At 34.1% G+C, this 61,244-nt stretch overlaps 4 protein-coding genes across 8 annotated transcripts; 3 read left to right on the top strand and 1 right to left on the bottom strand.

The window, feature by feature from the left end:
* The first annotated feature begins 1,243 nt into the window (after positions 1-1,243).
* Positions 1,244-18,339, top strand: LOC112524193 (DExH-box ATP-dependent RNA helicase DExH5, mitochondrial). 4 transcript variants are annotated; one of them, XM_025133915.1, is made up of 19 exons: positions 1,244-1,773; positions 3,311-3,462; positions 3,545-3,632; positions 4,052-4,297; positions 4,510-4,605; positions 5,138-5,326; positions 5,408-5,567; positions 5,645-5,775; positions 6,656-6,823; positions 6,902-7,174; positions 10,396-10,590; positions 11,287-11,490; positions 11,596-11,665; positions 11,748-11,896; positions 14,267-14,572; positions 15,723-15,782; positions 15,897-16,049; positions 16,129-16,239; positions 17,408-18,338. In XM_025133915.1, the coding sequence occupies exons 1-19, from the start codon at positions 1,399-1,401 to the stop codon at positions 17,876-17,878; spliced, it is 3,597 nt and encodes a 1,198-aa protein (XP_024989683.1). In that variant the 5' UTR covers positions 1,244-1,398; the 3' UTR covers positions 17,879-18,338. The 4 variants fall into 4 exon arrangements, with proteins under 4 accessions (XP_024989683.1, XP_024989682.1, XP_024989684.1 ...); XM_025133914.1 differs by having other exon boundaries at positions 4,049-4,297; XM_025133916.1 differs by having other exon boundaries at positions 4,049-4,297; positions 17,392-17,515.
* Positions 18,340-33,747: 15,408 nt separating this feature from the next.
* Positions 33,748-40,091, top strand: LOC112525661 (CDP-diacylglycerol--serine O-phosphatidyltransferase 1-like). Its single transcript, XM_025135879.1, has 13 exons — positions 33,748-34,069; positions 35,001-35,192; positions 35,994-36,059; positions 36,148-36,207; positions 36,455-36,545; positions 36,649-36,703; positions 36,805-36,884; positions 37,069-37,185; positions 37,606-37,690; positions 37,857-37,948; positions 38,050-38,303; positions 39,297-39,385; positions 39,695-40,091. The coding sequence occupies exons 2-13, from the start codon at positions 35,032-35,034 to the stop codon at positions 39,823-39,825; spliced, it is 1,281 nt and encodes a 426-aa protein (XP_024991647.1). The 5' UTR covers positions 33,748-34,069; positions 35,001-35,031; the 3' UTR covers positions 39,826-40,091.
* A 1,559-nt stretch (positions 40,092-41,650) lies between these two features.
* LOC112524632 (calcium-binding allergen Ole e 8-like) lies at positions 41,651-42,367 on the top strand. The gene has a single exon (XM_025134552.1). The coding sequence runs from the start codon at positions 41,717-41,719 to the stop codon at positions 42,194-42,196; it is 480 nt and encodes a 159-aa protein (XP_024990320.1). The 5' UTR covers positions 41,651-41,716; the 3' UTR covers positions 42,197-42,367.
* A 6,506-nt stretch (positions 42,368-48,873) lies between these two features.
* On the bottom strand, positions 48,874-59,641 carry LOC112524205 (nuclear-pore anchor). Of its 2 annotated transcripts, none has more exons than XM_025133937.1 (5): positions 59,224-59,641; positions 51,341-57,317; positions 51,088-51,152; positions 49,334-49,443; positions 48,874-49,245 (listed from the first exon to the last, which is right to left on the bottom strand). In XM_025133937.1, exons 1-3 carry the CDS (start codon positions 59,527-59,529, stop codon positions 51,145-51,147), a joined length of 6,291 nt encoding a protein of 2,096 aa, XP_024989705.1. In that variant the 5' UTR covers positions 59,530-59,641; the 3' UTR covers positions 48,874-49,245; positions 49,334-49,443; positions 51,088-51,144. The 2 variants fall into 2 exon arrangements, with proteins under 2 accessions (XP_024989705.1, XP_024989706.1); XM_025133938.1 differs by having other exon boundaries at positions 49,334-49,429.
* Positions 59,642-61,244: the final 1,603 nt, after the last annotated feature.

Below are 61,244 nucleotides of genomic sequence, written 5' to 3'. Positions count from 1 at the left end.
TACAACTTATTAAAGCTCGATGTTTAAATTCATATAAATAACTGCGGATAAACATAATCAAATAGAGGATGAACATCTCATTTTAAAATTAAAAAATCTAAAATATAATTAGAATAATTATCGAGTTCCAACAAAATAAATAATTATTATCTTTATAAAAAAACTATATTATTAAACCAAATATAAATTTTCGTTATTGTACATAAATTAAATTATAAAAAAATTGAATTAAAAAATTACACAAAAAAATGAGGAATTTCAATAAGTTAATTTGATACTAATATCGATATATTTTTGTCAAAATTTTATGATATTTTCCAACATATATTTTATTCAAAAATAAAAACATCATCGCTTTCTCAAAATCACATAAAACCATAYTATAACATCGACTGAGATAAAGAATAAAATGAAATATTAAAATCACGATATATCTCGCTGCATTACGCGAATACGTTTTTAGTATATATATATATATATATATTTATATATTCTTTTTGCCTCGTAAAATTAATAACAATTTTATTCTATGATATTTGAAATTAATTGCAACATTACCAGTGTATTTTTTTAGTCTCAAATTACACAGACATATATGATTTCCCTTTGTTTCGATTCGTATGGAATGTAATCTATGTTGGATTTGTTTGATTCATGGGAAGGAGAGGGTTTGGGTGTTGGTAAATACCTCGCCATATGCGATTTGTTGGAAGCAACAATTTTGTGACATTTTTACGGGTAACGTGAGTTTTTGGGACAATTTCTGCAAATTTGTAATTTGTAACAAGGGAAAAGGGGTTTGTCGGAGAAGATAGGTAGGGAAAGGGGTTTTATCGGATACAATTGGGCGAGGGTTGGTGTGAAGGAGATAGAAGTCGATGACGATAACTAATGGGGGGTGAGATGGGAAGAGATTTACTGACGGTGAAAATTGATGAGACCTGGTCAAAGTAAAAAGTCATGTGGCGATTCATGATTGGATCTTAGAATATGATTTTTTCAAGTAAGTAGTAAAAAGACTAAAATACCCCTTATTTAACGTTCAATTTTGAACGGTACCAGCTAAGAGCGTAGAGGGGACCAACAAAATGAATACCACAAGGACTAAATCCATAATAAACGGATTTTAGGCACTTTACTCGTAATTTTGAACAAAATACAGGGACCAAAACTGTAATGAACTCTAAACTTAACGTAGATAATACGGTCAGAGATCTCACTCACACGAGCACCAAAATTGTAGGTGCAAAATACAAACCCAAACCCTCTTCAACAGTCAACCGTATTCACCATCAATCAGCACCACCACTACTGTTACCGACGTCGGCGCTGCCGTTGCCGACGATCTACCCACCACGCACCACCATCTTGGCGCGGTGACTAATAAACGAAGTGTGGATGCAACTCCTTTTTCTGCAATACGCCACCACTTTCCACTTTTCGTGCCCTAAAGCCCTTGATAAAACCTCATTATCCCCACCGAGTACGGCGATGAAGGATATACCGCGTACGTCTTCGTACGGCTCCGTGTATGTGCCTCCCCACCACCGCCTTCGCTCCGTCATCACTTCCTCTGCCTCTTCCCCTGATATCTCCTCTACTTCCCGTGCTGTTGTTGCCAACAATTCTTTTGTTAAGTCATCTCACACTAATAATAATAGTTTAGGGACTTCTTATCCTTACTTGCCTCCCAACCAACAACACCAAAAATCACAGGTCCATGACGTCTCGGAAGAAGTTACCTACCGCGGATTAGACCCTTCTATTCCCACCGTGAGTTTTTATTTCTTGGAGTGTATTGAAATTTAGAAATGTAGTTTAGCTAAGAATGTAATTGAGTTTATTACAGATTTGAGTGTTTAGTAGTATGCTTGTTTCCTCAGTTCTATTGGATCTTCGTGTCTTTCTTAGGTGATATTCACACTCTATGGTTCACAAAACCCTCAGGACGTAGCATCAGTGCGTGCAATTTTAGAAAATCATAGAAAGTAATCAATGATAAATATAGCAAGAACTCAAGAAATCATACAGAGGTTACAGCATCACAGGATACCCTAAATGGTCGGAGGACTATAGGATGAGTTGCTGTTGGGATTTCATAGCAGTATGTTGTCACACTGTTATTTTTCTGTTCTCTGTTATCTACTAATCCTGTCCTTGAACCACCTATATTGGTTATGACACTGCAAGAAACATTAAATTTTGCTTTGACCAATTGGAAAGTAGGCTAACCCTTGGTTAACTTTAAAGTTGATACCTCAAGGATAGAGCTTCGGATGATTTCTGGTTTGTCAATTCAACATGGTCCCTTTTACTTAAGTTAACATGACAGTAGCTATCATATAGATGAGCCTGGAAAGAGAGGATACAACTAAATCTGATGGCCATGTCTACCTGATACTATTCACTCATCTAACTCTGACATCCCTGGATGTCTGAATCTGGATATCATTCACATATTGCAATAAATACAATGCCGATGCTTATGTGGTATCTTCTAAAATAGTTGTAAAGAAGGGGATACGCACATTGCCTAAAACCTGCTCCACTCGAATAAAATCCTAGGCGTTTGGTTTCATCACATCTTGATCCTTTCGCTCTTTGATGCCAAAGCATCCAATATTGAGACGATTAAATGGTCCCTTGGCCGCAAGATTTGAGTTCTTGGACTTTTACTTGATAAGAAGCTTCTCTTTTATAGTCCTTTGCTTGTCTTTAATTTATCATCTGTTTCTGTATGAATGAGTTCCCATTGTGTTGTTCGCAAGTTACATAGTGATATATTTATCTGCTTTGAATGTTTGGTATTCAGTATCCACTTATTATAATGGCAGGGATGAAAGTCAAATTGCATGATATAGCTAATGGGTTCTAATTGAACTTATTTGCAATGCAACCGTATCCGTATATAAATTCTAGAACCAAGAAGTTGTGCAGTTACCATTTGAATCTAATAAAGTGCTGATGTGTATTGCTTACATGGCAAACTGCTGGATATAGGGTCTGGTCTTGTTATCTCTTCCAACTTCAGTTGTTCAATCTGTTTGATTCTGTTCTGTGTCATATGCTATGTTTGCTGTGTTGTGTCTTACATAAGTTTAGTTTTTATATGTCAGTGATAAAAAACAAATTTTTGTGGGTCATTGTTTAGTTGCATTTGCATGACGCATTTGTAATTTGTTGGTTGAAGTCTTCTAATTAGTAAATGGTAGCTTATGTGCGCACATGCGGTTATTGATGGGCATGCATTTCCTACATCTCTGCTGCGTTTTCTTGCTGTTGTATTTTAATGTTCTTTTAATATTTCCAGGGTGCTTCCACATCTGATATGGATTCTTGGAAGTGGAGGCTAACAACACTAGTGCACAGCAAGGATGAACAAGAGCTGGTTTCAAGGGAAAAAAAGGACAGACGTGATTATGACCAAATAGCAGCCCTGGCAACTAGAATGGGTTTGCATAGGTATTATTATCACTTTAAGAATTAGTGTGTGCCTCTTTATGTATTGTTGACTAAATAACCTTTTGACTGTAATTCTTGGCAGCCATTTGTATGCCAAAGTGCTTGTGGTTAGCAAGCTTCCTTTGCCAAACTATCGATTTGATCTGGACGATAAACGCCCACAGAGGGAGGTAATTCCTACAAATCATGCTTGCTTAATTCTTTTCACAGTTATAAGGATGTTAGCAGGATAGGCTTACTAAAGCTCGTGTATATGATCGGAAATTCCGAACTGTCCACCTGTTTGTTTTTTTACTTATTTTTGTTATTTAACTATTTTAATATAAGTTGAGTAGTGGACATCAATTGTTTTATCCACTTCAGTTAAAAAAGTCTATGCTTATGCATGTTCCTTGATTTTACTATGTTGCACGCCCATCTTTAAACATCTGAAGGTGTCATACTGGAAAACTTCAGAACTATCAGGTGTCAGTCTTCCTTATCTTTATCTTAGTAATTTTAAGCTGATACAAGTTTCTTTTAATATGTTATTAACCTGTTAATTGCCGATGTTTACATGTATCATACTGAAAGTCTCCAGAATTAGCAGGTGTCCGTATCTCAGGGGTTGCAAAGGAGAGTTGATGCTCATCTCAGGGAATACCTTTCTCACAAGGCCAGGAGTATGAAGGGTTCTCAAGATAATTTGTTTTGGAGGACAAGTAGCAGCGGGAGCATTGCTACTGATGAAGGACTCTTTGAGCAACCAGAGGTGCTTCCACAGAGCAAAGCTGCAATGGAGAAAGTCCTTTGGCGAAGGAGCATGCAACTGCAGACTGAGCAACGAGCTTGGCAGGTATATATAAAATGATCGTTTTTTTTGTATAACTTGGCAACATACTATATTGTTCTAAATCTTTTTTGACGTTAGTCATTCTTTGTTTGCTGTTAAAATGTTACATATCAGAATATCAGAATCCTGCCACACCAAAGTTTATTATGTGAATCTAAAGATTGGATATGTTAAAAATTACAAATGCTATTATGAAAAATGTTCATTTGTTATAGGAATCTTCAGAAGGTTTCAAGATGCTAGAGTTTCGTAGAAGTCTCCCTGCTTACAAAGAGAAAGATGCAATATTGAATGCAATTTCACAGAATCAGGTATTTCATAGTATGATTTTTTGTTAATTTTAGTTGATCGGTTGCCTCCCCTCAACATGTGAATTGGCTCGTTTTCATGAATTTTTTTTGATGCTTTTTGATGTGCATGTTTTCATCACCAAAGTTGTTTTATGAGTTGCCAACTCCAGCTTCATTGTAAGGTTAAGGTTTCCTAATCCATTTTTCTTTAGAACATGCCTTTCATTGTTAAACTTAAGCATTTATGTGAGGATAGCTGATTTAAATGAAAATATGTTTTTTTTTGTAAGGGTGTCCGGGCCAAAGCCCGACTAATCCCCGGCAAATTTGGAGGCTAAACATGGCCCCACTTAAATGTCGCCAACACTCCMYTYCCAGGGCTCGAACTCGGGTTCATGACTATGCCATGCCCAAGCCTTTACCACTAGGCTGGAAGGTCTTTGACTTAAATGAAAATATGTTATTGACAGCTTAGCAACTACAAGAAATTTTAATGTCATCGTCTTCATAAGACGATCTTGATGCATATTGAAATAATATATACTTTTTATAGGTTGTTATCATCTCAGGTGAAACTGGTTGTGGGAAGACAACGCAGATTCCCCAGTTCATTTTAGAATCAGAGATTAATTCTGGTCGTGGGGCCACATGTAGTATCATATGTACTCAGCCTCGACGTATATCTGCGATGTCTGTTTCCGAAAGAATTGCCAGTGAAAGAGGAGAGAAGTTGGGTGAAACTGTAAGTTTTACCATGCTGGGGATCTTCAATGCACATTGACATTGTCATTATATTCTTTAAACCTATTCTTTTTTCTTGAAGGTTGGATATAGAGTTCGGTTAGAGGGTATAAAAGGAAGAGATACCCGCCTGCTATTCTGCACCACAGGAATTTTGTTGAGAAAATTACTAGTTGATAGAAACTTGAAGGGTGTGACTCATGTTCTTGTAGATGAGATTCATGAGCGTGGCATGAATGAAGGTAAGTGAGTTTTTACAAATTTATAATTCTGGATGTGAAAATTGAAATGAAGTGTTAAAATGCTTGCTTGCTGACAGATTTTCTGCTCATTGTTCTGAAAGAACTACTTCCTCGTCGGCCAGAACTGAGGCTTATTTTGATGAGTGCAACCCTGGATGCAGAGCTCTTTTCTTCCTACTTTGGTGGTGTTCCATTGGTCCAGATTCCGGTAGTGCATGGTTTTTGTCTGCATATTTAGCTCTCATCAAGTATATGCATAGTGTAAGGCATGAGTCAGGCACTTATGGAAAGAGTTGTTTCAAATCCATTATTTGAGCTTGTATGGCTTTTCTCTCTGAATTTACAAACTTAGACTCCTCAAATACTATATGTGGTGGTAAAATATTACATCCATTTGATTTGACGAAGGGACGAGTTTCTGTCTATTATATAAGGTTGTTCTAAAAGATGAAGAACTACACTTTGCACAAGCTGGGGGGTCCTTACCGAAACAGTCGCTCTGCTCATTGCGGTAGAAGCCAGGTCAGGGTACATCCCACCCCCACCCCACTTCCGGGTATAACATGCGAGGCTTGTTGGGTTTGGTTACTAATAAATGAAGAACTAGGATCATAAGGGAGAATCACCCCCTAACTTGAAATATTGAATTGCTTCCATTTATTTCGTAATCACATACCAGTAAGTACAATACTGGTTAAATACAAAGGCATTAGCATCTATTATGAGCTTGATTCTGCTGATGTTTATTTGAATGATGGCTAACATGTTAAAGAAAACTTATTGGCTTCAAGAACAAAGGAATATTGCGCTGTTACTATTATGTCTGTTGTCCCCTTTATTATTGCGTTGGTATGAATAAGAGAAGCTGAGAGGAGGCCCTGGGGCACAAGTCTCTGAATTTTAGAGGCTGTGAAAGGTTTGATCTGTGGTGTTGTATCCCAGTAATAACTATTCAATGATCTAATTGTGTCTAACCTATATGACCCATTGGTTCAGTCTTATGTTCTACCAAGTCTTTACTTTAATATTAAGATCTAGGGTGAGATAATTTTGCTCTTGTAACTGAGTTCTTATCTCATTGCCTGTAGGGTTTCACGCACCCAGTTCATACCTATTTTCTTGAAGATGTTCTGGAAAAAACCGGATACAGATTAACAGCAGAAAATCAAATTGATGATTATGGTCAGGATAGAACATGGAAATCTAATAAACAAGTTATAAGAAAGAGGAAAAGCCAAATTGCCTCAGCTGTTGAGGTATATGATTTTATTCGAAAGCATTTCATTCTTTCATGTGCTTGTGTTTCTGATGCTTTATTTTGAAAACGAAAATAGGAGGCACTTGGATCGGCTGATTTTAAGGAATTCAGCCAACAGACACAGGAATCTATGTCTTGTTGGAATCCCGACTGCATAGGTTTCAACCTCATAGAATTCTTACTATGCAGTATGTGTGAGAATGAAAATCCTGGTGCTATTTTAGTATTTATGACCGGGTGGGATGACATAAGTTCTCTGAAGGACAAGCTACAAGCACATCCTCTACTGGGGGATCCAAGTCGAGTTTTGTTGCTTGCATGCCATGGTTCTATGGGCAGCTCGGAGCAGGTAGTCATGTGTTCATTTTTATAGTTTTTAATGAGTGTTGCATTTGCTTATTACCTTTTAATTGGACTTCTTAATTTTTTTTATTGGGTTTTACAAAGTCGGTGGAGGTACCAAAAAATTGTGTTTAAAGCAAATATAACCCTGGATGCAGACTCAAGAATAATAAATGGACGAAGCTGAGTTATAGTTACATTTTGTTGTTTATACAATTGGAGCTACTTATTTATTATCTTCCATGTCGGATGCAGAAGATTTTCACTTCTACCTTCATTGCAGTTCGACAGTTTCTTTATGTCCAGTTTGGCTGTATTAGTGGGACACATAGGTCTTTAGCCTTCTGTGTAGATTATCACAGTTTCTCCACCTCAACTTTATAGTTTGCACTATCAAAGGAGTAGGCATTAGATAGGAGAGCATGGAAGGATGTTTCTCGTGGCTTCTACCCTTCAGCAGGGGTTATGCAACTTCAAGTCCCAGTCTAGTTTGCTGCAAAAGTCTTCTTGTTAATCATGATGTATACAACCTGTGGCATGTAATATGTGAGCTGTGAGTTAATTAGTTCGTGCTGGTTTTACGAGGCACATGAGTTTTGAGTGTGAGTTTGAGTTTGACTACTATTTGGAGAGGCTCTTTTAAGTTAGTTTTCTTGCTGCCTGCATTGCCAACGGTAATCTCTCTGGCGAGGATATATCTGATAATAGTATTTTAAAATCATAATACTGTTAGTAAAGTTTCATGATATATTAATATATGTAAATATGTAATTATTATTTGAAGATTTGATTTATTTTACATTAACAAGCAAATTAAAGTCACATATATAGAGAAGCAGCAAAGTCGCAATGCCTAGCTCGTGACTGGAGGAGGGTATACTAGCCTAGGGAGCTTTTCAATCTGCATGAGAATGTACAAGCAGAGGGAGGAGTGCCTAGGTCGCAACTGGAGGAGGGCAAACTAGCAGAGGGAAAAGGAGGGCCTAGGGCACGACTGGGACAGATGGGAGAACTGGAGGAGAAAGCAGACGGGGAGAGGGAAATGTGAGGGGGAGAGTTACAAGCAGAGGGAAAACGTGAGGGAGAAAGTGAGCTATTCTATAAATCTTGGGTTATTTTTACCCTAACGCTTCAGCCCCCCGCCTCGCCACCTCAGTGTTGCAGGGCATATGACCCAAATAGCCCAGCAGAGGCACCACCTCATTAGGCTTTCTGGCCACCTCGCCTCGAGGTGTACACCTCAAAGGATTTTTAAAACCATGTTAGTTACACATATATTATTTACTTTTCCTAAGGATGGCCTAACCCCTCTACTCCCCTTCCTTCTCCCCTCCCTCGCCTCAACCCCTTCTCTACACACACAGCTCCACTTCTCCCTCCCTACCCCTGTATTCTTCAACCACTCTCTTCTTCCTGCCTATCGCCTGTATTCTACAACCACTCTCCCTTCTCTCTCCCCACCATGTATTGTACAACCATTCTCTTCTTTCCTCCTGTTGGTTCTATTTCTTCCACTACTTCCCCCATTGGAAACTTTGAGCTTGTTGGCATCATTATTTCATCTGGAATGCTCAACCACAGAGACAACATTCACTTTCATTCGCTCCAATTTCCCAAGCTTATCTGTGGAGATTAGACTCCTAATGTTTGGGGGTATACTTGAGTTTGTAACTATTTGATAGTGTGGGACTTGGTAATGCCTATGGCTAATTTCATTGACGACAATTAAAAAACATAAGATCAAATACTAACCAATAGAATTCCAGGAAAGCCAACTGAGATTAAATTCAAAAACCTAAATTAAGAATTAACAGATGAGCTGTACCAGTTTGATGTCATTGTAACTACAAATAACAAGCAATTCAGGGAATGGCATACAGACATACACTAAGGCTGAAACATACACATAGAGGCATACACATTGCCTGCAATGTTGTGTGTCATGTTAGCTTCTAATATCATCCCTTTGCCTTGAAGAATAAAGTGTTAGTAGAATTAGCTGAGAATTGCTTGGAAGAAAATCAACCAGAAAAAAGACCAATCATGGCCAACAGTATTGGGCCTTGATTTTGCATAGAAGCAGCAATGGATGCGAGGCTTGAGGTAGAGTTACACAGTGTCACTATGTGAGCACAACAGTGGACTGTAGAAGGAAAAATTGACCAGATTAGTGATTTACATTTAAGGGACAAAATTCTCAACCTCATTGCCTGCAATCACACAGGCGGAAACAAGACTAACAATACTGAAATTGAAGTCAAAAGATGTAATTAGAATTAAAAATTGAAAATTGAAATACATAAGTGAAATGATAATTGAAACCAATATGCGTCTTCCTGTTTTCTTCGTCATGGGTAAGAAGGGGAAAGAAAAGAGTGCCTGGGAAAGGAAAGGGTTGAAGGGGGTGGGCAGATTTGATGGGGCAAGATGAAGGTAAGGTATGAGGGATTTATTTATTGACATTTTATTAAATTAATGTTTGTCCCTAAATGCAAGTCATGTGAATGGCACTTGGCACATGACCTTTTTAATGGTGTTTGGTTACTGTTGATTGAGGGAGGGACCAATGCATTTGGAAAATTCTGTTGTAGACCAAAAATGTCAAAATTAGGATTTGGTGGACAGTCCGAGGTACAGTTTTTGTAATTTACTTCAGAAAGTACTGTCGAACCAGAAGATCAAGACTAGCTGCAAAGCAAATCACACAGATAGTCGGAATGGATTAGGAAGTACGAGGCTTTGGTCTATTGACAGCTTTGCTTTTCCAAGTCTGCTGTCCTTTTAAATTTTTAAGGAAGAGAGCCATAAAGATTTTGCAGAAGTAGGCCTTGAGAATTTTGTCATCTTCAACATTAGCTTACCTAATTCAAAAACATGGAACTCGTTTGTTTCTTCAATGTTTTCCTCTTTAGCACTAAATTTGACCTTTTCTGCTTTCTTAATTGATAGTTCACATGAATTTTGGTGTACGGAGAGTGGAATCATAACCTGAAAGATGGTATAAAGTATTCATCTAACCATAAATTTGTGGTTTAAAAACTAAAAAGTTTATAATTGGACTATCTGTAGTTGGTTTGTTTGATCAAGTAAACTTTAAAGCGATAACCTTGTGACTATTGTTGGATGTAGTGATGTTTAATTGCCTCTTCGAGGTAAAAATCTCATCTATTTTCTTTGAGATTCGTAATTTGAAGGTTTTTCATATCTTTTTTCCTGCTATGCTTACAGAGGTTAATATTCGAAAGGCCAGAAGCTGGGGTGAGGAAAATAGTTTTGGCTACAAATATGGCAGAAACCAGTATCACAATAGATGATGTGGTTTTTGTTATCGACTGTGGAAAGGCCAAAGAGACATCGTATGATGCTCTAAACAATACCCCTTGCCTGCTTCCTTCATGGATATCTAAGGGTTCTGCTAAACAAGTAAGTTTCTTTTTTGCTTCAGATCTTAGTGATGCGCAGAGAAGAACTTGGATTCGTTGTTGATTTTCTATTAGGCATCATACCTCAACCGGACCAGAATATATTACAAGAATACTTATGAGATTTTATGATTTGGTAGTTCAAGAACAACTTTTTATTCTTTGAGTATTTGACTGTATTAGCTACTATGATCTGTTCTGCACTTCTGCTAGTACGACCTTCAGTAATATACCTGTTCCTTGATATCTTCTCTACTTCAGAATTTCGAATAATCTTGGTTTTTTATACTGCCTGATATCAGTTACTGGATGAATTTTGTATTTATCTGTTTATGTAAGAATTTAGATTGTGGTTTAAGTGAATGATGCTTTGGCTATCAAAAACTTTGAGGGCACTATTGATTATTTACTTTTTCCTATCCTAGATTCTATCGGTTCAGGACATTTTGCAACTAGACTTGAGGCGTTTAGTTCCTCAATTTACATTGTTTGCTCATGTAAACTGAGTTACCTCTGTGTGGCTATTGTAGTTGGAACCCAATAGTGGTTTCATTTCCTACAGAAGCATGTTCTTTTGATAAGACTAATAGAAACATGTTTGCTTGTTTCAGCACTTGGGCTATTCGTATTGCTTCTATAAACACTGAAGTGATTGATACGAGTGCATTGATTTCTTTTTTCTCTACTGGATATACAGAGGCGAGGACGAGCCGGTCGTGTTCAACCAGGAGAGTGTTACCATCTATATCCTAGATGTGTCTATGATGCTTTTGCAGATTATCAATTGGCAGAAATACTGAGGACGCCTCTGCAATCACTGTGTCTCCAAATTAAAAGTTTAAAATTAGGAAGTATTTCTGAATTCTTATCTAAGGCTTTACAGTCACCTGAGTTATTAGCGGTAAAGCTCAGCCTCATATTTCAAAGTATTGTCTAAACATTATGAAGTACATCATATCCACTTTCTTCACCTATCAATAATTGTTTGGTTATTGGTCGTTTGTAGGTTCAAAATGCCATCGAGTATCTCAAGATTATTGGTGCTTTAGATGAGAGTGAAAATCTGACTGTATTGGGTATGTGGATTTTTGTATGCTCCATTCTGATATTGAGGTGGTGTAGTTTCGGTAATTTAACCTGTATTTGAGGCCTTGACAGGTCGTTATTTGACAATGCTTCCGGTGGAGCCCAAACTTGGAAAGATGCTTATACTGGGTGCGATTCTTTATTGCCTGGACCCTATACTGACAGTTGTTGCTGGTCTTAGTGTCAGAGATCCTTTTTTGGCACCTCTAGACAAGAAGGATGTGAGTCACCTTTCTTTTTCCCTGGAATACTTGTATGGTTTTTACTTCGATACACACCCGTTGTATGGTTGTATCATTGCTATGTCGGGAGCCACCCTATTCATTTTATGGGCAAGGAATAGAATCTTCAGAGGATTTCTGCTGCTTGCTATTCTTTACTGTCACATCTGCACTGTTGCTTTCAACAGCCTGTATTTTTTCATGTCCTAAAATGTGAAGATGTCATGGTGTTTTGCGATTATGTGAGGTTTATTTTGGTTGTTCAATCTGCTTCATAAAAACAATTTTCTCTGTCTGCACATTTTTTTTTGAATGGCTTAAAATAGGGAAGGCTGCTACTTGTGTAGTTATACAAAAGGTTATCCTTCTCCTCAGGCAGAAGATGCTTTAGGTGTACTGATATTATGAATAGCAGTTTGACAATTATGTCCTAGGGGCTATAATCTCTTTCTAATCATTCAGTATTGCAGAAAATTATCGAACTATTGTCATTTTAGAATGTTAGTCTTGAAGAGAATCGTTGTTCTCCCCTTTGATCTTGCAGTCTATAGTCTGTAAATATCATCTTCATGATTTTTTGATATGACCAAGCATTTAACCTTCATGCTGAATCTTGCAACTACCCTTTAGCTACTACTTGTTCTATTTTCTTCTCTGCAATTTCCTTTGATTAACATACTGCTTTGTCGTAGTAATCTTTTAAGTTTATAATATTTATTATATATGACAAATGGAACTCACACAAACACACCTCGCCTTGGTGAGGTTGAAACCCTTGACCTTTAGAAAGGCTGGGTTACCGGATACCGCTGGGCCCTTTGGTTGTTTTGTCATAATTGTCACAGAGAAAAACCTTTCTATTTGAATTAAAAGGTGTAGTGCCTTCAAAAATTATGTTAGAGATACCTGTTGCAAGAAGACAAAGGTTTATACAAACCAGATTAGTTTGTGAGGGGAGTTATTATTATAAATAAACAAATATAATAGGAGGAGAATGTGATGCCTTTTCAGTATTATGAAATGTGATGCTGGACTAATAGGGTTGGTGGTTTACTCTTGTGAAATAGGAAGTTGATAGATCGTTTCTTTATTATGTCTACTGTGGAACAGTGAAAATCTTTTGATCTTGATATATGCTACACCAACATCAACAAATCTTTTAGATCTTGATATATGCCACACCAACATGAAAATAATTGGGACTGACTAAAGATGGAAAACAAACAGAAATATTAATATCTGAAACCCACAGGGTTGCAGGACATGAATAACATCCTTTGTTGCACGCGTACCTATAGCCAACTGCTTCAGTATATTGCATCCATTCAAATCCTTTCCTACTTGTCCATGTGTGATCTTAGTCAACTTTTGCCTCTTTCAACGACCTCTTGTTACCAGTCTCTTCTTCTAGAAGAAGCAGACATGCTCAGTTATCTATAGATGCAACACAAATCTTCTGTATATTTCGAGGCTGTATGTCCACCTCAATTTTCGCATTTTGCTAGATACGTCTTGTCTATCTGTGCCAACATTCTGTCCCATAATTCTTAACAAGTCTTATTGCTGTCATATAGAGCTAACCTTTTGAGGTTAAGACAAAGGATCGTGTGAGAATAGAAGTTAAGGTGAGAAGCGTAAGAAGGGATCTGGACCCTTGATCACTTTTAATCTCACCCCCACCCCGTGAATTGCGCTTCTCACGGGAATTGATCCGTTGCATCCTGGTGCACTGCATTATTGTTGATCTTCAATTAGGATTGATCCAAGGGTGATGATGGCTTCTTACCCTCCTCACCATAACTTCCATTCTCATCGTAACCCAACCCTTGAGCTTAAATGGCATTCTGAACACAAGGCTCCCGAAACGTGTTTCCATTTTGTCCTTATGAACCATCGAATATTACCCCCTTGGTCTCTTCATCCTTATGTACTACTATATCAAATAAAGGAAGATAAATTTCCTAACTACTTCATATTTGGACAGGCTTACGACATCTTCTGCTCCTTTATCTGCACCATAATGTTGCACTTCATTTATTCTTTTTGGTCCGGCTTAATCTTAAACTCTTAGATTCCAAGATAGTTTCTGTATGCACAAATATTTATTTAACACGTTGCCTAGACTTGTCATCAACATGATACCATTGGAGAAAAGCATGCACTTGGTATATCATTTTGCATTCCTTTTTGAGGTCATCCATAACTAAAGCCAAAATATAAGGACTGGATGCTGGCTCTTGGTGTAACCCTATCCTAATAGGGAAGGGGGGCCAGACAGTGGAAGAAGGATGCCATTTGAATTTGGATATTATTTTAGGAAAGGAAAGAAATCATTCTGATTCATCTATGTGATTCTTTTTCTTTTTACAGTTGGCAGAGGCAGCGAAAGCACAATTTTCCTGTGATTACAGTGACCATCTTGCTCTTGTCAGGGCGTATGAGGGTTGGAAAGTAGCTGAATATGGTCTTACTGGTTACGAATACTGTTGGAAAAATTTTCTCTCCGCACAGTCAATGAAAGCTATTGATTCTCTCCGTAGGGAATTTCAATCGTTGCTCAAGGATACCGGTCTTATCGACAGCAACACACCCATTTACAACACTTGGAGCTATGATGAGAATCTCCTTCGGGCAGTTATCTGCTACGGATTGTATCCAGGAATTTGCTCTGTCGTGGTAAGCCATGTTCGGCTCAAGGCAAAATAGATGATGTAGTCATGAACTTTGCTGGTTTCTTCTAGTTTGATACTAAAATATAAATTACATTGTCACTTGCATACTTGACCTACAACAATTACTGCAACCAAAGTACTTAAATACCTGCATTAATTTTGTTCGATTGATTAACATAGTAATTGATGATGCTTAGAAAACAGCTGCTAATGCACCTAAATGCACACAGCATTACAGGACATTGTTTTGCAGCTGTTTTGTTTTCCATCAACAAGTAATTGCATCCTTCTGCTATGTCTCTCTCAAGTTCTCATATTTATCTACTATTTCTCATTTACTCTTTTCTTATGTTTATCTCCTCTCTAATTCTTGAAATGTTCTATTACTACAAAGTAGTATTGATTGTTTTTCGATTGAAGCATATATTTTACTTTCATCCCATCATATGTTCACGATATGTTCAAGAAACCTAGATATTGGTTGGCATATGCTCTGAAAATAGAATTAAACATGATGAGTGGTATGTTTGGAGATGCATATAGATGCCTTGTACCATACAAAGCTGACATTTAGAGCATTCCCTGAAGTGACACTCAGTGGCCATCTCAACTACCATTTCCGGCTGAAAAGTGCTCGTGGTATTGGGCACTGTAATCATTGAGTGGTAATGGAAAGCGTAATTGATGTGGACTGAGTGAAGAAGACGACCTTTCGATTTTGGTTCCATGATGCGAGCTCAGAGCATGCTGGCTTCTGGATTATGTTTCAGCTAAACTCCTTGTATTTGCTGAAGTACATTTTGATTTCTATTGATCATTCTGTTAGCCGGAAGGATGACAGGTTAATCGGAATCAATAGGGGTTGGGGTAATCTGTATATGTAAAATTTCTTTGATGATGTACCCAAAGTTATCGTAAAATTATATTACGGAACTGCTTTTTATTTTTCTTCTCATATCAGTATGACATTCTGGTGAAATAATGGATGCAAACACAGTACTTACGTATGTGAAACTGTTTCTTTATTATATTGAACTTGTATCTTTTTAACCGGTCTAGGAAAGGCCGTCTTAATTTGTTTATGGTAATTGATATTACTTCACATATTTATCATTTCATTAAATTCACCTCTGGCAACATCAACTTACTTGCAGCACAACGAGAAGTCATTCTCACTGAAAACAATGGAGGATGGTCAGGTGCTTCTACACTCTGTAAGTTCGTCCGTCTAGTAGTTTTTTCGTCACTTGTTTGTTTATTTCATTTGAATGCAGTCAAATATGTGCACCATGACCTGTAACTTTATATGCTTTTTATTTCATCTATAGAACTCGGTTAATGCACGTGATTCTAAAATTCCATACCCATGGCTGGTCTTCAATGAAAAGATCAAAGTGAACTCCATTTTTCTTCGAGATTCAACAGCTGTGTCTGATTCAGTGCTGCTCCTCTTTGGTGGAAGCATTTTGAGAGGCGATATTGTGAGTCATCTTCCCCCCCTTTTTCTTGAGGTTTATGCTCTCTGAATATAACCTATTAATTCATCATTCTATCAAACAGGATGGCCACTTGAAAATGTTAGGAGGATACCTGGAGTTCTTTATGGAGCCTGCATTAGCAGAAATGTATCAAAGCTTAAGACGTGAGCTTGATGAATTATTTCAGTGTAAAGTGCGTACTTCTTTATTCTCCATTATTTTTTGTTCACTTGTACACATTTCTGGAACTCTTTAAGATTAATCACGGAACTATCCAGCTACTTAGGTTTAGGCTTTACAGAGAAAGGAAGACAATGGAAGAAAGGAAGTGAACAAGAGTTAAACTAGGGTACTTGTAAAGTCCATAGTATTTACATCTACCATAGGTCACAACCGAGATGGTTTAAAAGTTTATGCATTAGTAACTACATTCAGGATCGTGTGAGAAATGTTCACTTTTGTAAGGCAAGAACAAGTGAAGATACCTGTATATTGTGTGAAGAGTGAAGTTCAAGGGAAAACCCCCAAAGAAGGAAAAATTAAGGAACACTCTAATAACCATTCATCTGTGCAGTATGCACATGTGCATACAAGTAATTGAAGATGTTTTCTGGTTTCTATGCATGTGTGCATGTTATGCACATGTGCATACTGGAAAAATTACTTGTAAATTACTTGTACTCACATGTGTAAACCGTATTGTGTGAATATTATGTTATATTGTGTGAAGATTGTAACTTTCACATCACCTTCAACTGTGTATTGGGAGGTTATATTGTGTGAATTTTGTAACCATCATACAATATAAATGCATTTCACAGCTCTCACGACAAAACTTCACACGGTATAAATGTATTTCACAATTCTCACAACAAACCTTCACACAGTACAATGATACATTGATGCCTTCACTTTTTTCACGTTCTCACGAGAATAGGTTGTTCTCGCTGGAACCCAACCCTTAGTACCCAAGAGCATTATTTGTATTTTTGTATGTCCATGCTTATTTACATTATGTCTTTGATGCTTTCACCCCAAGGGTTAGGTTCTGGTGAGAATGAGAGTCACGTTGAGAAGGGTAACAAGGATCTCCACCCTTGGATCAATCCTAATTGAAGAGTTCCACTAGATCAACACTAATGAGAAGCACTGGATCAGTTCCCTTCTAAAGCGCAATTCATGGGTTCGTTTGAGATTAAAAGTGATTAAGGGTCCAAATTCCTTCTTACGCTTCTCACCTTAACTCTTATTCTCACACAATCCTTTGTCTTCACCCCAATGATGCTTTATGCTTGATAAACTATAGAATTTTGTATATTTTGTCTGTTATGTCTAATGATTTCAGCTTTTTTATGGATCAGCTGATGAATCCCAGAATGGACTTGCACACCCACCATGATCTTTTATCTGCCGTGCGCTTGCTGCTCCCTGGAGATCAATGTAACGGCAGATTTGTATTCAACCATCAGGTGCTATATAGTAATTCAAAACCTTATATTGCATCAGTGCCACCACCACCACCACTAGTTTCCCGGGTAGAAAGTGGACCAGGCGGGGATAACTCCAAGAGTCAACTCCAAACATTACTTAGCAGGGCTGGTTATGCCGCCCCAATCTACAGGACCAACCAATTGTCAAACAACCAGTTTAGATCGATTTGTGAATTCAATGGCATGCAGATTATGGGCCATCCTTGTCACAACAAGAAACAAGCAGAAAAGGATGCTGCTGCAGAGGCTTTAGAGCAGCTCATGGGCGGCAAAAATGCAGCCCGTGATTCAATTGATAACTTGTCGATGATGCTGAAGAAAAGCAAGAAGAATCACAACTAAGGTAAATGAAAGGGAAGCTCTCATCTTTGGAGCAATCCCAATTGGGATAAAGCATTTGTGATGATGCGCGTGAAATGTTGGGGATATTATAGTCCCCAAGTATTGGTTTGAAGCAGTTAATTTTTGCCGGTGGATGGGCTGCGAGGCGATTTGAATGTTTTTTGATCATCTTGAAGCAAAATGGTTGCCAGATTCTAATATTCTAGGCAATCGACTACTAAATGAGTGGGTGGTTAATTAGGAATGATGTTCCATTAGAAGCAGAGCAGGTAGATGAATCTTTTGTACATAATTAATGTCAGTAGTTACTTGCTTCAATGGTATGGCCAACAAATTAAGTAGGATTTGGATTACTTCTAAAAGACCAATTTCTAGAGAACTGAAGCTTTTGGGATGAGCATGGCAAATGAGCTTTTGGGATGTGGGAAATGAAGTACCCCCATTGACATAATATGACATTTATGTGTCACCTGTACAAGAGGGTCATGATGGATGGTAAAAAATTATGACTCGTATTTGGGGTTCCAAAAAACGTTCTTGTGGCTTATAATTTACTGTTATTTTTGTTTATGTGATAAGTTTTTGAAAACAATACTGAATTGTAAATCACAAGAATGAAGACAACAATAAAATTGTAAACCACGAGGATGTAGACAAATTCATAGTATAAAAAACCCTCTAAATATGTCAAATAATTACTTTTGGAATAAATATGAGCATTCTATTTATATGTTGCAGAAGATGGCCAATCGCATGGTTCTTATATTCTTCTTTTGGGGTGTTTTAGGCTATGTCTTGATTATATCATATGATAAAATGCAACTGTAATATATTAGTTTTGATAAACTCAATGACTACAATTGTTATGGACGTCTAAAAAAACCCTGGACAGATGGGACATTCCACCACATCTCTTGGGTCTCAATCATTACGTCACAATCACTGTTTTTTTCTTCATGTTTGTACTTTTTGAAAGGAATTACAATGAATTTGATCATGGTTTGAGTGGCACTTATAAATTTATGATTTAGTAGTTTAAGGGGATCGTTTGGGTCTCAATCATTACGTCACAATCACTGTTTTTTTTTTCTTCATGTTTGTACTTTTTGAAAGGAATTACAATGAATTTGATCATGGTTTGAGTGGCACTTATAAATTTATGATTTAGTAGTTTAAGGGGATCGTTTGGTTTGTTTTAAAGAATGAAAATGTTGAGAAATAGAGATAAGAATGAGTACTATTTGCTACTTCAATTTGTTGATAAATATTTCATTACACGTATCTTATAATGACATATTTTATTACATCAAACCATATATTATTAATGATATACAATGGGTCATTTACTGAACATTTATCTTTTACCGGTTCAATTACCTTACTGGATGAACATAATAAAAACCGATGCGAAAATCTTGCCCTGTAAGAGGGAAGGAAATGATTAAGAGTCTTACCCGGTAAGAAATTACCGTGTTATAAACGCTTACGTTAATTCATTTTGATGACCATGAATGTTACCCCATTAGCTAAGAGTGGTGATTCTTGACGATAAATGCTTACCTATTAAGTATTCGGTAAACGACCCCTCAGTAATAGCATATTCCATTACTTGAGACAATATACTATTGATAATTTTCATTTTCATCCTTCTCCCCTATTACCCCAACCAAACACTCATTTAATATCTCAGTTAAATGATTGTTTTTTTAGTAATCATTACTCATTACTGATCTACTACATGCGTAAATCAAAATTCGTGTTAATATTTATTTTTCTTTTTGAAATGTACTTGTTTTGCTTAGTTAGCATGTTTTACATCTAGAAATTGTTATCTGATTTCATGGCGTGCTTAACACAAAAAATGGCGAGTTTAATCTGCTTAAAAATGCATAAACTGATCTTTTATCAATGAAAAAAATAGAAAAATCTCAAGTACAGTTATACTTAACATGTACAGCCTAATGAAATTCTATAAAATAAAATAACATGAAAGATATCAAACTGAAAATTCTCGACGTTGTAGATTAAGCGAAACATAGTTCAAAATTGAGGTGAACGTATTCACCTGTTAGTATCTTGTCTTGTTCTAAATAAGTGTTATGAAAAAGGATCTAACCATGATACGTTGGACCACAATTTGATCATTTCAAGCACTACGATGATGACAATTTATATTTATATTGTTTCAAATAAAATTAGAATCTCATATAATGCCTCGACAGTGGCTTATTTCTAGAAATAAGTAAATAACTGATTTACAATCCCTTACAGTAAAGTTTTGATTTCTCCAACGTAATTTATTGAAGTTCCATAACACTACCACATGCATTTGTATAGCTTCAAAGGAACACATTTTTGTCCCAAATTACAAAACTTCAACTCGTTGGTTTAGAGAACTATTAATCAAATAAAACCGTTTTCATTAACACCATATAAAACCGAATAAACCACAAGGGTGGTGTCTGATTGGTTTGAGTTTGGCTCCAAAGATCAAAAGTATCAGGTGGTTTCAGGTTCAAATCCAAGGAAGAATAAAAATCCCCTTGTGGCCATGGAGGTTCAAATGCGGTGATTCCGGGCTATCTGCAAAGCAGGTGGTCATCCTGGGATTAGTCGGCTCGCATAACGGGTTGGATATCCAGGTTTATCTATATATATATTATAAACGAATATAATTTTTTTTATTGACCTGTATATCCAACCCGCTATGCGAGCGGACTAATCCTAGAACGACCACCTGCTTTGCAGATAGCCCGGAGTCACCGTATTTGAACCTCCGTGGCCACAAGGGGATTTTTATTCTTCCTTGGATTTGAACATGGGACCTCCAGGTATTTTTAACCTTTGGAGTCAAACTTAAACCAATCAGGCACCACCCTTGTGGTTAAACAACTTATAATTTGCTATAAACAGCTTTCACGTTAACCTTTCGTGACTCTAAAGAACCACAACATTTTCTTGAAAGTACAAGGTAATATCAAGAATCTATGAATTTTTTACGATGGTCAATTTGGACCACTTATGAATGAAGGATGAGAGCAATGACCTCTCATTTTCTCAAACCCTCACATACTAACAAAATGTATAAGAGTCCTTTTGTTGGTTTGCTTAATTATGGGGACAAAATTTGAGCAAAAGGAGGGTAAATTGAGTGTTTGGAGATCCTTTGACCATATGGAGGTTGAGGTCAAATGGGACCATTTGTAAATTTATATGGTAAGAACCTTGTGGTCCTTCCTTTAAGAATTTGGAAACTCCCAACCCATTGTTATCACCTTGTCATGTGATCATGCTACTATTTCTTTCCCCTTTCATTTCTTTTTTCACTTTTTTGTTTAATTAATCAATAAAAATCCGAAATCTGAATCTGTAATATTTTAATATCGTTTCAAACCCGTTTTTAAATGGGTATGTGAATCTGGGTTTGAATTCGAATAGCAGAATCAACAAAGTCAAAATGGCGACAGAAGTCGAAATGTATACTTGGTTGCCATATATCATCTCTTGTTCTTGAGTTTGTTCTTAAATTTAAGTTCATATTTTTTTTCTTGGCATCTTCTTATCACCAATCTTAGTTTAAATATAATAATATATGAAATTAATGTTTAATTAATATAAACTCAACCTGTATTTACTCAACAAGAATCATAAATAGATCAATAGGTGTTATGTTACGAGGTTTAGTGATATTTAAGCTTAGGGGGGTGTTTGGGATTGCTTATTTGAAACAACTTATGTTTTTCTACAAAAACACTTATCAACTTATTATAAGTCAGAAAGTTTAACTTCTTCAAAAACTTCTTATTACCGGTTTGACACCGGTATAAGTTGTTTATCCAAACATCCAAAAGTACTTATTACCGACGCCACATCGGAATAAGTCAATAAGTTGTTGTCTTAGTTATGATTTACATGTTTTTTTCATAACTAAATACAGATTAAAAAAATGATCACATATTCATTTTTTTACTTTGAAAATAATTTGACCAAAATTCATATGAAACTCAGTTGATCAAAATAAAAATCAAGTTAAAATAGGTATTATTTTGTTCGATAACAAATAATACTGATAATTGATGATGTGTAGAGAAAATGGAAAAAAAAAGGAATCAGAAAATGTGATATTTATTTAAGAAAAAAACAAAGATTATCTTTTTTATTAAATATTTTTGAATTTAAAAAACCCAAATAAAAAAATAATAAAGAAATGAAACAAGAAGGCATCTTTGATTACAAAAAAGCAAGTGGGTCATGGAAGGAAGGTTGACCTAATTCTAGTTGACTGCTTTTGGACCACCCCTGCCTTTTTCTTCCTGCACTTTTTCTAAAACAAAAATATCATTTCTTTCTAATAAATTAATTCATATATTCCAATTAAAAGTATTTTAAAATAAATATAATATTTAGGGGGTGTTTTTTTATACTCATTCCTTGTTCGGAGTATCTTTAACATATTCTCTAGAATAAAGTTATAGCAATAATCATGAGGATGATGTCTGATTGGTTTGAGTTTGGGCTCCAAATATCAAAAGTGTCTGGAGGTCCTAGGTTTAAATGCAATGAGAAATAAATATCTCTTTGTGGCCAGGGAGGTTCAAATACGGTGACTTCGGGCTACTACAGGTGGTCGTCTTGGAATTAGTCGGCTCGCATAGCGGGTTGGATATTCAGGTTAATTAAAAAAAAGTTACAATAATAGATTTTTTATATTGTTCTTTAAAGTAGATAAAACTCAGATAATTATCTAAAACTTGTAATGTGGAGAAAGAAATTAATTTTTTTTATTGAATTCTATTGATGAAACTGAACTATTATTATTTTATGTAATTTAAAAAATATATATTGAGCTGGTAAAATTATAGAATATTTTGATAATATAATGAAAGTTGAAATCTCTAAATTAGAGAATCTGTTGGAATTAAATATAAATCGTTTTAAAGATTTTGTTTTTTTTTTTTTTACTTTTCTATTTTAGAGAAAGTATAAATAATATATTGGATATGCTTTTGGGAAATTAACTCAAATAGTTGTTCCACTCATTCAAATTGGTCTCCTAGTCATTCATCTCTTGGGTAACCCGAATATCACTACATCCGCAATATCCATGTCTACAATATTGCGAACCTGGCTAAGAAACAGGAAAAATATTATCACCCTCAACTCATGTATGCAATTATGCTGGTGCTACTTGCTAACCTGATGGAATTAAAAAAAAATTGTCTTTTAGTCATGTTTGTAATATTGTCAACATAGATATTACAGACATAATAACATATGGATAAATATTGCAGATCACAAATATGAATATTACAGATATAATAACATTTAGATAAATTTAAAAAAAATTAGTTAAAAGACCAGTTTAAATGAGTAAATTTCCCTATGCTTTTACACCCATTTATTTACTTACATACCCTCTTTTAGAAAAGGGTATTAATAAAATACACCATATGATAACCTATTTATCTATAAACAATATATATTTGTGACACTTTTTATTTTGTTTTTATAAGAAATAAAATAATTAAATAACATGATAAATCATTTTATTAAATTAAAATAAAATAAAAAACACATCAAATCATGCAAAGTTATTTGTGTGGTAAATGAAATTAAAAACAATTAATTATATATGTTAATATGGTATAATAATCATATACAATCGTTAATAATCGTTGATGCATAAATTAAGATACTTGTAATTCTTTTATACTTTGTTATTTTTATGTAATTACAATAAATATTATCTTTGCCTAATTTAATTGCTTATAATATTTTTTTTATTATTCTTTATTTAGAAATTCTAAATTTTTAATTACATCAGAACACTTAGTAACACTGTCCCTTCCTAGACACTGCATGACTCAAGGATATACACATATCCACTTTAGAGCTATCAAACTGGCTCTTACTTTTGTCGATAATACAACATTTTTTTATTAAACCATCCACAACGAAGGCGCGTAATGAAAATTAAGCAGACGAAACTTTCACTTTTGAGTTAACTTAATGGGAGTCGTTGATCACCTATCATGTAGTGAAGCAAAAACTCTTGCATTCGATTATATGATTCTTATAACACATCATATTTTATATCGAACTCATTTGTCACGTCATTTTTCTCCATTCTACACTTCATACTTTCCACCATTTTGGTGGTACAAATGGCAAAACATTAAATTCGGTGTAACACTGTTTAATTACACTAAAAATTGTTAAAAAAATCATACTTAAATTACTCGATTTGACGTAAGGAAAACGGTGTTTATGGTTGAAGATGAATTACTTCTTGCATAGAAAATTACATCGTTTTGCTGTAAAAAGTAATATCGAATACAAACAGTATCTTGATTAAAATATATATTACAATAATAAAAATTTCTATAAATTAATATATATATATATATATTAGAATAATTAGGAATTGTATAAATTTAATTGAATAAATAAATAAAAAGGCAGATTAATGCATGTGTTTGTTTGTGATATTGTCGTTGAAATGAGTTTTAGTGACAGACACCCAGCTGCCAGCAAACATCTCCCTTTTTTCTTGTCATCTTATATGCTTTTTGTCCTTTTCTTACTTCCTTTTTGTTTTTCTTTCTTTATTTACACCAATTTTTTCAATTTTTTATTTTTAAAAAAATACCATTTAACTTATAATTTATTTCATTTTGGCCAATTTAATGAAAACCTTTGCTTTTTTTCCTTTAAAATTTATATAGAAATAAAAAACAGTCTAACATTTACTGTAAACTAACGGCAGATTCAGAATTTTTGCTAAGCGGGTCTTGATTGTTTTTAGCTTAATTTCACCCTTTTTCTATTTTTTTTAAATTTTGATAGACTTTTAGGGGTTTTGGTTAATTTTAAAAAACATCATTTTTATCCAATATGTTATATGTCAGTTTTTTTTATTAACCTGGACATCCAACTCACTATACGAGCCGACTAATTCTAGAACAACCACATGCTTTGTAGGTAGCCTAGAGTCACCACATTTGAACATTCGTGACCACAAGGGGATTTTTATTCCTTATTGGATTTGAAACTGGGACCTTTAAACACTTTTATCTTTTAGAGTCCAAACTCAAATGAATCAGACACCACCTTTGTGGGTTGGTCAGATTTTTAACTAACGAAAAATGGTATTAACACAAAACATAGTTTTGGGTATAATGAAACAAATACATAAAGAGATTCTGATAAGACCCAAAAGGGGCATTGAGACTAATTAAAGTTGATTAACTTTAAGCACTATTATCCTTACTTTTCAACAAATAAAAGTGATAATTTTTAATATTTATTTATAAATAATAATGATTAATGTTTTATTTATTATTTGATGAATAAAGGTTGCTTAATGATTTGTGGTATAATGAACAATAATGATTACATTACTTAATGATTGCTTATCAATGATTAAGCCTAATTAGTGTTTAGAATCTCAAACAAAATTAAAAAGTATTTTTTTTTATAATTAAAAATATCCAAATTTAATGAATTCTTCAAAATTAAAAGATAAAGAAAAAGAACTGATTTTTTATTGTTTTCACAAATAAGGTTGAATTTAATATCATTTTATATATGATTTATTTGAAAATTTGTTAGGGTATTAAAACTATTAGATTTTTCAGATATAAATAATGTTGAAATTTATAAAACAAAATAAAATATACTTTTAATTACAAAATTCAGTACAAAACACTAAGAACTAAGATCTAATTTCAACGGTTTATATATTTTTTTATTAACCTGGATATCCAACCCGCTATGCGAGCCGACTAATCTCAATGCGACCACCTGCTTTGTAGATAGCCCGGAGTCACTGCATTCGAACCTCCGTGGCCACAAGAAGATTTTTATTCTTCCTTGGATTTGAACATGGGGCCTCCTGGTAGTTTTGACCTTTGGAGTCAAACTCAAACCAATCAGTCACCACCCTTGTGGTTCAGTTTATAATTAAGTTTAAAAAACTAAAAATAAAGTTTTAAAACGTTTTTATAGCCTCTCAAATTTTTAACGACAATACCTTATTGTAGAATAACACAATTGTGATACTCTTGGAAGAGTTAAGGGGAACACTCGTCAACAAGTGTCTGGATAGACTAATCAATAACGGTATAACGATTCAGTGGATCATGTGACCCCATACCCTCGTACAAAAAAAAATGTTTTTTTTCATAAATAATTTTCACTTACAAATCATAATATGTTTTTTAATATAAAATTATAGTATGTTATTTTAATTACATAAAAAACATATTATGTTATATATATTTCATTAATTGCATCAAGTAGATAGTATATTTCTCAAAATTAAGCTTTTAAGGTGTAATTATAAATATATTTATTAATAAAAATGTAACTAAAAGGTATACGAATTTTATTTGAAATCAATATTGATATATATATTTTATGTCCTGTTTTTTTTATAAATACGTAAGAGTATCTACAGTTAGAGGTGCTTATGGATTGAGTTGATCGGGTTGAAAACATTTGAACAATTCAATTCAATGTTTGCGGTTTGAAAAATCTTAATCCAACTCAACCTAAACCAAAGTGCAACCCAACCCAACCTAAACCGTACGGGTTAGTCGGGTTGGTCGGGTTGGTCAGGTTGATACTTTGATACATTCAAATATTTTTTTAATTTTGAATATGTTATTTCTCTACCTATAATTTCTTTTTCATCATCAACCATTTGATACAACTTATCCATACTTCTTATGTATATCACATTCAGTTAAATTTCTCAATTTACATATATATGTTCACAGTTACTAAACATATATACAAATGAGTTATATAGAGATGTGAATAAATTAAAAAAATGTGTATATGAATAGCGTACGTGATAGTGTGATTGTCTAATGTAATTAATAGAATTTTGACAATCATATTAAATCTAAGAAATAAAAGGATGCCGGGTTCATCGGGTTGGGTTGGATTCAAATAATAGTAACCCAATACATACAGTTTGAAATTTTTACAACTTGATTAGACATCATGTTGTTTTAGGTTGAATTATTTCATGTTGGGTTTGGTTGATCTGGTTGGTCGAGTTTTTGAGCACCCCTATCTGCAGTGATGAAACTTTTAAGAACCTTATATTTTATATTTTTTTCTTGTCACATTATTATCACACGAACAAAATAAAACCTCAATAAAACTTGAAAATGAAAGTTATTACAAAAACCTATTTTTTATTTATTAAATATAACTTTATTTATACATTGTTATATAAATTTAATATATATATATATATATATATATATATATTATAAGGGGCCTAATCAAATGAGAACTGATTAGTTTGTGGTAACTGTGAGAACCAATCTCAACCACAAATCAGTAGATAAATTAGGAAATTTATAATTTTGGTAATTTTTAATTAAAATTTTAATGCAAAGGTATTTTAGGTATTTTCTTTCCTCTCTCCTATCTCCTATCTTCTATCTCCTCTCTTCTCTCTCCGTCCCCCGGCCTCCGACCACCGTCCTCCGGTGATACCACAGTGGTATCACAATGCATCATATATGTGATTGAGTATCACACTGTGATCGTTTGTGCGGTCGATCGGATATGTAACACAGTGGTATCACAATGCATCATATATGTGATTGAGTATCACACTGTGATCGTTTGTGCGGTCGATCGGATATGTAACACAGTGGTATCACAATGCATCTTATATATGCTTGAGTATCACACTGTGGTATCACCGGAGAATGGTGGCCGGAAGCCGGAGGACGGGGACGGAGAGAGGAAAGAAAATACCTAAAATGTCCTTACATTAAAATTTTAATTAAAAATTACCAAAATTAAAAATTTCCTAATTTATCTATTGATTTGTGGTTGAGATTGGTTCTCACAGTTACCACAAACTAACCAGTTCTCCCTTGAATGAGCCCCTATATTATAAAATCATTAAAAAATTTAAATATAATTTATGAGTTTTCATTTTCCTATATTAATTTTAGTTTATTAATATAGAGGCGATGATTAAAAATTAGAGAAGGAGCATTGGAAAATTTTGAAAATATAGTGGCATGTAGGAAAATTAAAACAAAATTAATTAATTTATATATTTTTTTTTATCAATTTTAACTTATATTTCCTATAAATTTACCAAAATAAAATTGTTAAATAACAATTAAAAATAAAAAAATATGTAGACAAAAACCTATGTTTTTATTCGTACATCTGTATTCTTACTATAACTTATAATTAAACAAAAACATCTTAAATTTTAAGTAATATGTATAAAAAAAAGTACTTCATGCATAAAAAATAATTTTTAAGAATTTTTATTAAATGTTTTATAATATATTATAGATAACTTATGATTAAACGAGAACATTTATTTTACAATGGAGGTTATTATAAAAATAATATAAATTCAAAAAATTGTGGTTCTAAGAGATGAAAAAGCAAAGTATTTTAATAAATCATATATTTAAATATTTTAACCCATAAATTTAGGATATTAAAAAAAAACAAATGAAAACAGGGTTGGTGGTTTCCTTGTATAGATTGGAACCTTGGAATTTGGACCCCATATTTATTGGATCTCAGATTTGTGATTCCTATGGTTTTTTCTTACTTTTATTTATAAACAAAACAGTGGGCTTTCCTCCCTCACAGCAGCAGTGATTTTAATAACATAAATATGGTAATCCATGTTATGGAAATAATTTGATATAAAATGATTAAGTAGTCAGAATGATTAAGAGATTCTTATAGTTGTTTGGTAATTATTTACAACGAAATCAAGACATTGAATGGTTAAGGGAGTTTCATGATACAAAATCATTCAGAGGGTTTCAGAACCACTAAAAGAATGATTTTTTTTGCCAAACAAGATCCACCTCTTAATGATCCAGATGTTGCCTCTTAATTAAATTATTAAGAGGTAAACAAGCAACCCATGTGACGACGACAGTGGCGTGATGGTGGTCGGGTGACTGGGATTGGGTGGATGTGACGGCGACAGTAATGGCATGGTGGTTAGTGGTGGGTTGGGGTGGTTTTGGGGTGAGTGACAATTGCGACGACGACAATAATGGTGTGGTGGTGGGGGTTAGATTATGAGCGTGACAGCAACGGTAGTAACATGGTTGTAGTAAGGATGTGTAGTGAGTGACCGGGGGTGGGTGAGTGTGATGACAACAATAGTGGCATGGTGATAGTGGTGTGATAGGGTAGGGTAGGGTGGGTGGCGGTGACAGTAGTGGTGTGGTGGTGGGGGGGGGGGTTAGGAGTGGGGCATGACGAAGAATAGTAGCATGGTCGTGGTGAATGGTGATAGAATTCAATTCCTTTCATTACGCCAAAGAATGATGAATTCATTAATTTTGTGGAATTCAATGGAATATATTGCCCTAATACAATCTATTGAATCGTGTGATATATTGTTTTCGACTTTCTCCTCCTCCTATTACTCCCTATCGGATATTGTGTTACGGTCGTTGATTACATGCTTATCACTTCCACGATGATTGATGATCGTGTTATATAACTAAGCACAGTTTTATTTCAAAATGTGTGTATTAAGCTGAACTGAAGTTATGGATATCGTTACGCAAATACGAGATATATTGGCATCTTGCAAACAAGCAGTATTAAACAATCAAACACGTGTCATATGATATCTCAATAGAAAATTTGAACCAAGTATACTGATTGTAGTATGTACTGTGTACCGATACATGGCCTAACACATGTATACATAAATTAATCATGGATATATGAACATCGTACCGTAAAACTCTAAACACATATCATATGCATAAATCACTTTTGAAAATACTAAGCATTCTTTAAAATATTAAATACAACGTTATTCTTGATTGTCATACATATTTAACATAAAAACTCAAATAAAATATAAATACTATATTATAAGGTATGTGAGATAAACTCTTAAAAATTATTTTTAATGCATCAAGTACTCGTTATCGATGCATATTACTTAAAATTCAAGATTATAAATAAGTTGGGTCTAAATATAACTTATTTAAACTCCATTGAATTCATTTGACTAACTGTAGATAAACATCTCATTTTGAATATAAAAAATATAAAACATAATAAGAACAATGATTGAGTTCTAACAAAATATTTAATTATTATCTTTATAGAAAAAAATATACTATTAAACCGAAAACAAATTACTTCTTTATTAAATCTAAATTAAATTAAACAAATTACAAAAAAAAACGAGAACTTTTAAATAATTAATTTAAGGGAAAAGTCTAAAAAAACCCAATGGACTTTAGTGTTTGGAATGATTAAGTCCTTGGACAATTTTTTGGAACAAATAAATCATTGGACATTCCAAAACATATTAAATAACTTCTTGGACTTTCTAAAACCTGTTACATACATTCTTATTACCTATACAACTGGTTAATGTGATAAAATAATGAAAAAATCCGAAAAAAATAATGAACATTCATATTTTGAACAATTAAGTCCCTAAGCATTTTTTGAACAAAAAAATATTTAGATTTATAAAATCAAACAGATATAATAAAAAATACTTACATTTACAAAAAAAATTACATTTAAAAAAGATTTTTGATAAAATTTATTTTAATTAAAATTAATATTTTGTCAGTGATTTTTCAAACTAAAAAAAATAATTATTGATTAAATTTATTTTAATTAAAAATAAAATATATCACGTATGTGATTTTTCAAATTAAAAAAGAGATTTAAAAAGATTACTGGTAAAATTTATTTTATTTTTTGTTAAAAATAAAATATATTTTTATTTTTAAACACTAGGGAGATTCGTGCTCCTCCCCGAGAAGCACTCTCTGTTATGTTCTCTCTCTCATTAAAACAAATTTCATCAGTAATCATTTTAAACTTTTTTTTAATTTGAAAAAATCATATATGAAATATATTTTATTTTTAATTAAAAATGAATATAACCAGTAATCCTTTTTAAATCTCTTTTTATTTTTTTTTAATTTGGAAAATCACTGACATAATATCTTTTATTTTTAATTAAAATAAATTTTATCAATAATCTTTTTAAATGTAAGTATTTTTTGGTATATTTGTTTTATTTTATATAATGTAAGTACTTTTTTGGTTCAAAAATGTTTAAGGACTTTATCGCTCAAAATATGAATGTTCAATGACTTTTTTTCATTTTTTTCCGTTATTTTACTACGTTAATTAGTTTTATAGGTCATAAGAATGTATATAACATGTTTTAGAAAGTCTAAGAAGTTGTTTAACAGGTTTTGGAACGTTCAAGGACTTATTTGTTCCAAAAAATTGTCCAATGACTTAATCATTCCAAACACTAAAGTCCATTGGGTTTTTTAGACTTTTCCCTTAGTTTTATAGGTCATAAGAATGTATATAACATGTTTTAGAAAGTCCAAAGAGTTGTTTAACAAGTTTTGGAATGTCCAAGAACTTATTTGTTTCAAAAAATTGTCCAATAACTTAATCATTTCAAACACTAAAGTTCATTGGGTTTTTTTAGACTTTTCCCTTAATTTAATACTAATATCAATATTTTTTTTTCTTCAAATTTATATTTTATTCAAATATAAAAACATATATTTTCACAAAAGCGCATAAAACCGTATTATAACATCGACAGAGATAAAAAATAAAACAAAACATTAAAATCAAGATATATCTTACTACATTATATAAATATCCTTCAGTCCTATAATATATCATATATCCAACACAAAAATCTCAAAATGAAATATTGTCCTAAACAAAGCCCACATAAACATAACGTACTTAATTGTTTTTTTATTTTATTTTTAAATTTTCCATTAAATATTAAAAAATATCTTAATCCAATAGAAGAAGACCAAAACAATTAATGCTTGTAACAAATACTCCTACACTGACACCATATCCAACCTATTTAAATGCAAATTATTTAATGGAAAAGAAATCCATTTAATAGTATTTATTTTAAAAAATATATAGAAATTTCTATTTCATTTAAGTATTAATTAAATATATGGAATATAATGTAATAATGATAACTAAATGGATTTACTAAATTTGGATTAGTACTAACAATTTTAATAACAATGTATTTTTGTACGCGTACGGTATACAGGCTGCTCTTTCTTATGACTCGTAATTTCGATCATCGTTTTTTTATTCGAGCACATGTCAGTCCATCTAGAAAGACAACAAATTATACGTGTAAAATTGTTGGCACATGATATGGTTTATTTGATCCTTATACACCTTTGTGGTCGGTGCTCCAATAGGCCTACCAAAACCCTATCGAAATAAATGATTGTCGCGTTGTATCATAGCAAATGCATATTCTTTTTATAGATCATAGAAATCGTGCTTTTTCTGTTTAATAAATAAGACGATAAATTTGGTGGTCTTCAAATGTTTATACTTTGAGTAAATAGTGCAGATTAAATCGACGATGTAGGTCAAACATCACAAATGTCATGGTTGACTCTTGTGTGTAGATGAACATTTGGATAGGAACCAGTATACTGGACATGATAAAGACTGATCCATTGTGTCATCAGTCTAGATTAGACCAGACCATTTCGAACCAGTTTTTTGGACCATTATTTTGTTTTTGAACCTTTAAATTTAACAACATAACAGTTATTTAACAATACACGAATTGTTCATCTAAATACTGATTTTGGTTAAAATAAGAATAAATAAAGTTTGATGGATTCAAATCAAGCTAAATGTAGACCTATCTTGTCATACATACACATCGATACTAAAGTCCAGTAATGCAACCAACTTCGTCGTCAAAGGCATGAAATCACCCTCGTTCGCTTTATTCAAAGACGGCATAATCAATAGTTAGATAAGTTAGGTGGTTGTCAAAATGGACTGGGTCGAACTAGACCCGTCAATACTTCCTTTTTTTTTATTTTTTAAATTTCATAAATAATTAGCTATTAAATTAATTATATAATTCTTATTATATAAAGCAATTTGAGAGATCGTAAGAGATCCGAGCACATTTTCGTTCTTTTAGCTAAAGTTTTTAGTTTTACCTATACAAATATATTTAAACTATCACATCTAAATTCATAGGGGCTTTCTTTAATCCATTTTTTTTATTAACCTGGATATTCAACCCGTTTTGCGAGCCGACTAATCCCAAGACGATCACCTGCTTTGTAGATAGTCCGAAGTCACAACATTTGAACCTCCACGGCGACAAGAGGATTTTTATTACTCATTGTATTTGAACATGTGACCTCCTGATACTTTTGACCTTTAGAGTCAAGCTCAAACTAATCAAGCACCACCCTTGTGGTTCCCAATCTTTTTAATCAAAACAAGAAAGTTATAAAACCGAACCCTTGAGACCACCTTCTTCAACTCCAGGATGTGACGAGTTGACATCGAGGTGCCAAACGACTTAAGAGCTCTTGGAAGCCATCAGCCTGTTATCCCTAAAAATTCATTACAACCCACAAGAAAATGACACATTGTCAAGAGAATATACTGAAATTTTCATCTTCTTAGGATTCAAATCCAAACACCGTCAAAGTTCTTGTGGTCATGGATGTTCACCTGCAATGAATTCAGGTCATCTGAAAAATTAGTCGGTACATATAAACTGACCCGAAAATTCACGATTAACAAAAAACATATAAAAATTTGTAAAGTTTTTTCCCCTTTTTTCAAGAGAATAGAAGAAAAAGAGGTGGAGAAAGGGGAAAAGAATAAAAGCAAAGGATATTATTATCCGAATATCAATGGTGGAAGGTCACAGAGAGTTAAACTCTACACACACACACACACAGACTACATGTGAAATACGTTACGTCACTTTTAATCGTCTTTCGATTCGTAATTCTCTCTATCTAATAAAATCTGTCCATCTTCTTCTCTCTCTCTCTGTGGACCATCGTACTTTTTTCTTCTCTATATCACTGTTTTTCTCTCTCTGATCTCTCTCTGTCGCAGCAATATATACATACACGTCCGTTATATGTATATGTCTACACAAAGAAATCTTTATTTCTTTCAAAAGAGATAGAGAGAAAACCACCCAGTTACCTTTAGTCGTTCAAAACTCCGATTAATCATATCAGCCTTCACTTCTTCATCAAATATTTCATCATTCCACTCTTTATTCCTGAGATCAGACGGTTACGGATCCATTTCCCTCTTCAATCTTGCGGCTAGGGCTCAATTTTATACGTAATAAAACACTCTCTCTCTCTCCTGATAATCTGTTATGTTGTACATGTATGCCTCTGTGTACTTTTTAATATCTATGTGTACCTTGTCTTCCATTTTCATGCACTCTGTGTTACCATCTCTTCATTAATTTCTGATTTTCCTTTTTATTTCCGAGATGGGTTTTCAATGTTCGATGGGAATTTTTAAGTGGGGTTTGCTGATTGGTTTTTGTTGATTGTTATGCATCACATTTCGGTCACGAGGTTTTGTTTTTAGTTCTTGATTTCAGATTCGATGGCCACACGATTCAAAGCCAATATGTGGGTATTTGAATTTTGTTGTGTAATTGATATATTCTTCATTGTTTTTCAAGACAAAACTGCTGAAAATTTTAAGCCAAAGCGTTTAATTTGTATAGAATTTCGTAGACGTCTCTATCTCTGAATGTGATTGAATTCTTGGTTATGAAACGATTGTTTATGGCTTGGAAACTGCTACACATATCTTTTCCCATAATTTTCTTCACAAATCTTTTGTTTCTTGGAGCATTCTTTCATGCTTGAATGGTTCTTTCTAAATTGAATGATTCTTTCATGATTTCTTTGAAACCATTTATCTTTGATTGTTTGATTATAAGATGGTAATCTAATGTCTTGTGTGAATTGTAGCAGTTCTCTTCTATTTTCTGGTATTCACCTTTTAGTCTACCTAAATTAGTGTGAGGTGCTTTTCCCCATTTAAAGTTATTTTTTCCATCTTGTGTGAATGTATGAATATGAATAGTTTTTGGCATATGATTTTGGGTGAATTTGACTGAAATAGGAATGTCTCAATAGTACTTATTTACTGATCAACTGTAATTTTGGGTTCATATTGTTTTTTTTTTACTAGAAAACAGTAAGCAATTTCCTCTTTATTCACCTCCTCCTATTCATGTTGTAATTTGCAGTGATCAAGAAAGGTCAACAAGACTAAACATTATGGAGCCTAACCATAGGAGAGGAAGGAGAAAAGACCATGTTGGTCACTATAATGGTGAAGTGAGCTTAAGGATTACTGATGATGAACTTGACCCATGGACAGCATGGGCTTACAAACCTCGAACCATTTCATTGTTATTCATTGGTGCATGCTTTCTTATGTAAGTTTCTTGCATTAAAATTTGAGATATCGTTTCTTGGTTCCTTCAGGTAAAACCTATATCTTTGGCTATGCGTTTGGCTAAAATTTTGTCTGAATAGTTCAGTATGCACGGTAGCAAGGATGATTCACACTGAACAGATTTTTTATTGGTCGTCAAATTGAACCTTTTGTCCTTCAAACCGCATATCATAGCTTCTGCTCATCATGCATTTCTATGTCATTGAATTATTATCTCAGTACTTGACTAATACTCCCTCCGTCCCAAAATAAAAATGCCGACAATGAAAAAGACACAGTTTTAGGAGTGTGCAAACATTATACTTTTTAATTAAATAAATGGCAATTTTTCCCTTAACGATATCATGATTAAGGTTAGGATTGTAAAGTAGACACTTACTTTTGAAAGTTGGAGCTTATTTTGGGACAAACTAAAATAGAAATATGGACACTTATTTTGGACGAAGGGAGTACATGCTTTGGTAACTTGTGTTTCTTTTCTTTCTGTCTAGAAACATATACATATACTCCCTCCGACCCATGAAAATTGCAACATTATGTTGTATATTCGAATCTTTTCTAGCCAAGCCTTTATATTTCCCCATCGTACATTCCCCTACCTTTTAATGACAGTTGACTAATAGTCAAACACTTATCTTAAACCATGTGTCCAATCAAAATTGCAATTTTTCATAGAACGAAGGGAGTTTGGTGATCATAAGGAACTTGATCTTATTAATTGGGTGTTTTTTCAAATTGTCGTTTTATTCATTTTAAATTCCCTTTTGGAATGTGTTCTCAGTTGGGCAAGCGGAGCTCTTGATCCTGAAAGTAGTTCATCGGCTGATCTTGTAACATCAGTCAAAAGGTGAGTGCTCATCCGTAGAGTTAGATTTCTTGTGCATGACTTGCGTCATCCATGAAACCAGCATTCTAATATCTATTGCTTATTGAAGGGGCATATGGGCAATGATGGCGGTTTTTCTGACTTATTGTTTGCTGCAAGCTCCTTCTACGTATGTTTCTCAATCAAGTTTCTCATGCCATAGTTGGCTCATACCATTGTGTTTTAAACCACCCTATATCTAGATATTTAGGATTCATGGAAGCTTTGTGATTTTATGAATTACATCTCCATTTAGTCATGGATTATTTAAATGGGACCCACAAAACGAAAATGATGAATGGTCAAAATAAATAAGCTTTTTCTACTAGTGTAATATAATAATACCATTATTCATTTTCAGTCTCATGGTCTTTCAGGTTACTAATTAGGCCACATCCAGCAATTTGGCGCCTAGTTCATGGGATGGCCGTTATTTACCTTGTTGCTCTGACATTTTTGCTTTTCCAGGTCGGTTTTTTATTTTGCCCACGTCTACAATGTTATATTCCTGCTTATAGCTCGATATGGAACCCGTTTTGCTAAAACTTGTTTTGCTAACTTTTCATGCCAGAACCGTGATGATGCTAGGCAGTTAATGAAGTATCTCCACCCTGATCTTGGCGTTGGTAAAATATTTTGTGTTATTTACATTTCTACAACTGCTTTTTCTTCATATATAGTAGTTTATGTTGGTGTATTGACTTTGTCTTTGTTAATATTTTCTTAGAACTTCCCGAGAGGTCATATGGCACCGATTGTCGAATTTATGTGCCTGAAAATCCAACTAGCAGGTTTATAAATGTTTATGTATGATTTCTTCTTTCACAATCTTTGCATTTCTTTCTTTTGTCTTCTGTCCCTTGAAAATAAATTCCATGTCAATTATGCATATGGAACATACAACATTTGACTTTCAGAAGTCAAAACTGAGTTTCTTTTGGGGATGAAAAAGAGCTTTACAGACCACTAAAAATTGTTTCGGGTTTTGCAGGAGACACTTTTTGATGAATTCGTTCCTGCTCATATTTTCGGATGGTGGGGCAAAGCAATAATGATTCGTAATCAACCCCTTTTGTGGGTATTGTCAATCGGATTTGAGTTAATGGAGGTTAGACACCTATGAACTAATAAGTTATACGTTCTAGTTGTCTTCTTCTCTCTCCATATGGGCTGGATGACCAGTAAGTTATGCATCCTTGACTGGAAGGGGGGTATTTAGCTAAATGACCTCCTGAAAAGTGCTTTTTAAATCCATGATCTTCTGACAAGTTTTTGGGCAGTCTCGTGTGTGGAAGTGACATTCTTCTATTAAGCAGTTTCATTCTCGAACCTGTTAGAAGCTTCATGGATTTAAAAGAAAAGACTTAGCAAAAGGTCATTTAACCAAAGACCCGACCGAAAAGTCATGAGTTCGAGTCATGGAAACCACCCCTTTTCGTTCCTTTTTACTGATCCTTGCGAGTTGGCTCTTTTGAACAAATCTTAAGCTTCTCTCATATGAAATTGATGCATTAGTTCTGTTTTTCAGCTCACATTTCGCCATATGTTACCGAATTTCAACGAGTGTTGGTGGGACAGCATTATTCTTGATATACTAATCTGCAATTGGTTTGGTGAGAAACAAGGCCCTTATCCTACTCTTTTCTTGTAAATTACTCAAAATTTCTACATATAGCTTGGCAAATGAGTATTACATTTTAACGTTAAAAATGACTTGAGTTTTGGTTGAACCATGGAAGGTAATTTGTATTGATGATGGTAATATTCTTTGCTGGGCAGGTATCTGGGCAGGAATGCATACTGTTCGCTATTTTGATGCCAAAACATATGAGTGGGTTGGAATAAGCCGTCAACCGAATATATTAAGCAAAGTACGTCTGTCTTTTCATACATTCGAGTTAAAAAGTTTAGTTCAAAAAAGTAGTGGATTAAGTTTAGAAAATTCTGATTTAGAATCCATGTGTTTTATCAGGTAAAAAGAACGTTGGGCCAATTCACTCCTGCACACTGGGACAAGGACGAATGGCACCCGCTTCTTGGTCCTTGGCGATTCATCCAAGTTCTTAGCCTGTGCATCGTGTTCTTAACCGTGGAACTCAATACATTTTTTCTCAAGTTTTGCCTTTGGGTTCCTCCTCGAAATCCAATAATTGTTTATAGGTTGGTTCTTTGGTGGCTCATTGCAATTCCTACAATTCGAGAGTACAATTCTTACCTACAAGACCGGTAATCCTCTCTTTCCTTCGACCATCTTTATATGAACATTACTCCCTCCATCACAAGATAAAAAGCCACACGGGTTTAAGAAATGTGGAGTAATTACACTTGTTAGTTAACAAACCGACAATTTTACCCTTAATAAAATTCTCCATCTCATAATAAAGGGTAGAATTGGAAAGTATGTGGACACTTATTTTGGGACGAAGGGAATAGTATTTAAGGCATTTTGACAACAATTTACATGTTATACATTTTTACAGCAATATTCACCATGACAATTACCAACTTAGGACCAGGACCGGGACCGGTAAGGACCAGTTATGGACCGACGACATGGGATCGGTTATGTTCTCTCATGAAAATTCAAGGCCCAGCACGGGACCGGTTACAGGACTGTGACCGTTATACATAGGCCCGATTTCTTAAATAAAATTGAAGTTTTTTATAAATTATGTATCAAGTTTTTTACAAAAAAATTCGAAGTGTTTTTTTCAGCTTTTCAAGTTTTCTTTGAATTTTTTTTTTCAAGTGTTCCAATACTAAATTTAAAAAATCGTAATTATAGGAACATCTATAACACTTTTGTGTGGAAAAGATTTAAAAAATGATTTAAAGTGTATTTGAATGACCCAATTAGATATTGTAAAGTGTATTTAATAAGATACTATACAAAAAGGAATCTCTTCGAACAAGATTTATTATATGTTTAAAATTGAATTTTGGGAGAAAAAATTTGGGACCAATTTCGGCCTGGGACCTGTTCTAGGGACCGCGCTTTGTACATGGAGAATGGGCCAGGTGTTTTTGGTCGGGACCGGGACCAATTTGGGCCTGGCCCGCGGCAGGACCGATTTTGGACATCTCTACGGCCAAGATGAATAATAATACTTATGAAAGGGTGCCACCTCCTTATCCGCTAGGCCAATCCCACAGGGACAATATAACTCATCATAGAATCTATTGTGCAACTTGTGATTTTCTAAGGTGATTTATTTTCAGAAAACCGGTGAAAAAGGTCGGAGCTTTTTGTTGGCTTTCGCTTGCCATCTGCATCATTGAACTTTTCATCTGTATCAAGTTTGGCCATGGTGAGTTTTATCTTCTTCACTGCGATGCGAAATCATTTGTAATTTGTGCTCCCACCCCACATTCCTGCTCATGTTGACTCTTATGGTCAAACTTTTTATCATATGAGCTCTACATTGATGGAACCATCACAAGATTAACCGAGCACAGGGTTACGTATAGCGTTGTGACAAAATTTGTCGGTTTATCAGGCAATTTGTGATGATAAATTCAAAAATGATAGAGTTCGACTTTGGGTTGACATTTAGATGATTTGACCTGAAAAAGTCGAATCTTGAAGTATTTTCGTGAGTGACGGTTTTCTTTTTCAGGTTTGTTTCCGACTCCGATGCCGAGATGGCTGGTAGTTTTATGGACAATTGCTGGTGTGGTTCTTTCAGGGTTCTTGATTTTGTGGACGCGGCAATCTCGTCGTCGAACTATAAGCCGAAAGCGCGTATGAAACTGTAATGAAATTGTGGGTTTTAGCCATTCTTTGATTCCTTGGTTTTAGATGTTTGTAAATGCTAATTGCTTTGAAATTGTAAGTGGTTATTATATGAGAGGGTGACTGGCAAACAGAAAGGGAAGATGAATTCTCCTTTTTGACATTTTTTTAAATAACATGAGAAAAGCCAAAAGGGCATATGATTACATATTGGCAAAGGCAAAACTATTGTACATAGCAATTAGCAATAGCAGGTAAAATGAGATAAATAAAAAGTTGTGTACTTTGATATGTTCTTTTCAATAACAAAAATAATCATATAATAAATGTAGATTCCATTTGTTCAATTATCATCTATTCAGGGGTGTTTATATTCCGGTTTGGCACCGATAATAAACATTTTTGAGTGTTTGGATAAACAATTTATATCAGTGTCAAACCGGTAATAAAAAGTTTTAAAGAAATTTCTAACTTATAATAAATTGATAAAGACTTTTATAGAAAAACATAAGTTGTTTGAAATAAGCAATCCCAAACACCCCCTCAATCAACAAAATGCTCATTATGGGTAACTTCTCTATGTTGTACAATTACATACACAGGTGGTGGGTTGTGTTGGAGAGTGTATCTATGTGAGATTTCAAATAGAGTACTTAAACGAGGTTTCCCCTTTTATTTTAGCCCATTTAAGCAAGTATAATGGTTAGCAGATTAGCCCAATGGTCTAATTCCTTCTCTTTTTTACCAGATTTAGCGATTCGTTGGTTTTCGGGTCATGACCACATCTACAATCCCTTCTACTTATGTCTCTAATTTGATGATTGACCTCTCTTTATCGACTAGTCTCACTTATCTTAATTTTCTGGATAGCTATTTTTTACGAATGAAGTACCAAGCACGACTTAGTTTCGTAATCTTCCTCTTCCTTATTCTTTATTTCTTCTTTTTTTGTTTGACAACCAACTTCATCCGTTATGATATCGAGTACTGTTGTTCATAGTACTATAGTCCTTTAGTAACATATAGAAAAGTTGAGGGTTTTTCGAGAACTTGAGGTACCAGCGTTTAGTGAGCTCCTTTATGCAAATTGTTTCGATTTTATTAACTTAATGGAGAAAGTTGATTATGAAATAACTTACTGAAGATTGTGCCGAAAAATGTTTGGAAAACGATTATATTTAAGTGAAATTTGTATGTAAATTTGTTATTTTCTAACATTTCTGTTTTTTTAATTTATAAAACTTTTAATATAATATATGGTATGAACTTTTATAATAGTTCATTCAAAAATATATCTGAATGACAGTTAATTTTAGAGTGAATTACACTTTTGGTCTCTATAGTTTATTCAAAGACTGCTTTGCTCCTTTTAATAGTTTCTAATTGACGACGTTAATTTCAAAGATCTTAAGTGTTATGAAATTAAAAGGTTAATAACCATTAATGTAGATAGTTTTTTTTAGAGATAAAATCTAAAATTTAAACATATCATACTTGACTTAAAAAAAAAGTAACCACAAGGATGGTGGTTAATTGGTTTAAACTTAGGCTTCAAATGTCAAAAGTGTCTGGAGGTCATGGATTTAAATACAAGGAGAAATAAAAATTCTCTTGTGGTCACGGAGGTTCGAATGCGATAACTCTGAACTACCTACAAAACAAGTGAACGTTTAGGGATTAATCGACTCGTATGGTGGGTTGGATATCCAAGTTAATAAAATATAATAATAATAAGCCTTGGATGGGACTTTTTTTGACTTTTACTCAAAAATAGTAGTGGTTTGACCAATTTATATCGGCTGTATCCATGGGTCCCTGTCCCTGTCCCTGCCTTCCACTCCTCTCATTCGTATTTTTTCTTCCATATTCCCCCTTATCCCTTCCTTATTCAATAATTTTATCAGCAATGGAGACGGAAGGCAACAAGCCGTCGGTGTACCTGACGAACCTGGAGGAAGTGAAGCAAGTGTTTAACCGTTTTGATGTCAACGGAGACGGCAAGATCTCTGCCGCGGAGCTCGTCGATGTCATGAAGGCACTCGGATCCAACACGTCTCTGGATGAGGTGAATCGAATAATGGCGGATATCGATACTGATTGTGACGGTTTCATCAGCCTAGAGGAGTTTGCCGGTTTCTGCAAAGGAAAGTCCGGCGAAGAAGATGACGGTGGGATGAAGGAGCTCCAGGATGCGTTCGACCTCTACGATCTGAACAAAAACGGATTGATTTCAGCGAAGGAGTTGCACCAGATCTTGAGTCAGTTGGGGGAGAAGTGCACCGTAAATGATTGTACGAATATGATAAAGTCGGTGGATTCCGATGGCGATGGCTATGTGAATTTTGAGGAGTTCAAGAAGATGATGTCGAACAATCCATCAAAGTGAATCAGCGTAACTTTTCTCTCTTTCGCCATATACTTCTTCTTTGAAATAATTCACATAACAAACTGTGATTTTAAATTTCACAATGAGATTGTGTTTTCAAACATTATTTTAGATTAAGCAATCACAACTATATGTTATAAATTGCGACATTAGTTCAGTAATTGTTATCACATTGATATTGATGATGTTACATTCATAACCTTAATCATAGATAATGGTTCTTACGAGCCTCGTTGCCACAGCCATTTTGGCTCGTTATGCTTCAATATCGTGTTAGCATGCGGCACGTATGACTAAATGAGTGTTTTTGTAAAGCGATATGTGTCTTGCTTTTAGTATTTAACTTAATTTAGATCATTTAATATCGGGGACAAAATAATTAATAGTAAAAAATATATGTGTGTGTATATATGTATATATAGATTTGAGATCATGTGAGAGTGAGACCAAATTGTTTTCGTGAGACACATAAGACCATATTTTTACAATTGAAACTTCACAGCAAAACACTTTGAAGGTAACTTGTTTTTATGAGACTCATGAGATCACATATTTACAATTGAAACTTCACAGCAAAATACTGTGAAGGTAACTTGTTTTCATGAGACCCATAAGACCACATTTTTACAGTTGAAACTTCACAGCAAAACACTGTAAAAACACTTTTACCTTCACAATGTTCTGTTGTGAAGTTTCAAGTGTAAAAATATGGTCTCACAGGTCTTACAAAAACAGGCTGGTCTCATGCGAATCGAACCCTATGTATGTGTGTGTGATGTCATTATAGGTTACGCCTTGAAACACGCCGTGTTTTGACCATGCCTCCTAAGACTCGAGATTTGACGTTGTCGCTACGTCACACCTTATACCATTTAGAACCTTGATCATGATGAATAATCACACCCTTCCGGTTTAAGGTTTATGAAAATGAAGATATAATACTTATAATTTCACTTTTAGTATTTATAAAACAATTAATCATGTTATCAAGTAAAACATGGCCACACCACTAGTAAATCTTTGTAGTTATTGTGATAGTCTAAATGCATTCCTATATATTGTTAAATATATCTTTATATATTATTAAATGTACCTTTACTTACTAATTTCTTCCTTCTACATATCAATATTAAGACTTAGGGGCAGTTTACCAAACACTGACCCGCTAAGCGCTTACCAGTAAAATTCAACACTATCATTTTCTTACCCGGTAAGATTTTAGTCCATCAAAACAGCATTGGATACAACAATTTACCTGGTAAGTGCTAACCGTGGTAAGAGTCATCGTCCTCACTTACCGGATAATACTTTCGGTCCTTGCCTCGCTCTTACTGGGTAAGATTTTGGTCTTTGTCATATTCATCCAATAAGGTAATGTGACTTAGTAAGCACTTACCTGGGTAAGCGTTTGGTAAACAACCCCTTACTTTTTACATTTTAATATATGATTTGATCTGACTTTAACATAAAACTGATACATATAACATCACCCATTATATATTTTGGATTCGAAGGGATTGAAATGTGAATAGTAGAGTAGAGGGGGAGGGTTTCTTCCTTCATATTATGGAGACAGTTGGATTTTGAAAATGTAAAAAATAAGGTTTGATTTTGAGACACGTGATTTGAAAATTTACGAAGGAAATTTTATTTAGTACTAAATGTATATGTGTGTAATGTACTATGATTCAGTCTTGTTCGTTGATTTTAATTTTAATTTTACAGTTTTGTGTTTTAAGAGAGTGAGAAAGCCATCTTAATTTTATTTTTATGGTTTTAGGTGTAAGCTTTATAAATCATGAATATATATATTATTCATAATAATAAGATAGGAATATGATATTTATAATTAATATGTTTCTTCATGATAAATAACACATTTGATACATAATATTTATAATGAATATTATGTATCTGATATTGATGTGGAGAATTGTGCATTTGTTGGATTTTTGTATCTCCTTGTATCTAGCTTCTTGCTGGATCTTTTTGTTTAATATATTGGTTGGCTTGGTGAGGGTGATGGTCATGTTGTAGCTCTCTTTCTTATCCTTCTTTTTTTTGCCTTTCAATTTTTTTTTGGAGAATTGTGCATAGAGATGAATATCTATAATAAATATCTATGATAAATATATACATCAATTTATGTATAAACCACTTAAAAGATAAAGAAAAAAAAATAAAGTGTTTGCTTTTAAAAGATTTATTTAATTAAAATATTAACTATAATAAATTTAGTTTTGAAAGTAAGGGATAATCCTTTATAAAAAACAACAAAAAGTATATTGTTTTTGGATCGATTTCTAAAACCTGATCTGTTATTCTGGAAAAGGTAATATTGATTTTTTGAAAACACTTAAAGCTTCCATTATTATTTACAAAATGGATAAAACAAGTATATTATAAAATGGAAAGACTTTTTTTATGGATTATTGAATATTAATTTATATTTAATACTTTAATAGCTGTATACTTGGAAGATTTAAGAGTTTTTAATAACAAAAAAGTCAAATGTTTTATAATGTTAGAATGGAGTAACTTTTTAACATGTCATTTTTAGTTATTTTTAAGGACGTTCCAATTTTTTTGGAGACCCTGTTACATCCAGAACTTTTGATTACATTGCATAAATGAGATAATAAGAGTATATCTTAAGAACAAAAATGGGTTAAACCTAAAACGATTAACCATCTGAAACTAAACTTTAACCTTTAATGATTTGAATAAAACCAAACAATTAATGATTTGAACATAAATAACTTCAGCTATAGTTTTACATAGGTCGATAAAAAGACCTAAACACATGTATATTTGGGCCCCAAAATTTTCGGGGGCCCTATTCAAAATCTCACATTTAACATGCTAAGAGACGACCCTATTTATTTTATATTTGTCAACGAACTTATCAGACCAGTTTTACAAAACATAATTAGTTTTTTTTTAACCAACAACTATTGTATGAGTCATCAGAGGGTTTTGGTCTAGCGGTATGTGAGATTTTGGCTTCCTAGCAAATCAAGAGTTCAAACCTTATCAAAGATGAGAAGGGTATATAAATTTATTTGTTCTATTTACCGAATATAAAATACTTTAACAAAAACTATTGTATGAGTCTAACAACTAATTAGTTAATTAGTTTAAAGGGGATGATATTGTGACTTGTGAAGTTCCATAAAGTGAGAGGTTCCCTTGTAAGGACCACTCATTTCTCTCCTTTATGGACCATTTACAATATAATAACTATTAAAAATCAAATCAAATTAATTCATTTGTTTTTTAAATAGTTGTTTTCATATTATTTATACAAACAAAACAAATTTTAAACTTTTTAATAAAATGAAAATGTTTTAACAAACTTATTTTTTATTTCTTGTATTCAACCATAAAATGAAAATAATTTCACTTATAATCAATTGAACAAAAATTCAATAAAATAAAAAAAACAATTAACCTTTTATTCATAACACAAATTATTATAATATTTAGAATTTTTTTTAAAAAAGTAATTAATTTTATCTATTTTTATTTATATATACACAAAACTTCTACTTATAAAAAAATTATATAACTTGAAATTGAAACTATTACTCTCTCAATTTTCTCCCCTCTCTCTCTCTCTCTCTCTCTCTCTATATATATATATATATATATATATACATACATACATACATACATATATAGGGTTGGGTTCACGTGAGACCAATGGTTTTTCGTGAGACCCGTAAGATCAGTTTATGTTCATTGATCAACTTTATAAGCTAATGATCTAATGGTCTAAAGTTGCACGGTGACAATTTTGTAATTATTGAGAAGTCTCGTGGCGTTTATGAATGTTCAGATCTGACGGTTGTAGATCTAATCCAAGAGTTGAGAATTGGTCTTACAGGTCTCACAAAAAACCATTGGTCTCACATGATCCCAAGTCTATATATATATACACTGACCATCCAAATTACCATATGAATTTGTTAAACCTAACGGTTCGTCAAACAAATTCACTAAATACAACAAGCATACAAGCTCAACCAAATTTCCTACCATATCTATTATTTCAACCTTCTTCAAATTTTGAAGTTCATCACAATACCGATGCAAGCATCGTCGATATCAGGTGCTTACACATCATCATCGGATACCCTAGCAAACATCAATTCGGACAATGTTGTTGAAATAGAAGTTCAACCGATTGGAACAAAAGCGACCAAGAGGAAAGGAAAAGAAAAATCATAAATACATAACAAAGTTCATGTCATTCAAAAAGAATTGAAAAATCGAAACACAATCCAGAATTCAAAATTAAGGCCATTATAAAGGAATTAAAAAACCCTCAAGGTCGAGCACCAAGCAAAACAAGAGAAGCAAAAAAAAAAAAAGATGATTTAATCGTCCTTACAAATGATACAAGTCATATGACACCGAAACAATTATACATCTATAACATGTTAATCATTTTATTACATTTTTTTATAAATGTAGCCTTTGTTTTAGTAAATTTTAAGTATTATGACTTTTATTATTTTGATTTTTAATTATATAAGTAATTAATTTATTCATGATTGAGCATGAAAGACTGATAAAATGTATAATAAAGAGAAAATACGTGAAATACACTCTTTGGTATTTCCGATAACATCTTGTTCAAATCATTGTCTATTTAAAATAATTGCAAGTAATTCATTATTCATCAGTTGTTTATTAGTAAATAAACGTTATGGTCATCCTACTCAAGAATTCGCCTATAAAAGAAGTTAGAAGTTTTCATTCTCAAATCAGAGTTTTTTCATCAGTTCTTCCATACAGAAAAACCCTTAAAATATATAATAAAGAGAAAACTGATGTGATAGACAAAAATACCAATGTGATAAACCTCTAAAATGGTTAATAACTACAAATTCTCTTAGGGGATGTTTACCTAAATGATTACCCGGTAGACACTTCCCGTATTTTACCGGGTAAAATTGTAGTATATTAAAATAGTATCGTATGCAATAATTTACTCGGTAAGCATTTATCCGGGTAAGAGTCGTCACCCTCACTTACCAAGTAAGACTCTTCATCTTTACCATTACTTTTACCGGGCAAGATTTTTGACTTTTGCCATGTTATTCCGGTAAAAAAAAAAAATATCCAGTAAACAGTAAACAGCCCCCTGCGTGAAATGCTTTTCTCTCTTAATAAACAAATGGGTTATTTCTTTACAAGAATTGCTGTCAATTTAGTATGTGGCAAGTTGGCAACTCACTCAAAAAGATATATTATTGATTTATTTTTGGGGTTGTATGTTTGATGGCTTTGTTCGTGTGTGTTGTGTTTAATAAAGTGATAGCAACTTTTCGTTTGTATAGTTAGTTAACAAAATCATGATTAGTACGCATGATATAAATTGGAATGAAAAAAATAATTATTTAATAAAAATCAATTATTGGATTTTAAAATTTGTTGATTTTTGAAAATTAATTATTTTGGATACTTTTAAGAAAGAAGATAACAATGTTTTTAATTAAAAATTGACAGCAGATGAGGCTTGGAGACCTGACGGATTCGTAGAAAGAGACCTTTCAACCAAAATTTCACGCAACGAACGCTTACCACAATTTTCAACCAAAAGGAAAAGGTTCAATTCTTGTATTTCTCCTTACAGAAGACGTATATAATTTTGAGTGAAAAAGATGGTATTCATGAGCAAATAAAACAAAGTGCAGGCCATACATTAGTTCTTGCACATCCATCTGAGTCTACAAAAGTGCAGGCAATCAAGGATATCATAGTGCTGTTTTGAATTGTTTCTGGGATCATTTAGTAATCTTAAATAATCAAAAACTACCTATTTATGATAAATATTATTCATCATAAATATCTGTAATATTTATCATGTTATTCATCATGAATATTTACAAAATAAGTGATCATAGGTTCCTGAAATATCGAAGGTATAGGGAGAAATCAAGGATGAACCCCAAAAGAAAAAGAAGCCTAATAACTCATTCAAAATGTTACAATAAGATAATTCACCAAATATGGTCAAAAAAGATGACATTGAGATGATCCAAAACACTTTTTTTGATTGAAAACCGTCAAAATACAACAAAAATCAAAGTAAAAAATGGCACCAAAAAACGATCACTTTATCATCAATAATTTGCCATCCATTTTTAAATATTTTTCACCCGCATTTTTGTGGTTCTCCGATTCTTTTTTTCAATATATATATAACTAGAATGCGGTCAACTTACCAGAACTGCAAGATCATTAGATCAACAATGTGATTCTATAGCTATGTAACAGACTAAACAAGTAAAAACACAAGATAAGTCACCTATGGCTATTTATGTAAGTGTGTCAAAATTTTATCGACAAAATGTGGTAAAACTATAAAAGCAACAGGAACTCTCATGCAGTTGGTGCAAAACAAATAAATAAGGAGGAAACAATGGAATATGGCTTTTGATGCTTCTATACTCAACCAGTTTCCTAGCAGATTGGAAAGTGATGAATAAACACATCCACAAATCACCAAACAAATGTCTAACCTGATACGGGAATAAAAATAGAGTCCATGTCTAACCTGCCCAATCCATGCATGATAAGATACATCACAGCTGCAGTTGCAGTTTCTGTGATCATGCATCTGACTCTTCTGCAAATAATCCCCAACTCCTTCACATTAGCAAACACAATAACCATCAACGATATTGTAATATGCAACTAAAAGTTCACATACTGAACTCATCAAAACAAAACACAAACTTCACCATGAACAAGGTAACAGACATCATAAAACTTCTGGTTTTCATCTGATAAGCAATTTAAGAGCAAAAATCATACAGGTCTATTCATGTTTCTGAGGAAAATGCAACTAATTCAATATATGTAAGCTACCAACGCCAAAAGCCATGCATCAGCCCAGTATTCACGAAAGGTCAAAAAACGGCAGATGTACTCGATAAGATATGCGCAAAAGTCAATTCGGTCCAACAAATTTTGAGTTTCCCATTTGTAACTCAAACTCCATGATTCAATGGTGCAATCTACATTCCATAATTTTTTTCCTGCAATACCATATTGGAATCGATGATTGATATATAGTAAAGTATATGTAATAAGATGCCTGAAAATAAATAGATCTCCAAGACTAACCTTTATCACCGGTTTCACAAAACTTCGATTACTAACATCAAGCTCCTTTAGCATCATCATAATATTTTAGTTGATAATAATTATTGCCCAACCTTTCTGCATTCAAAATGCTGATTACAGATTATAAAACTATCCAAAGATAACACAACAAAAATAACATAAAGGTAGTCGGTAAAGATCAATAAGCAAATCTGGTAAGTTTAATGTGAAAATTAATTCACATAATTAAATCTAAAGAAAGTCTACAAACTGGAAGCATAATAACAATGTACATCTACTAGTAGCTTGCCTAATCAAAATACGATGATTGAAGATCAAACACATTGTTATGTTACTAAGGCTCCATGTCAACTGACTCTGCTTCAGTTAAACAGGTTTCACAGAAGCATACATCAAATGGATTATGAGGTATGTTTTGTTGTTAACATATCCCAACAAAGTGTTCCTCATCTTCATCCAAATTTCCATTGTCTGTGATTTCTCTGTCATTCTGGTCAACAGAGTATCTTGCTGGTTGTGGTGCTTGCCTATATCTTTCAAAGCGAAGCATAAATCCATCAACGGCCCTTCATTGTCAAATGTCGTACCTAATCTATATATCATAACTACGTGTTAAATAGAAGCTAAAACAACCCAATATATATTACCGGTTCATCTACCTAAGAAAATGGAACCAAATCAGTAAGGTCTATGCATAAGGCTGCACCAAAAGCACCAAATTATCTATATACTATCTTATTAAGCAAATTTAGCAAAAGTCTTAAAGTCTTAAAATTTTAAATGACCAAAATACCCTTTATACTCACTTTTTCACTTTTACACTTTTTCACCCCCTCCTCTCCACACATACACTCACCCCCTCACATACACTCACCCTCTCACAACCTATTTTTTTTAAATTATAATTTTAAATTTACAATTTATATCCCTATAATTAATTAATTAATTTACTTTACGTTCTTTACTTTTAAATGTTTCATTTTAAACCTTTATCAAATTAACATACATAGTCGTATATCAATTAAAACATGTTTAAAAAATACATTTTTATTTTAACAAGTTACACCATTATAATCGTTAATACCTTCGAAATGAGTCCAATATTGAATAGTTTTTTACTTAATTATATTACTATATATTATATATACTGTGAAAAAATATTTTTAATATATACGATTTATACTTTTACAGTTATTTATTTATATATAATACTATATATTTTGGGGTTAGGCCGTCCAAATTGTACTGTATAATATGTTTTGAATTAATATGTTCTTGGGTTTTTTTTGAAATATATATACATGTATTAATTCAACCATAATCTGAGTTTCTGACAAGAAAGAGGGTAAACAGTTGAAATTTCATTCTAAAACCCATTTTTTTTTGTCTTTTCATGGCTTATGATATGTCAAATTTGTAGTTTTTTTTATTGGTTTTGAGTGTTTATCTTAAAACTCAAGTTTCTTGGTTCTTTGTTCTTGGTGTAAATCGAATACATTTGTGGAGTCGTTTAAATATGTTGGATTTTAAATATATTGAATTTTAAACTGTCATACAATTTTTTTCATCGATAGTCTGTAATTGGAACCATAACTCTTATTTATTCAAATTGTATTAATATGTAAAGACCAAGTGTAAACTATATCATCGTTAAATCTTATCTTATAAAACCAGTGGAACTTCAAAATTGTTAAAATTCATGGCTCCCGCCGCATTGCGCGGGTACACAACTAGTATATTTAAGAACCAAGTACCTGATAATGGAGAGAAAGCGCATGCCACAACAACTGCTGCAAGCACTGAATTTCGCATCACATTCCTAACAGTTCCATAAACAGTCCATGAGAATTTTTTATTAGAAACACAGATAAACGCAATCATTATAGCCTACTTCTCTTTACGAGCATAAAGTTCTGATGACATTGTAAACCTAAAAACCTTTCCCATTGAGAATAGATCAACCTTCAATTCTTTTAGAGGAATAGATAAAGGACGAATATCATATACCTTGAGAACCAGGTGTTTGTCCACCACGTGCAGTGCGCCCACCACGACCTCGTCCCCTTGGTGTCCTGCCACGACCCCTTGCTACAGGAGGTGATGAAGGAAGTGTTCCAGCCAGTCTCTGCAAAGATCTTAGCCTTGCTCTCTCGTTCAAATTAATGGTTGTTGAACTTGTATCAGCAACTGACTCCTCTGGCTTTACTTCTGTTGGCCCTGATGTGGAAACACTACTGAGAGTGCTACCGTCTTGATTTGCAACACCGGCTTCAGACATAGCAGAAGTGTTCGATGTTTTCTCAGCTACAGGAGGGACTAAAACAGCAGCAGCAGTGGTGGGAACATGATCAATAGCAGCCTCTTCAGCCATAGACCCTCCTTCATCATTGCCATCGTTATTTAGCTTATCTGTTGAACTCTCGGGAGTAGTCTCTTCTACTTCTATCTCACCTTCTTCATTCTTGTCTTCGTTGTCCTCCAGTAGTGGAGAACTGACCTCCAAATCTCCTAAGGCATCATCTGCCACTTCATCTTCAACTGGCAAAGGTGAAGGTGACCTCATCTGATGCTCAACTAACTGAGCTTCCCCCATTTCTTGGTTGCTTATTATCATGGCACTAGATGTGTTATTACTAGTACTTGCACCACCACCTTCATGACCAATAATAGCATCAGAAACCATTTCGCCCTCTTCAGGATCACTTCCAGCTTCACCTGTCGCCTGCTGCTTTTGTGCATGCTCAGCTTCACTAATCTTTGGCTGAAACTCAGAAACCTCAATTTCAGCTGTCCTGTTCATATTCTCTTCACCAATATCGCTTCTATCATTCTGCAACTCTCCTTGATCCTCAACTGCCTGCTCCTCACCAGTTTCAACATCCTCATCCCTTCCAGCATCAGCAGTTTCCTCCTTTAATTGAACTTCATCTCCACCATTGCCTAGAGCCTCTTCAGCGATGGAAGGAAAACTTTCAGGAGCATCTGAAGCCATCGCGACGCTTTGAACCTCGGCACCCTCCTGTGGTTCTTCTGAACCTCTGGATTTCTTAATTAGAGGTGCTGCAACATCAGCAGCGCTACTTTCACGCACATGCGATCCTTCTTGTCCCTCTGAAACAGATAAAGCAGACGGACGTTTGCGCACAGATGACTGCATATTAGCTCCAACAGTTTCTATCATATCAACATCACCCTTTGGTTGGTCAGACTTTACAATTCGTGGTCGGACCAACCTCCGTGCAACTTTACGCTGTTCAAGTTTTGGTTTGGACGTAACTGGTGTCTTTGAACTTTCTTCCATGTTCTGAGCTGCAGGGACAACTGACGCCAAAGTACCAGAAGCCACTGCAGTAGGAACAACCTCACCAATGGTGGCTCGTGCTGATCCACCCAACTCAACCGACAGCGTATCACCAGTAGTAGGAACTCCAAACTCGCTACATACTTGATTTGCAACATGTTCAAAATTTTCTACAGCAAGGAGACATGCAGCAGCAAGGTCATCAAAGGAGTCACCAGAATGGGGCTGAGCAGTTGAAGCACCCTCCGATTCAGTGGCATGCTTCAGCTTTTCAACTTCATCAGACAGGGTTTTCAGTGCCTGTTTGTGTTTCTCCAAATCATCTGCCAGCTTTAACTTTTCATGAGATTCAGCTATTCCCTTCTCATTCTTTTGATTCTTTGACTTCTCAATCCTGACTTCATCTTTTCCCTTCCTCACCTCATCTCTTAGCCTCTCTACAACTTTCTCCAGCATCTGTATCCTTGTATCTTTCTCTTCTCTCTCCCTTGACTCATCTCTCAGCTTCTCAACAGTTCTCTCAAGCATCTGTATCCTTGTATCTTTCTCTTCTTTCTCCCTAGTGGCTTGCTCACCCGCAGTGTCCACACTGTTCCTTTTGACCTGGTTAGAATCAGCCAACTCTTTTGAGAGTTCTTGATTCTTCTTATTCAGTTCCTCCTTCTCCTTCACCAAGTTATCACATCTACGTTTCAATTGAATAAAGAACCTCTTCTGCCTGTCCATATCTGATTTCAGCGATGTCTCAGTTTGCGAAATACTACTTATCTTTGACTCTCTTTCATCTATTTCCACTTTGCTTCTTGCAAGATCCTGCTCCAACCGCAGTATTACTTCTTGTTTCTCCAAAACAAGTTTCTTAACCTCCTCCAACTGTCCATCTTTATCCAACAGTTTTACCTGCATTTGCTGAAAATCAGCTCGCATCCGACCATAATCTTCAGGATCAATATCTCTGAATTTGTCAAGCAGCTCATCAACTCTCTTTTCTAGGTCTTTTCGGTCTTTCTTCTGCATCTCTATCTCTCTTTTACAAGCTTCGACTTCATTTTGTCGTTCACCAAGCAAATTCTCTAAATTCACAACTTCCATCCTAGTATTATGGGTCGATTGGCGCAGTTTTTGACATTCCTCAAAATTGTGTCTGTTTTCTTCTCTAAGCTGTACATTGCTTTCACGAAGCAAATTCATTTCTCTAACTTGAAGCTGTAGCGCTTTAAACTCCTCCTCTGTAAAATGTACTGATCTTGAATTTTCTCGCTCTGCACGAAGCGATCCTTGTGCTGTCGCTTCAGCCTTCAAAGCACCCTCAAGCTGTGACTGCAACCGAAGCTTTTCCTGCTTCAGCAAAGATATCTCAGTCTCTGCGATCTCTTTCGAACGTCTCAGATACTTCACCACATTCTGTAGTCCGGCATCATTGAACTTATCAACACTTCCAGAAGACTCTGCACCGGAACCATGACTCTTTTCTGCCACCTTAATGTGCAATGCCTCGAGCTGATCATGCAAGATCTTGTTCTGTTCATTGATCTCATGATATTTCTTCTCTGCTTTATCTTTGGCCTCCTCTAGCACCAACTTCTCTGTTTCCCACTTGCTCTTTAGCTCTTCATTCTCAATTCTGAGCAAGTCAGATACCCTCCGGAGCTCAGATGCTTCTTCCTGTAGTGAAGCCAATGCTTGCGATGTTTTAGTCAACTCCTGAATTGTCTCAGACTGCAGTATGACCTGCCTCTCATAATTATCTTGAGCAGTACGCCATCTTAGATGCTCTTTCTCCAAATCATCTTTCAGGGCTGACATTTGTGACTCTAAAGCCTCAATGCGCAACATTTTTGAAGTACATTCTTCCCTCAAACTAGAAACCTCTGACAATGAGAAAGCAAGAGCTTCTTCTTGTGATACAGATGCAGAAGCCAACTCTTTAGCCTTCAAATTATAGCCATCTTGAAGTTGATTAACCTGCTCCTTCAGTGATACAAGTTCATCTTCTAATGATTTCTTCACCTTTTCTGCCTCAGCTTTAAAATTTTCATGGGAAGCTTCCATCTGTTTTAGCGCAGTTTCATTCACCTGCGCAATGCTTTTATATTGTAACATGTGGTCTTTGTTTACTTGCACTTCTACTCTCAATTTCTCAACCTCTTCCTTTGCAGTATGCAACACAGCCATGTCATCTCTGGTTGAAGAGGTGGGTACAAGTTCATCATTTATCTCAAAATCTATTTTTTTCATTTTCTCCAACTGAGAACACCGTTCTTCAGCAGCAGAAGCCCTAGCATTAGCATCAGCAACAGCACGCAACGCACTAGCTAGTTCTTTCCCCATCTCCTCGATCCGTTGCATAGCTCCTCTCATAGCTGTATTATGCTCATGCGTGAGCTTGCGAACATTGTCACGCTCTTCTTGAAGCTCCTTTTTAGCCTCTGCCCATTCTCTTTCGGTACGTTTGACATGATCCTCCTGGTTTATCCGTTGAGCACTTCTGGCTTCCTCCCGCACTTCTTCAGCGCTCTGAAATGTGTTCAAGGTAGCCTGCAACTGATGAACTCTCTCTGATAAACTACGGACTTCCTCAAACGCTCTCTTTTCAGAATTTACCAACATTTCTTTTTCACGCTTTACAACAGATACCTCCATATTTAACTTCCGCGATAAGTCCTCAGCAGTATGCAAGGCCTCAGAAGCTTCACGCACCTTTCTTTGGTAATCAACTATCAACTGTGAGAACTCGACATTTCTTGCTCTAATGCCATTTGATTCCTCCCGTTGATGCTCAAAATCTTTCATAAACCTTTCCAGTTTCTCATGTGCAAAAGTTGCTTCTAGAGTTGATCTGTCACGCTGTGATCTTAATGTAATGATCTCCCCTCTTAACCCTGTCATCTCTTCTTCAAGAAGCTTTATGCGCTCGTAAGCTTGCTCTTGTGCCTTTTTTGAAGCATCATTAGAACCTTCAAGTAGAAGCATAACATCATCCCTTCTGTCTGCTGGTGCCGTATCTGGAGATTGCAGTTGAGAAACATGACGTCTATGCTCCTCTTCATATAGTTTCTTGTACATAGCAACAGCGGTATGAAGTGATTCAATCATGTGTGCTTGTTCTTCTGCTCTAGCCAATACTGCATCGACTTTAGAAGCAGTTTCATTAGAATGCTTTTGAAACTCCTTCTCGAAGTTCTCCTTCAACTCGACTTCTTTAGTCTCAATCTGCTCAGTGAGAAGACGAACTAGACCCCGAAGCTGTACATTCTGCTCAACCAATCCATTTATATCCTTGAAGGTCAACAACCGTTCAGAGAAAACAGTGTCGGCATCAGAACTGACATTCGACTGATCAGCCAAGGAACTCATTCCCTCGATAGCAGAATCATAATCTGCAGATCCACAACGGAGTTGTATGTCACGACATTCCTTTAGCAGAATTGTTATCTGTCTCTGAAGGTCACGGTTCTCCGTTTGAGCTAAAGTGTAGTCCCGTTTATGCCTTCTTAATTCAGCCTTCAGCTCCTGGATAGTTCTCTCAAGTGCAGTTTGTTCAGAAATAGAATGTTGCAATTTTTCATTTAACATATCATATGCTTCAACCATTCTATCATGCTCTGCTCGCTCATCCAATATGACCTCAGCTTTATCTTCTATTTCATGCAACACCCGTTCCAGTATTGATTGGGACTGCTTTCTTCCCAATTGTTCATGCCTCAGAGCATCAACAGCTTCTTGGTACTTCTCATACATTTTAACTAGACTCCAACCATCTCGAAGAAGAGAAGCAGCTAGTGCTGTGCCTGAAATACCTGCTGGAATACTGGGAACAAGCATTAGATTATTTCCATCCACATCATTGGCATCGGTAGCGCCTCCATATGCTTTCGTGTTGAAACTGCTCATCTGCAGAAGATTAAGCTGATCAGAATTTCTGCAATTTTCCAATTCTGCTTCACACTTTTCAAGTTTTTCTTTTAAATGCAAAACCTCCTTTTCAAACTCCATTCTAGAGGATGTTTCCTTCTCAAGTCTATCTTTGTAATCCTTCTCAACTTGACTTGCATGAGTCTCCAAAGCCTTAATAACACCCTCAAGCTCGCCTGACTTCTTGGACCACTCATCTGAACTCTCCTTGTACAGTTCAACCAGCTTGTTTACAGTTGAAAGTTCAGCTGACAAGCGTTCCTCAGTAGCAGCAGCCATATCCTTAGATGAACAAAACTCCTTCTGTAAGGCTTCTAGCTTTGACTCCAGCTCCTTTACTCTGTCATCCTTCCACTTCAATGAGCTAGATGTGTCATTGTATTTTCTCTCAAGATCTGCAAGCTTAGAAGACATATCTGCCTCTAGTTCATTATGTACCTTCCTCAGCTCCAAAAGACTGTTCACTTTAGTAGTCAACTCGTCATTAAGCCAAATATTATGCCTCTCAACTAATTCCTTCTCCTGAGACAAACGAGCCAAGGAAGTGTGAACACGTGCAAGCTCAGCCTCCAATTCACTACTCCGTGATTCTTTAAAAGAAGCACTGTCGGTCAAGGCAACAATCTTGTCAAGATAACCCTTGATGGTAGCATTCTTCTCATTAATCTCTAAATCCTTATGTTCAATCAGTTGCAGCAACTGACTTTTGGACTTATGAAGCTCTGAAGCCTCCAAGGATAGCCGTTCAATCTCCCCATCCTTGCCGATCTACAGAAAGTGCTATTTGATCAGAATATTTACATATAAAGACAATTTTTCAACAAAATTCCACTTCCACGGGCATTTTAAAAAGCTGACACAGAAGGTAACCCATGAAAAAAAATCATAAAATGTATGAAATACAATATTCAAATTAAAAGTACCAACATGAAGTCTTTCTAGTTTATCATGTGATTATTACAAGAAGGCACATCTTTATATGAAAAGGCACATTTCTATTGAGTGGGGGTATTTTTTCTCAACTAAATAGCATTTAGTTACGTGAGGTTTTTATTTCACCCCAAGTCAAATAAGCATATCGCTCCAATCTTCCCACATAAAAGTCAAAAAGAATCTCCTCCCTACTAATATTTTCATATTTGTTTTACCATCTATCTCTTTATTCGCAGTTCTACAAAATTCTTGTACTTTATCATCTTCAGAACGTAGTGAAAACAAAATTTGCACTAGATAAGGCATATCCAAGAGGGTAAATTTCAAAATTTCAGAGAAAGGGGACGCCAAAAAGATCTAATTTAAAGAAACATCCCTCTCAATATAATAGATCTAGATCTACATGGAAAAAGAATCATAACTTGTGAAGAAATTGAAATAGAACATAATTGTGAACCCCCAAAAAAATCGACTCCAATTTTATTACAAGAGTTGTTAACCAACGCTGCTAATCAAGTTCCCAATTAATCGAAGTTAACAATGACATGTCTAAAGTGGAGATTCAAAAATACGAACACATGATGCATGCCACCTTAAGTTGATAGAAGAGTATATGTAGTTCTGTAAAAATAGCAAGGAGTCACATACATTGTCAAAAGACTACGGTTACTGTCATTTCTGCACTACCAAGTAGAACAAATTTAAGCTAACGACATTTTTCCAATTAAGTTGCATAATCAATAGAACAGGTCCACACTTTGATGAGCTAATGAGCATACTACAAGTTTACAATTTCCAACCGAGTGTTCATGATCACATAATTGTACCAGCAGCACAAGGCAGCTTAAGAAAATAAACTTTTCAACAAAACCAATTAGACAGAATCGATAAAATCATGCATCTAATGTTCTAATCTCCAATTTCCAGATGCCAATGCCTACACAATGTTAAGTTATGTATAATACACCAAACTAAATGAAATAGATTAAGGCTTACATAAATGATAAAAAAAATCTAACAACACTTGACTACCAGTCATTTACACCTTTGTTTGTAATCATGGTTCCAAAAAATATTTCAGATGACCTCATTCCCAAATTAACTACTGGTGTTGATACCACCACTAAATATTTTCATTTTCACCTTCCAAGCTTCCTAAAACTAAACAACTAACACATTCAGGTTCTTTGTCACCATACACTTACCTTTACAAAACAAGAACAACAAGCTTTTTATCACAAACTAGCAGCACATTATTACTTTTACCATTCTTCAGATTACATTTGTATTCTTTTATTAATTAACAACGTAAAATTCATGTTGTTCTGAAAGAGTTTAGGATGGTTGAAAATGAAATAATTTAATGGTACAATTGTTTTTTAAGTATATAATATTAACGCAAATGCAACAATAAACTCACCCTACCTCACTTCTGCTGAGGTTTGCTGAGGTTTGAACACTGACCTCCCGGGTGGCCAAAGACCCAGATGTACATTTGCAACTTAGTTCCAATACATTATACTAATAAATCATATGAATAGATAAGTTAACAGAGCCTAATAGATTATACCAAATAATCATTCGTATAGAGAAAAACAATAGACCATAAGCAAACCATAATAATCATTCGTTTAGCACATGCAATTAAGTTCACACAAAAACTACCAATTGCATTCATCAAGTACTTCTACCCGAACAAAACCATAAGCAAACTAAAAGTGCAAAGATATAGAGGCATTACCGATTGGAGATAAACTTGATGCTTATCCGCTTGAATCTGAGCAAGCTCAGAGCCACGTTCCTCAAGGGTGGAATTCAGTTGCGAGTATTGAGATTGAAGTGCAGAGAATTCAGATTTGAGAGAAACATACTTCTGTTCGAGAAGCGAGCAGGTCTGTTCAGCGGTGATGGATGAAGCATCGTATTGAGCTTTTTCAGTCTCGAGTTGATTGTAAAGTTCTCTAATGTAAGCGTCGGCTTTCTGCGCAATCAAAGATGGATCGTGGGAGCAGCGAGCGTACTCTTCGTCGGACAGAAATAACGTCATATCTTCCGGCAATGATCGACGATCTGTAGATGAAGGGAGATCATGTAACACAAACAGGAGATCAACGAAACCCTAACCCTAGAAGGAGGAGAAAGCCAAAAGGCCGAGGGGATTTTGGAGGGAGAGAAGAGGCTTTGAAGAAAGAAAAGCCCTAAACATCGACGTCGGTTGGGTGGTTCATGTGCCCCGAGTACACCTTTTAATTACAATGATGCTATAATGGTTTGTACGTTATGCATCAAAGGTTGTAATACAAAATTATTAAAACACTTCGCTGGTCAAATATTTTTATCAATACAGACTTTATTTTTTTATCCATACTATGTTATATTGCATTTGATAAAAAATTTTAAAAACTATTTTTTATATATTAAATATTGTTTAATGATGCATATTACTTAAATTCAAGATTACAAGTAAATATTGTGCAAGTACAACTTATTAAAATCTCATGCTTAAATTCGTACAACTAACTACAGATAAACATGATCAAATATTGGATAAACATTTCATTTTAAATATAAAAAATCTAAAATATAATTAAGACATCAATATATTATAACAAAATTCTTAATTATTATTTTTATAAAAAATAATAATATTAAATCAAAATAAATTAATTTGTTATTAAACTTAAATTGAGTTATTATAAATCGAAATGTATTTCGCTGCATTGCACGAGTACCTTTCTAGTAACTTAAAATATAAACATAAAACAATGTTATTTCAAGTTTAAAAAAATAAAATTGCGAATTACGGTTTTAGTGTATGTGATATGTCAAAAACAATGATCAAATTTTTATACTTTATTAATTATGAATAACGTCGTGACGATTGTCGTTTTTTTACGATTACAACCCCTCTCATTAATAAAGTTGAAAACAATCCGTTAACCCAGTTAAATTGTAGGTCTGTTTTGGTCATTTTTCTTATTTTATTATGTTCACATCAACGTATAAAAAGCTTTTTATACCAGAAGTATTGTTTATTGATTCATATTACATAAAACATTTTTTATACATGAAGTATTGTTTATTGATGCATATTACATAAAATTCAAGATTACAACTAAATTGTGCATATGTACGACTTATTAAAGCTTTATTTTTTAATTCGTGTAACTAACTGCAGATAAACATAATCAAATGTAGAATAACATTTCATTTTAAATATAAAAAATCTAAAATATAATTAGGATAATCATTGAGTTCTAACAAAATACATAATTATTAGCTTTATAAAAAAATATATTGTTAAACCAAAAATAAAAAATCAAGTTCAAGAAAAAACCAAGAAATTTTAAATAGTTTGTTTGGTATTAATATCAATATTTTTTTTGATATTTTGATATTTATATTTTATTCAAAACTTAAAAACATTATCCTTTTCTCAAAACCACATAAAACCATATTATAACATCGACTGAGACAGAAAAAAAATGAAAACATTAAAATCGAGATATAGTTTGTTGCATTATGCGAATACCCTTCTAGTTTTAATAATATAATTAATTTTGGAACGTAAGTTTGATTAAAAAAATTAACTTTTTGTATCTATTTTAAACAAACTATGAAAATATGTTAGAAATGTTTTAAGTTATTTGGATATGTTTTTTATATATAATAATTAAATAATATACTAAAAACACATTAAACACCTCTAAATTGATTGAAACATAAATATTAATATTTTAATACTGAAAAGATCACTATAAA

Source organism: Cynara cardunculus (genome assembly GCF_001531365.2).
Source record: "Cynara cardunculus var. scolymus isolate 2C chromosome LG 13, CcrdV1, whole genome shotgun sequence".
NCBI lineage: Eukaryota > Viridiplantae > Streptophyta > Magnoliopsida > Asterales > Asteraceae > Cynara > Cynara cardunculus.
The sequence above is the reverse complement of the archived record's forward strand: the minus strand, read 5'-3'. Positions and strand labels throughout refer to the sequence as shown.

Excerpts from the sequence above, each read along its gene's own strand:
- LOC112524193 (XM_025133914.1), top strand. The coding sequence starts at position 1,399 with ATGCAACTCCTTTTTCTGCAATACGCCACCACTTTCCACTTTTCGTGC. Across the intron at positions 4,298-4,509 it reads CTGAGCAACGAGCTTGGCAG|GAATCTTCAGAAGGTTTCAA; the intron begins GTATATATAAAA and ends CATTTGTTATAG. Across the intron at positions 5,568-5,644 it reads TGAGCGTGGCATGAATGAAG|ATTTTCTGCTCATTGTTCTG; the intron begins GTAAGTGAGTTT and ends GCTTGCTGACAG.
- LOC112525661 (XM_025135879.1), top strand. The coding sequence starts at position 35,032 with ATGGAGCCTAACCATAGGAGAGGAAGGAGAAAAGACCATGTTGGTCAC. Across the intron at positions 36,208-36,454 it reads TTGCTGCAAGCTCCTTCTAC|GTTACTAATTAGGCCACATC; the intron begins GTATGTTTCTCA and ends ATGGTCTTTCAG. Across the intron at positions 37,949-38,049 it reads AACCGAATATATTAAGCAAA|GTAAAAAGAACGTTGGGCCA; the intron begins GTACGTCTGTCT and ends GTGTTTTATCAG.
- LOC112524632 (XM_025134552.1), top strand. The coding sequence starts at position 41,717 with ATGGAGACGGAAGGCAACAAGCCGTCGGTGTACCTGACGAACCTGGAG.
- LOC112524205 (XM_025133937.1), bottom strand. The coding sequence starts at position 59,529 with ATGACGTTATTTCTGTCCGACGAAGAGTACGCTCGCTGCTCCCACGAT. Across the intron at positions 57,318-59,223 it reads ATCAAGTTTATCTCCAATCG|ATCGGCAAGGATGGGGAGAT; the intron begins GTAATGCCTCTA and ends CACTTTCTGTAG.